General features: G+C 32.8%; 2 protein-coding genes across 2 annotated transcripts; one reads left to right on the top strand and one right to left on the bottom strand.

The window, feature by feature from the left end:
• Positions 1 to 14,573: 14,573 nt before the first annotated feature.
• LOC129224809 (uncharacterized) lies at positions 14,574 to 27,095 on the top strand. The gene is made up of 3 exons (XM_054859358.1): positions 14,574 to 15,049; positions 23,829 to 24,418; positions 26,965 to 27,095. The coding sequence occupies exons 1-3, from the start codon at positions 14,574 to 14,576 to the stop codon at positions 27,093 to 27,095; spliced, it is 1,197 nt and encodes a 398-aa protein (XP_054715333.1).
• Positions 27,096 to 48,021: 20,926 nt separating this feature from the next.
• On the bottom strand, positions 48,022 to 59,060 carry LOC129224808 (uncharacterized). The gene is made up of 6 exons (XM_054859357.1): positions 59,002 to 59,060; positions 56,390 to 56,474; positions 55,715 to 56,068; positions 53,900 to 54,114; positions 53,153 to 53,336; positions 48,022 to 48,201 (listed from the first exon to the last, which is right to left on the bottom strand). The coding sequence occupies exons 1-6, from the start codon at positions 59,058 to 59,060 to the stop codon at positions 48,022 to 48,024; spliced, it is 1,077 nt and encodes a 358-aa protein (XP_054715332.1).
• Between the last annotated feature and the right edge of the window lie 13,029 nt (positions 59,061 to 72,089).

Genomic DNA, 72,089 nt, shown 5'->3' with positions numbered 1-72,089 from the left:
AAAATGTTTCACAGGTTCAAGGTTTTTTCTGACATCGTAAAAAAAGGGGGGGGGGGGGGAGGGAACAGAAATGGAAAAAAGAAACAAGAAATAAGAAAGAAGAAAAAAGTATAATCATAAGTAATTCCTGTGACGGCTGTAAAGACACAGTAAGAAAAACATAATGTAGGGTGACAAAAATATACCATTAGCTCAGTCATTCCATCCGAGGACTTCAGTTTCGGACTTATTAGCATTTATCAGCCCGGATCAGTGGGTGACTGAGTTGGAGGGGGAAAACCTCTTAAGGGAGCAAAGACTTCCAAACAAACTGGCAGCTAATATAAAATTAGCACTGATCAGACGAGTGACCGAAACAATGGTTGGGTTCAAGTCATAGATTGAAGGCAAGGCATGGTGTTTTCAGTAAGTTAGCATACTGAACACCTTACATTATTTTCAGTAACTTACTGAAAATAAATTAAGGTGTTCAGTAAATTACACCTTACATTATTAATTATTTTAGTCACTTACTGAAAATAATGTAAGGTGTTTAATCCTTTCTTAAAACAGAAAGCAATACCTTTCATTTCCAGAGTTCAATGCTTGCACCTTAGATTGCTCGAACCTCATCAAAAAAGCACCCAAGTTCTTCCCATGTCCACAAACGGTGCACGTATTGAACTCTAGTAATGAACGGTATAATTATATGATTAAACACCTCGCATTACGTCTATTTTTGTTACCGTGCCTTCATAGCAGTCACGGGAGTTACTTATAATTAACCAGCTTTCTTTTTACTTCTAAATTCAAAAAATACAATCTCAAATCAAAAGAATTTTTTAAAAAAGTTAAGTTTATGTTTAAAATATCACCCTTTCTTTTTGTTGATTACTTTCATTAATAACAAAAACTTAACACGTTTTCTTAGTATTATCTTAAGAAGACAATATCTTAAAATCATTATTTATTCACGATAACATGCGTCAAAACGCAATTTCTTTGTATTAAATCTTCTATGTTTTTCTTTTTACCAATAAAAATGTCAACAGATAATCATAATCCTACTTTTTACCCGACTGCGCGTGCGCGACGCAAAGGAGGGTAATGTGTTTATCAGTCTATGTATGTATGTCCGTTTCTATGTGGCGTTCTACAGGCTAAACGCCTCGGCTAATTTTGGTAATTCTTACTTCAATCGATTCGTCTTAACATTGGGAGTGACATTAACACATGATAGTAATCAAAAGTACCATTTCCAAAACCAGTTAATATATTGTCAGTTTGGTATCGGCGCACGTTGGGTGTTGCACACTGTGTCGCACGCTACCTGCGTGCGACAAATGCAGGTAGTTTTTCGCTGCCTGAATTTTTTTTTGTTTACTAAGTCTACTAATTGGGGTCTCAATGGCCGAGTGGTGTAAGCGATTGCTTCTTCCACTTGAGGCGGTGGGTCAAGACACCCTCGCTACGGCTGTACTTTCCGCTCTTTCTGATGTAAATTCGTTCATGTGTTCTTTATATGTATTCTGTACTGTAATAAAAATATATATCATGCGAAAGGAAGGCAAGATACTCAGATTGTAGTCCTCATCAAAATAGACCCGTGCAATAAGCACCAAAAGAAAGTATTCTAATTCGATTTTCATCTCTAACATGTTGCATTTGTTTTTGCTTTGATTTAAGAGACTGAGTTTCGTGACGTAAACTTTCTTGAGAGGCTTTTTTAGTTTTGAGAGAAAGATTTGACTGACGGACGTTTCCGTGTGGTTGACTTAAGTTCGCGCATTTTTGCCGAAGGTCAAGCACATGCAGCTTTAAGCTGAGTTAGGTACCTAGAGGGATTAATTATCAGTAGTTTAGACCACCGCAAGTTACTTAATTTACATTACGATTCAAACTCTCTCTCTCAATTAAATGACAAGGTTGCGAAATGTACCGTCTTATAATAATAAAGTCACTGAAAGTTAACTAAAAATTGTAAAATAAAAAATTATTAAATAAAAACAAAAAACCCGACTGCGTTAAAACAAAAAAAACTAAAAAGGAAAATGCATAAGCCCAGTAGTTTAGGATGTATTAAGGATTACTGAATAACTACACCGTTGAAATACACTGAAGTGACAAAATTCATGGGATAGCAATATGCAAATATACAGATGGCAGTAGCATCGCGTAGAACAGGTATAAATGCGCAGTGCTTTCATTTGTGTTCAAGTTGTTCATGTGAAGAGATTTTGACGTGATTATGACCGCACGACGGGAATTAACAGATTTTGAACGCGGAATGTTAGTCGGAGCTAGACGCATGGGTAATGCCATTTCGGATATCGTTAGGAAATTCAACATTCCCAGGTCCACTGTGTCAAGAGTGTGCCGAGAGTATCGAATTTCAGGCATAACATCCCACCATGGACAGCGCTGTGGTCGACCGCGTGCACTTAACGACCGAGACCGGCGACGTCTGCGTAGAGTTGTGAATGCTAACAGACAAGCAACATTGCGTCAAATAACCGCAGAAATCAATGTGGGACGTACGAGGGACGTGTCCGGTAGGACTGTGCGGCGAAATTTGTGTTCCTTGGGCTATGCCAGCAGAAGACCGACTCGAGTGCCTTTACTGACAGCACGACATCGCTTTCAGCGACTCTCGTGGTCACGTGAGCATATCGGTTGGTCCCTAGATGAATGGAAAACCGTGGCCTGGTCCGATGAGTCACGATTTCAGTTGCTAAGAACTGATGGTAGGGTTCGAGTGTGGCGCAGACCCCACGAAGCCATGGACCCAAATTGTCAACAAGGCACTGTTTAAGCTGGTGGTGGCAGTATAATGGTGTGGGCTATTTTTACATGGCATGGACTTGGTCCTCTGGTGCGACTGAACCAAACAGTGACTGGAAATGCTTATGTTCAGCTACTTGGAGATCACTTACAGCCATTCATGGACTTCATGTACCCCAACAACGATGGGATTTTTATGGATGACAATGCACCATGTCACCGGTTCACAACTGTTCGCGATCGGTTTGAAGAACATTCTGGACAATTCCGGCGAATGATCTGGCCACCTAGATCGCCCGACATGAATCCCATCGAGCATTTATGGGGCATCATCGAGAGATCTGTTCGTGCCCAAAATCCTGCACCATCAACACTTTCTCAATTATGGACGTCTATAGAGACAGCATGGCTCAATATTCCTGCAGAAGACTTCCAACAACTTGTTGAGTCCATGCCACGTCGAGTTGCTGCACTTCGCCGGGCGAAAGGAGGACCTACACGATATTAAGACGTATCCCATGACTTTTGTCACTTCAGTGTAGTTTCATAACCGTACACAGATAAGACAAATCATAAATTCAAAAGCAGAATAGAAGGATCAACAGTCGGGGCCCATTCCTTTCTGATTCAAGGAACCCCGTAAAATTTGAATGGGCCCCGACTGTTGATCCTTCTATTCTGCTTTTGAATTTATGATTTGTCTTATCTGTGTACGGTTATGAAACTATTTCAACGGTGTAGTTATTCAGTAGTCCTTAATACATTCTAAACTACTGGGCTTATGCATTTTCCTTTTTAGTTTTTTTTTGTTTTTACGCAGTCGGGTTTTTTGTTTTTATTTAATAATTTTTTTATTTCTGTTGCTTGATTAACAACTATTTCAAAAGTACTTCAACAAACGTAACTAAGAAGTTTCTACTAGGAAGTAATTAATTTGAATAATAAGAAAAAGTTCAAACCTACCATATTTCATATTCGACCATACAATAAGAAACTTCCGAAACGTCCGTCATATTTATATTTTTCCTAGGTAACGTTCAGGAATTTCACGGATCTCCACAAGTTTCCTGTGAGAAACAAGTGTTTTTTTTTTCCAAAATTTCCGGAATTGCTTGAATGTGCAGACTTCTTCCTGCTGTGAAAATTTTTTTTGCTACCTGTGTGAAAGTATGCTTCTTTGTTAGATGTTCCACCCTACTCTTTTTTACGGGCCTTCTAGATTAACCTCATACGAAGGTGAAATACAGACTCTGGATTATAGTGGTTCAAAAAACAATTTTTCAGCTTAATTCCAGGCCAACCTCTATTTTTTTAGACTTACTAATAGTATTACGTTGAAAAATTTCTGACCTCTTGTTAAAATTTTTAGGAGGTGCTCAATGACCCCTTAATTTAACATAACCGTAGTATAGAAAATGCCACAAGTTTTGAGATATTTAATTTCCCCAGCAGTTTTATTTTTTTTTTGTAAATAATTATTTTATTGCAATTTATAAGCGTATGACTATTATATTATAATATGTAGCATTGTTCTTTCAGTTCAATGTATATTTTTAATCCCGCTTCCCATAGGCATAAAGTTTGGGGGAGGGGGTTGAGCACCCTCTTTCAGTTGAAATAGGAAGCTGAAATTCCTCCTATTACTATCCACAAGTCTAAAATTATTGATGGTTGGCCCGTAATCTAGGAGAATTTTTTTACATGTATTTTTGAACCACCTTGATATGAATACTGTGTGTTGCCTGTAAGAACTGCAGGAAATAAACTGGTCGGAAGTCATTATTTGTGAAACTGCTTTAGGCGCCTTCCTGGGAAATCAGGAAGATACCAAGATAACCTTCTAAACATGTATAGGCTTTCGTAGGAAGTTCCAGTTTTATTCCACAAACATGACTGACTTTTATTGGGAAGATTTCTGAATTCTTCAGGAATATTTCAGGGTAACTTCCGGAAGATTACTGACCTTAAGTAGGATACTTTTCTATTTTTGCTGTATTTGATGTTGGTAAAAATTAAGCGTACTTGCTACCCATTATTCCGAGGAACGTTTTTGAATTTTTTACATGTACTCCAAAGTTCAAATGTGTGAAAAGATATTCCTCCGTTATAATTTGAAGTAAAAAAAAAAAAAAAACCTCTTGAAAACTAAACAATAAACGTATGGTACATATTTTCTTTTATAGTTTTTCTGAAGTAATTAGTTTGAATCTTTGCGCTTGTGGCCATTTTTGCTCGGATGAACCCACAACGAGATGAGCAATCAAGTGGAGAATGTGAGGGTCTGCTCTGAATGCAAATTTTTCTTTTGTTGAATACACGTAAACAATTTAAACTTGGGTTTCTGAAGTGAATGTTTTAATATAGATAACTTCAGAAAGTTATCGAAAAAGTCTTTGAAAAGTTAAAGGATGCCAAAAAAAAAAAAAAAAAACGTTAATATTTGAATAGTCTTTGGTATCTTAGTAATTTTAAGACTATGCAAATGAACACTTATAAAAAAATTTATGACTCAATATTTTTCCTATAACTAGTTATACGTTTTATTAGTTGCGTTTAATGAAAATTATGGAAAAAATTCCTTTCCTTCACAGTTCCTTTACTTCAAAACTAATTTATTTTCAACTACCTTACAAGATTTACAGATCTAATGATTTTTTAATCACACCATGTGTAACATATTTCACTTTGGGTTAATACCACGTTAGGTTTACGTGTTATATTGTGTTAATATTAACTTTTATAGAAAGAAGTGAATGCAGCATCATCATCAGTCTCAATATCAACCGTCAGAATCCTAACTGACAATGATCGTTCATCTCTCTTAATGGAGTGACATAAGAATTATTTATCAACTAATTCTTAAGCCGTACACTTAAATCTACTATGTAAAATTGAAAACAAAAATTACGTGAATAAATATTATTCTACCGGTATTTCATCCAATTTATTATTAACCTGTTTCAATCCTATTAGGTTTTCTGATACTGCAGTAACAAGTAAAGGGGAATTCGTCGTTCTACGTTTTAAGTTGTAGAAAAAACACTGAACAGTTAAGATTTTTCAGATTTTCCTCTTTTACTATCCTTCTTTGGATCAGCTATTCGCTACCTTTATATATCTTCTTGTTATGATTTCCTGGACATGCCCTGCTCAGAGCTTTTATAACAAAACAAAACTTTCACTACTTTTTTTTTATCTGCTTGTAACGTCTGAACAGGTTTATGACATATAAAGAAGAGTCGTTGCTTCAGAAGAAGGTAGGCATTTTTTATAAATAAATAACTGTTCAAGTAAGATTTTGCTAATTTGGCAAATCAAACCATTTTTTTAATAAATATTTTCTACAGATAATCTGTAGAAAAAGGGTTGAATAAATATTGCAAAAAACACTGAAAACATTACACTGAGAAAAAAATACATTTCTAATTAATTCCAAATAGCATTTTAGGATTTCAAGGGTTTACACCAGTTTCCTGTGAAAATTTCCCGTAAAATGTACTATCTGGATGTTGTAGCTTTGAAGAAATTGCTTGCAACGCCGTCTTAGCTTTGACCATATTTGCTTTTTGAGATTTCCTGGTAAGTCATTAAGAAGCCAAGCTTTCACTAAATAAATACATACATAAGTTTTTACTGAAGGATCTTAAGTTATTTCAGAAGCATGACTGAGTTTCATTGAAAAGGTTTCTGAATTTTTCAGAAAATTTCAGGTCAATTTCAGGGAGGTTAGAAACTTTTTGCACAAAACTTTCCTGGTTTTCTCTAGTTCTGTTATGATGAGAAATTAGGCATATTAACTGCACATTATTTTCCACAAAACGAACATTTTTTAATTTATTTTTTTTAATTTTTACAGTGAATAACTTATAACGCTTATTTACCTACCCTATATTGGCATTACTACGTCAGTATAAAGCAAACATTCAGAAGTTGAAAATTTAGTTAAACATAATTAAATGTCAGTGAACAAATATAACGCATTTATATGGTTTTAAAGCACTCGAAACAAGAAAAATGGAGTACAGTAATATTCTGAGAGCTGGTCGTTACACAAATAAGCAGAAGATCACTCCGAGACTATTTCTTATGCATAAGACGAGAAGTATCTTTTTTTCCATATTTAGAGATAAAGCCCATTAATCATTTCCTCTCTTTTTCCTTACTGCTCTAAATGGTTGGTAAATTCAACTAACTTTAAAAAATGTAAGTTATTTCCTTATCATAATAAATCAATAATAATAGTGCTGTTTTAATCCAGAATCTAAATAATCGATAATACTTTTAATTTTAAAACTAACATTTCTTAAAATAAGGTACAGAAATTGGAACTTGCAACCTCATAGACGATATTTTTCATATCATTAAAAAAAAAATAGTGTACAGGGGACAGGTGATGTTTTTAATTAAAAATACATATTATAGAAAATTTCGTTTGAATTTCACTGCGAAATTTCATTTGAATTTCACAACGAAATCTTATTTTAACAAGTTGACTGCTAGTAATTATTCGGAAAAAAAAATAATTTTCAATAATTAATATACGCATTGACAGAAAACAAAATAACCAGGGTTTTCGATGTGCTGAGTGATTGGATTTATGTAAATTTATTATTGAATGAATGAATAAAAAAATTGTGTGCTTCATACATATTTGGGTACTTTGAAAATGGAAGAGAAAACATATATCCATGGTTTTTGCTCCACCAATGCTCATATGCAATCGTTTTTCCTTTTCTTTTTTTGAAAGATTTCTCCCCTGAAGAGAGGAAATTGATAGCAAGTAGATGACATCGATGGTTTACTTCAAGCCCCAACACGCATACAAAATTCTCTAATCTTATTTATTTATGTTGGAAATAAGGTAGGATTTATTCAAATGAATATTTTTCGCTGTCTGTTATTGCAAGCAATTCCCTTTGAGTTTTTACTATTTTCGTTTATTTATTCCTAGGAGCTTAACGGTTCAATACGTCTATAAGACATGCACCACACCTATATATTTTTTTGAGCACATTAAAAAATTGAAAAAAGAAAGATTTTCTTAATAAATGTTGAACATTAATTGTTTTTCAACCGCTCATAATGTAATAATAATAATAAAATGGCTTGGGAATTAAGTTTAAAAAACAATGACAGTTCATATGAGTGTAATTTGTTTAGTTATTATATTATGAGTCGTTTAAAAGCATTTAAATAATAATAATAAGATAGCTAGATAATTAAATTAAAACAAATGACAGTTTATACAAGAATGTAATTTTTTAAGTTATTATATTATAAGTGGTTTAAAAGCAATTAAATAATAATAATAAGACACCTAGGTAATTAAATTAAAACAAATGACAGTTTATATAAGAGTGTAATTTGACAAGTTATTATATTATTAGTGGTTTAAAAGCAATTAACAATAATAATAAGATAGCTAGGTAATTAAATTATAAAAATGACAGTTTATACGAGAGTGTAATTTGACAAATTATTTTTATAATAGAAAACCAGGTTAAACAGATACTTAGTTTAACTTCTAGTAAAAATATAAATAAATTATCATACTAATAAGATAGAGAAAATATGAATTGCCTTGGACTTGGCATGCCCAAAGTACTTAAGGCAAATATTAAACAGACTTGTACATTTTGATATAACATGTACGTATCAAAAACAGTTTTATATCGATAGTTCTCAAAAATTCTAAAAGAACTAAATTTAGTGGTTATAAGAATAGCTGACTATTTTCACCGTTCACTTTATAAATGTTTTTACTTCAAAAACTCGATAAATTCCGACGTATTTCGATTTCTGTTTGCATTATATTCTGAAGAACAAACAAATTACTTCATCGGACTTTGAGTCGTTAAGCACGGTGAATTTCTTTAACAGGTTTGCAGTCCATTTTTTAACACTAGTTGATCATTATTCCGATAATTTTGAACTGATAATCATGGTACAAATAACTTTTTATTATTTGTACCATGATTATCAGTTACTTAATGAATCATTTGACAGCGACCAAAAAGAAAACTTTAAATTTTTATTTTACAATTAATATTAACGAGTGTATGTTTTTGCTTGCTTTTAAAGTTGGTATTTAACACTTGTACACTTGTGAAGTGCGATTGATACATTTAAACTTTGCAATTGGTTTTAGCATACTTTTGCTTAATTGGATTATCCCCCTCCCCTTTCTTTTTGCATACTAAAACATAATGCCTAAAAATTATGAATGAGTTTCTATTTTTTCACTTTAAATCTGCAGCAATTTAATTTCTAATAAAACTATTTGATATTTTTTCCTGCTGTTTAATTGCTTTCTATTTTCTAAATTATACTCCCATTAAAATCAATGTTAAGCTGTGTAAGTATCTGAAATAGTGCTTGCATTTGAGATTTGGTGTAAAAAATTTGTTGCTTGTGCAATGAAAGGTAAACAAATTCAAGTTGTAGATGAATTTTATTCATGATTTTTTCCGTTTGAAGTTCATCCGAATTCATTCACTGAGTTTAAAAAGTAGTCATCGCAAGTAGAGGAAGGAATAAGTCGCATGAGCACACCTTAAAAAACAAACCTCCATACAAGCAACGTTTTTTACACAGCTAAGTTGCAAATGCTGAACGACGAATCGAAGAAGGAATCGAAGTGGCATAGAGAAACATTCAGATGGAGATATGTGTCACACACAGTCTGTCTGTCTTCCTTCAATATTTTTAAACCACTAAAGAAACTAATCCTAGCAAACCATTCCTGTTCAGCAAGATCCCGGCTATGATATCTAGATATCATCGATAGCTTTGTGGTTTAAATTTTTTTTTTAATTTTGATTTGAACTTTTCAAAACATTTAAAATTACAGGCTATAGGGATATTGGTTTGTCTAAAAATAATTAGGTGAGAGACGGTTCCTATTGAAAAGATATCTTTATGGAAAAAAAAGTATTTTTTTTATATGGTGATTTTAAGGTTTTTTTTTTAAATTCATGAAACTTGAACATTAGCTCCATTAAAGCCAGACCTTTTAACATTTTACGGACGAATCGTAAAGAAAATCGATGTATGCAGTGAGAAAAAAAATGTGGCGTCTTAATATTTCAAATGTTAGTTCAAATCTTTCACCGACTCTTTGCTGACATAATTTTTTCCCTTTCAAGTATGACGAACCATATTGAACCTGTGAAACAAAATGTATACAACTTGTCCATTAAAATGGGTTAGCATTGAATTTGAATCGTAGAAAACTAAGTCTCCTTAAAACAATAAAAATAAACAAATTTAAAAGTAAGGAACAAAAATTAACTTGTTACGAATAAATCGTACAAAATTGCGAAATAAAGCAGAAAACGAAAACGCAGCGCTTAAATATTCCAAAAGGAAACTCACATCTTTTATCGACTATCTGTTTACTTTTTTTTCAGTCTAAAAAACATTATTGCTCTGGTGAAACAAAGTTCAGACACGTTTCCATTCAAATATTCATAAGACATTTTTCTTTCACAAAGCAGGAAAAAATAGGGATCGAAAGCAAAACAAGAAAGTGAAACTCAGCAGCCAGTGGATGGGTCCGGAAGATTCGGAACAAGAAGAGTGAAAGAAATAGAAGAGGAAAAATCTCCAACATCCTCCCCAACTCGTTCTCCCATTCGCCAGAGAAGTGTAAGTGTACGCGCGCGCGCATTGCAATCGCTTCTCCCTCCTCTGCCCTCTCTGAGGGTAGCCCGAGCTTTAAACGCAGACCATAAGTCCCTCTCCTATCGGCTGCCAGGATGGATGTGCGGTCAATTCCCAAGTCCCGTCCCGAAAGCGTGTTTTTCCCGGAAATCCCGTCCGGGGAATACCTCTAAAAACCAATGCCCTGGAACGGGTGTTGTTTTTTTTTGAGTCTAAATTGAAAAGAAAATCAGATTAATCTGATGGAGAAACGCTGATTTTTTTAAAAAACAGAGAAGCTTCGTGTTTTAAGAACTGATGAATGTTCACCTGAATGTGCTCCAGTTGGACGATCGATGTAAGGTACTGTGCGGCGGTGATTCTTCGCACCACGTGCTTGAAGATGGTTACGCAATGAGAGTGATAGTGACAACAGTGTCTTATGTTAAGTTTTCATGTCAGAAAACTTCGGCCATATTTCTCAACTTTTGCATATAAAATAAGTTTTAATTAATCTCGTGAAAATTTGGCAATCGATTATTTAGAGATAACTGAAAATATAATTGCGTCTCGTTTGTTTATTACAGTTAATAAACTATATCGTGTTTATGTAAAACTCACTCTTCGGAGCGTTATTAAACTTAACGTCATATTTATTCGTCAAATTGAAAATATTAAACCTGTGGAGTGTTTTAGTTGATTTTTTAACATCAAATATATGGAATTTCTGAAAAAAATATTTCAAAAACTTTCGATGATTCACTTTTGCGGTCTGGGTTGTCTCGCCGGTTGATCTGCAAAAAGTTTGTTATTTTCTCGTTACACGTTGGATACTATCCTTGGATATGCAAAGTGATTTCTTTCATTAAAAAAAAAAATTGGTCTGGATTAACCAAAAAAAAAAAAAAACTGAAATCGAGGAATACGTTTAACAGTTGTGCTTTGTTTAATGTGAGTGCTTTGTTATTAAGTGTGGAAGAATCCAATATGTTGTGATACTCACTCTTATGATTGTCATCTAACGTTGCATAAAGTCTCCAACAGTGATAATCAGATCCCGAACGTAACTCAAAATAACGTTCAAGAAGTAAATCATCTCTCACTTTCGTATTTACGAATGTGTTAATGATCAACATTTGAAAATCACCAGAAAGTAATAATAAATAAAGGGTGGAAACGTACTAGTGTTTAACTCACTAATTGAGATGATGATACTTAACTAGACGTATGGAATTAACTGTAATGCTTGATATAATATCAATTTTAATATTCAATAAAATGTAAGTATTATAAGTAATCTTATATCATTTATATACAGAACCAGGTGTAATTACGTTTCCGTTCTGTGAATAGTATTTCTCATATAAGTTTTAAATGTTACTAGGAATAGATTATATTATACTTATTGCTTAGTGCTAGTAATATTTTTATCATACGCGTAATAGTTTTACACCAGAAATATGCTTACTCTAACACTTGAGCTTAGCTTTGATAAATCGGTCCATTTCTTAATGCCAGGTAGCATCTAATAGGGAAAATTTTCTTTGACCATGAACCAGGAAGTTTTTGGTACAAGCTATAATTTTATGCCAACTTTCCACAAGCAATACCTATATTTAAAGAATATATCATCTTCGACAACATTAATAAAATTACCGCTATTATATTTATTGCTACAATGTACTGAAATATTTGTAATGAAGTCTTTATATCAATAGTAATGACGTTAATTCGAAGCAATAAAAATAGTGTCAGCCAATAAAAGAGTTTATTTACCTTAGATAAACCTAACTGTGAAGTTTGTCGCTGTGAAATATTTGCATATGCTTTAGCATACTTCCTGTTTGTCCTACTAAGAATCAAAGTAAACGCACAGAATGTGCATATATTTACACAAAGTTATATGAAAAGTATGATGCTGTTGAAATTTATTCGAAAATCTATATAACCTGTAAGCTATTTAATTCATGTTTTTTTCACTTCTACTTCACTATTTTTAGAAGCATAAGCCTGCCATTTGCAGAAAGTTTTCTTTTACTAAGCAGTAGCTATAGCGTTTTATTTTAAAATGCAGTGACCTTTAGTTGCATTGACCAGCTAGTTCAATAATTGTAGATATAATACAAACCTTAATCTATTAGTTACTCATTATATTTGTAAACATAGATACCTATTAATAGCTTTTAGCTCTGCAGCACTTGTATTTCGAGAAAGAAAAAGGAATATTTATGCTAAAAAATTGATCGGTGTAAAAGATATTAAACAACTCAAGAGCTTGAACTAAGCCAGAGGATCAAAGCTTATAAGCCCAAATCCTTCGTAAATACATCTCCATCCGTAGCAATGACTCTGCTTTACACATATCTGAGATATTTAGACGCGTTTTAGTAAAAGCCTAAATGCACTGCTAAAACCTCATTTGCAGCTAGAAAAAATCTATTTGTCTGACTTTTGCTGTGACGATATATGAACAAAGTTTTTTATTAATCACTACATGGAACCAATTTAAAACGTTTCAGTCGTAATTTATACATTTAAGCTCTTGAATATTTCTATGCTTTGCATTTGAGTGTAGGATGATTCTATTTAAATAATTATCGCAGTACATTTGACATAAATAAAAAAAAATCAAGGTAAGATTTTTTAAACAACATTAAAACAAATTATATTAATAAAACTATTGTAATACAATTTATATTTCATGTATATAAGTTTTTTCTTATTGGTATAAAGTATAACCCAAAAAATTAAGCAAACTTCCTATAACTATCTCTCGTACAAAAAAAACCATCTAACTGCACAAAAGTTTGTACTAAGTACTGGAACGGTAGAAATAGTTTTGAAATTTGACGCTAATGTACTGTTTCACAAAATAATGATTGCTTTCATTAATTGGTAGAAAATGAAAACTTTATATAACAGTTATTAAGTTTTCAGAGTTTGAAGTGTAAATTCCACTAAATTTATATTGATTCTACGGAAAGTGCCAAATATATACATATCGATAAACAATTGTGTCATAAGGATTACAATGTATTTTTGGAAAACTTTGCTTCTATCATTGATAATAATTTAACGACGTGATATGCAACAGTTTTCTGAGTAGTTAAATATTTCTTTGAGAAACTCCAAATAATTGTGAAAAATCTCTACACATCTTTAGTGAATTTTCAAGATCCGTATTTTATATTAATGCAAAAGAAAGAGCTTAAAAATTAATTGCAGTATTGAAAGTACAGTGTTATCTTGAATAAAGAGTCTTTGAGCAATATTATCCGCCCCAAAATAGTAATAAAGACGTAAGAGTAGCACTAGGATAGATTACCTGCACGATAAAAGTAAGTTTTATATGTAAGCTGTTTACATTTCTGTTTCTATCTAGTCAGAAGGTGTATACTTGCAGGTGTAACCCTTTTTTTAATTGCGTGTTTGATTGTCTAGCCCAGAGTTTTCAAACTCAAAAAGACTTTACTTTTCTAGAGCATAAGTAGGCCTACAACTTTTTTCATTGTAAGAAAGTACACTAAAAAACTGATGAGGACAATTTGTTTATGGTAAATCAGGTATTTGATTACAACAGTTTTACTTTCAGTCAATGGTATTAAGAATTGTGCTTCAAGCATAACTGAAACATTTTAAAGATTGGCAAAAAGAAGTTTTGAAATGGATCAAAGTGTTAGTTTTATTCTTAAAATTTTTCCTTGTAAAGTTTTTAAATTCTGTTTTACGTAACATAATTTGCCTATTTAAATCAGTAGTTTAATTAAAATTTATTTATTTGAACTCGTAATAAGTAAACTGTTGTTTTGGAATTGACCTAAGCAATGAAATTTATTTTTAAACATCATTAGTTTTAAGGAATTGCAAACAGTTAGTATCTATACATATACTTTATTTGAAGTAAGCATCAACTCGCATTGGAACAATCTCGAGTACTCTTGACACGAACGGAAAGAGTTTTATGTTGGAAAAAAGTTCTCTTGTGCCACACTTTGAATATAATCACTATTCTTAGAGGCAAGAGTTGATGAAAATTTGTGCACTTTTGCAAAGGTGTGAATGTGTTTGATATCTTAGAATTACAATAAACAAAGTTAACTTCTGTTTTTTAAGTACGTTTTACGAAAATAAGAAGCCAGTCGATTACTTCGGGTAAATTCCTTTCTAAGAACATGGATGAACCACAGCCTGGACCGAGCAATATACAGTTGCCCATCATCCAGCAAGAAACTTCCAAACCCGAAGACGACATACCATTTGCAGACAGCCCGGAATCGCCTCGTGCTCCACAGGTGCCCACCATCGACCTTCGAAAGGCCAGCATTGCAGCTGCACAACAGCATTTGCACGATGGGATCATTCTGTTGATTACCAGCGACAACGACAACCAAAGATCGCCCAATGGTTCATTGTCTCAGCACCAGCTTTCTGAGTTCTACCTTCTTCCTCTCCCACAAGACGCCCTTGGAGCGAATAGGAGGTATTCCCTACAGGATCGCCCGGGTAAAGATCACCATAAGGAACGCAAAGCCTCCTGCCCGGATACAGAACTACGGCTGAGTCCGGATAGAAGCAATTCCGGCAGGAGAAGCTCGTCCTGTTACCATGATCTGGATATCCCCCGAGATAGATTGACTCCTACATCTAGGTAAGTTTAAAACACATATTTGTTTTAATCTCTATAATATTTTATGGGTAGTCCACAAATGAGGCAGTGAGAAGCAAAGGGATGTAAGTGGACATTTTCAAATTTTCAAGCTTTGAGTAAAATGGGTTTGAAATTCTGGTCCTAGGTAGGCTTTCTTTGAAAAATTCTTCTAAATATTGCAGTAAAGTAGCACCTACCAGGACCATTAGTTTTGGATCTTTTGCCTGAAGACCGAGGCGAGGATCATTGACCATTTGGATAGGTTTTATCCAAAGTTTTACTTTTGGCACTTACATTCCTTTGCTTCTATCTGCTTCAAATGATGTCCCGCTTTGAAAGGGGTGGTGATTTGTAAAATTGTGACAGATTGTAACAAGGGAGAGTGAGGGAGTAACAAGAAGTGTGACATTGCTCATTTTTTGAAATAGTATGTTTTTGAAAAATCGCGTCACATGTAACAGAGGAAGTGTATGGGTAAGGTGAAGTGTGGCAAATTATGACTTTCTTTACTAAATTGCAGCAATCCTACGATAAAGTTGTGTCTCTAATTTTCCAGACATTTACCAAACCAGTTTAACTAAATTATTATTCGTGCAAACAAAAAACTTGCACATTCTTGCACGGATGCAACACATGCCCAAATTATGAACACTACTCACTACAAAGCCAAAAGCAACTTCCTTGTATGGTGTGAAGCAGCGCCACTTAATCCAAATTTACATATTTCGCAACAATGACAGAAGGGGAACGGGTCTAAAATGTTAAAACAAAAGTGTGACACCCTTTATGGACAACCCTTATCTGCATCTAAACGATTAAATTTTAAATTATCCTGTAATATTCGGGTTGTGTGACAACTGATACTATTGCACTTTTTCTGCTCTATTGGAGGTGTTTCCTTCTGTCAAAAGTACTGCTGTTAGTCAATGAAATCAATAAAATAAGCAAAAAAAAAAAAAAGAAACAGATTTTATTTTTTATTTTTCCTACAGTTATTATTTTTTATTTACTTTTTTAAAATTTTCAATTTTGGAAAAAAAGGCGTGGTCTTCGTGACGTCACAAATGATGTACTTTGGCACACTACTCCATTGGCAACTAAATGCTTACGTTTTGCTGTCGCCCGCTTTACCAGCACATGATAATAAAGAAAGGAATCAAATATTGTGTTCTGCGCTAACGACGTCAATGAACGGCATTTCATCACTTGTGATGCAATGTGCAGAAGCGTCAAAAATGAATTGAATCTGGGCACCAATTTAGATAATTGTTTAAAAATATTAAAATTTGTCAAATTATTTAAAAATATTGAAATCCTACCTTTTTAAGCATGTTCTTTCAGAAAAAAATATTTTAAAATTTCGGAAAAAACCCATTTCCTAGAACAGGTTTAATACTTTCCATTAAATAGGTTAGTGTCAATTCGAAAACTGCAAATGTTAAATGATGCATTTTTAAATCAACCGCTTAAAAAATAAACAAATAAATTTAATATTTCAAACGAGAAGTTGCGATATTAAAACAATCTTAGTTTTTTCATTCATTTTTTGGTATTATACTATAAGTACTATCTTTGAAAAAGTAAGTGAAATGAAGAGGAGAGTGGGAGGATTCATTTTCTCTATGTGCTGTAGAAAAGAAATGGCCATAAAACGAGCCTTTAGTTCTGTTTAAATTAATTCATTACCGAGAGAAATAATAATAATAAAAAAAAATATTTCATATTTCATCTAGATATATCTGAGTTTCAGCAGCATTTTCTTGCTAGTGAATGAAATGAAAAGGTCGTTTTCTTCCTTGCCGTATTAGTGATGCTTAATGTTCTTGGTAATATTCTACAGAAAATTACAAATATGCATTCTAAAACAATGCTAGCGTTTACCCGTTTTCAGAAGAAAAAAAAAGTGATGGAGCATAAGAAACAACGCTATAGGAAGTAAAAACTATCAAAAATATTTAAAACACTTGTTTTTTGAACAAAGAAAAAGTGTGTAGAAGGAACGCTTGGCAATGAATCAATTGAAAAGTTGATTACACTCGTCGGGATGATAATAGTAAAGGCACGGTTGACTGTCGTGAGAAGGATAAGAAGTGAAAAATATTTATAACACTTGTTTTTTGAACATAGAAAAAGTACGTAGAAGGAACGCTTGGCAATATCCCGATGAGTGTAATCAACTAAAAAGTTGATTACACTTATCAGGATGATAATAGTAGAGGCATGGTTGACTGTAGTGAGAAAGATAACAAGTGATTCCTTCATTTTTCTACCTGGTTACAGTTCCTAATAACCACCCGTTGGAAAATTGATTCAACTAAAGTTGAGGCAAACCTAACCTGGCAGCGTTGTAATGCTGTTATGAGGATCTGCGTAGCTACCAGGTGAGGTTTTCCCAACTATAAGTTACCTCGTGTGAAGGAGGTCTGTATTTCGTTTCAAAATGCGGGATAAATTTTTTTGACCCTTTCCAGCTCTTAATTTTGTCCACCAGTGTTTATTTTGTGCAAAATGATGGGACATATGAGGCAGTGAGAAGCAAAGGTATGTGACACAATTAAAAATTTCGAGATTACGAGTCCAAATGGTAAGTGACACAATTAAAAATTTCGAGATTACGCGTCCAAATGATAGGTGAACCACTCATCTGTCTTGGGGCAAGAGACAGTACTACTAGCCCTGGTAGGTGCTGTATAGCATTATTTAGAAAAAAAAATGCAATGAAAGCCTGAGTAGGACCAGAACTTCAAAAACGTTTTACTCAAAATTTGAAAATGTCCTCTGACATCTCTTTGCTTCTCATTGCCTCATATGAGGCAGTGAGAAGCAAAGGGATGTAAGTTACAAAATTAAAAATTTGGAGATTACCAGTACACATGGTAGGTACCTCTCCTTTGTCTTGGGGCAAGATGTAGTACTAGCAGTCCTGGCAGGTGCTGTTATACAGCAAGAATGAGAAAAATGAAAGTCTGCCAAGGATCTTATCTTTAAACGGGTTTTACTCAAAACGTAAAGATGCCCACTTAGATCTATTTGCTTCTCACTGCTTCATATGCAAAGTGCTTCTATTTTTCAAAATTTAATTCCTTTTTTATTCAACTCAGAAATATTTGGGTAGTTAAGTACATTATTATAACTTTATCTTTAATTAAAAGTAATCTATCTCTCTCTCGAATAAAAGAGCCTTTACAGTAGGAAAGAACATGTGAAGATGTGCTGAGAACGACATTTCCAACATAAAATTAAAAGGATTACTTTAGCAATATGTAATTCTTTTTTACAACATTCTTTCAAAATCATGGGGAAATAGCATTTAAAAATTATGTGTTTTCGTTAACTAATAAAATAAATTTGGAACTGAGGAACACGTTGCATAGTCCCTAAGGATCAATTATCTCTATTTCCAAAATAAATCACATTTCACAGACATTTTGTGACCGCAAATGCTTTGAGGTACCGTTTTCTCGGGACTTTCTCGGAAACAGATTAGAGCCACTCTTCGGAAATGGATGCAATCAGTTCCGGGCGAGACTTAGTGTAACATGTATTCGCTATTAACTTCTGCCATGTAATGATTGGATTCCCTTCCTTGGCAATGTAAGCACGCTCTCAAATCTTAGTCATAACATATCTGGCGAACATTTTCTAAAGAACTTGTTTAATTTTTTCGGTAGACTTTTGTGACAAGTTATTGAGTCGTGATCCATTTTATCTGACAGGTAATGGAGATTTTTAAAAGGTTACAAAGTTAGGTACGGTAGACCTGCCAATGAATAAACACCGAAGCGCAATTTAGTTTATTAAAATTTGGTTGCATCGTGCCAAGATGTAGTATTCGGAAAATTTTAAATGGTACATTTAATCTGACCACCGAAAATATGAAAGCCAAACATCTATTTTGTAGGCAGAAACGGACGCATCTATTAGTTTAAATGGTTAATTCTCCTCCGGGAATTTTTGGAAATTGGAGTCCATGAAAACACATATTCCAATTACTCATTATCTAATTCTAGAAATAAAAAGTGGTAATTACCAAGCATAGGATCATGATGTTTGCTCTAATTTTTAGAATGACGCCACTTCATTTGCGATTTCTGCTCACACTTCTGCTCATGAAAAAAAAAAAAAAAAAGAAAACTAATGTTACAAATATTCGTTTTTCATTCAATATTGAGCTAAGTTCTAGTCTGAGGTTCAAAATTATATTTCGAAATGTGCAGAAGATTTGTAATTTAACAAAAAATAAGAATTGTGCTAAGCAAGGACGGATCCAGAACTTTTTCAAGGGAAGGTGGTTGATTTTTTTAACTTATCTCTTATTACGTATCTTATTAACGTAACTTGGAAAAGGAGGATGAGTTAATAATTTTTCTAAAATTTATAGTTGTTTAATAACTTTTATCAAAATTATAAAACAACTAAAATAGAGAGGTTTATCTAGGGTGATCCAAAGGCTTCTCTACACGAAACTGCTATGTGTTCAGTGTATTTTGAGCCAGGTTCTTGTACCAGAGTACAATGATATTCAACAGGTGGTGTAAGGTAATGTTTTTGCGATTTTTCACTAACAAAGAAAATTACTTGTGTGTTTCAAAATTTGAAAATTCAGGTTTTTCGCTCGACCCTACAAACAAGGCGGCCCTGTTTACAAGTAGACTAGACTTAATTCGAACTCGTGTGAATGAAAATTTGGTACAAAAGGATTTACTGAATATTATAACCGAAAAACTTTCACTGTTTAAAATAAATATTTTTTCTTGTGGGTGCTTGTTAATTGGATTGTACCATTATTGCATAAAACATTGCAATAATGACGCATTGCAAAAGTTCTTAAAAGTAGTGTAATAAATTATCTAAAGACGAAATTAAATATGCAACTGATAAATAAGTTTATATTCGAAGTTTAAGATATTTATATTGTGTGCAATTGACCTATTTTTGTTTTGTAAGATCATGTGAAAATGGTCAATTTTGAGTTTTTTGCGGCATTTAGAAAATTTGAAGAAATCAGTCTATTGAGCTAAACTTTAGGAGATATTAACCTTACCTAGGGTAAGCAATTACACCTCCAAGTATTTACAAAATTAAATATTTCAAATTTCGTAAGAAAAAAGTTTAAGAAAAAGATCGATTTAAAAAAAAATTTTTTTGGACTTTTTCGGGTCGATTAAGGAACCCAAAGTTATTAAACTAGGAGGCTAATATTTTAAGGATAACCTATTGATGCTAAAACGCAACGTTTGAGACCCCAGGCGTTTCGAAATTCAAAAATTTATTTTTTCACTCCAGATTATTGGTTAGTTGATAACCAATAATTGGTAAGATACAATTTTTTAAAGTTTAATGGTCTCAACTTTTCAAATACACAGTACAGCAGTTAGTAAGTTGAATAAAAATTACAATGATACGCAATATATTTTCTTACATCCGAATTTAGTAACCAGTACTTTCACGAACTTTAAGCAAAAACAACACTCAAACAACATTTCAAACCTTAACATTTGCGTAAAAAATGGAACATAAGAAGATAATTTGATTTTAATTGAGCCCGCATCCTTATATCCAAATGTAATTAAATTTAATTTTGAATAAAACTTCTCTTCTCGTCAATTATACAAAGACGTTGGTTCTAAAAACGTGTTTGCGTAGCAAAAAAAAAAAAGGCTTTTGTAAATATAACATATGGAGCATCATCTTTTATTAATTATGAACTAAACTAAAAGTGAAGTTTCGAAATAAATTAATTAAAAACTTTAAAGTAGTTACTGGATTGAAATGTGTTTGAACAAGAAGGTAATTGACTTGTTTGGGAGTACTTTTTTTTAATGACTATAAATAGTACCTCTTCTTGTAAGCACTTAAACTGTCTAATGAATAAATTTACTTGTTCTTTTTTGGTGACATTTTTTACGCTAACATTTTCCTTTAGTATAAGATTTATTTAAAATTTAAATATTTGCCAACTTTTAATCATCATCTGCCGCATATCCTTCAACTTTTTTTTTTACATAACACTGCAGAATGACCTTTTACTTTTAATTACATCGCCATTTTTTGACTGAGAGTATTTTTTCGGATCAAACTATGTGTTAAAATTTATGTCTCTCCATATATCAAAGTTCAAAACCTGGTAAATGTCAACATTCACCGGTGAATGTCAAGATTTAGATGGATAAGACATCGGCAAAAGGTGAATCACCGGCGAATGTTGAAATCTCCAATTTTCAATTACAACCCTAATTCAAAATAATAGAGTATCAGAACTGTTCGAACAATATTTGTCTCTGAGTCGGGAAAAATGAACGCATGCAAATTGAAAAAACTAAAACTCGTTATTCATGAATGGGTAAATCAATTTAAACAACTTTGCAGTTATTATTTTAACAATTTATAGATCATCAACACACTGGAAAAATAGATAGATTTTTTATATGGGTCAAAAAAATAGAATAATCTATTCGTAACAGGTATGCGAAAATATTTACATACCTGTTACCCTTTAGTTTGTCACAAGTATAGAGCTTGGCGCTCGGATAATTTTAAGCTCTTTTAAAAGCCTTTTATTGCTTAAAATGAGTCGTCAAGGTGATAAATAGGGAAAAAACAAAGTTACATATTGCATCATTTCTTAAAGTTAGAAAAAAAGCTATCCAACTCAATTCAAATGAACGTTTTACAATCTATCGCATGTAAGATTTTTAAAGGAACATAGAAGGACTGACCAACTAAAAAGTAACCGAAGTAAACGAGGTAGGAAAATTGTAACACCTGGCAGAGATGAACTCAAATTATAGTAAATTGTACATAATAATCGTTGAAAAATGCTTCTTACGTCCATAAGTGTTGGATATAATGTATAATTATCTTATCCGCGCCAACTACACTTGAACTGTTGCATAAATTGCTGTCGCAAATGCGGATTAATGAAGAAAGAGCTAAGATAAACATGAAGCAGAAACGTGCACGACTCTCCTGGAGCAAAGAAAAGCACAAACTAAGGCAACAATGTTGGAAAAGTATTATATTCAGCGATAAATCTTTTTTTTTTTTTTTGAAATATTTGTGAACAAAAAAAGGTGTTCGGGTTTGACGTTTAAAAAGAAAAGCGTATGACAAATCTTATGTAAGACGTTCTCTCCACTTTGACACGTCCTTCTTGGTTTGTGGGTGCAGGAAGGCTGCTGGAATTGGGAAATTATATATAATTTAAAATAAAGCAACGCGTGACTTCTGCTGTTTATCAATAATACTACATGATACTTCATCTGAGGCACAGCAGTTACACACTTAGTGTCACATTTTATCTTTCAGCAAGATTCTTTTCCGTGTTAAATCTCTAAATCGACTCATAGATTTTAAACAGATGGAGGAATTTTGGTATTAAACTGGTCAAGCAACTCTACCAATCTCAATACGATCAAGAATTTGTGGTACTCTCAAATCTAAAGAAAGCGGTTCAAGACCTGGTGCCACCAACAAAATTGAGCTCGTTGCTGCATTTAAGAGGGTATGGAAACAGTGTCAGAAACGATAAATGTAAACAGGGGTGGTAGAATCCTGTGTGAAATTATTAAAGCATTGAATCTAGCAAAAAATAATGCTTTCTAGTATTGATATTGTTTTTTTTTTTGAAAGTGTTTTTCCACCTTTAATTTGAATATTCTAATTTTTTGAGTCAATGTCATCACTATAAACTTTGGATTATTCTGTCTGAGATTAGTTTTAATTGAGCATATTAGAAATGAAATGCACACTTTAAGGTCTAAGAAAGGTGACACGTTCATTTAAATACCTAATTTGCACTTATATTTGGTTAGAATAAACTTTTTCAAAAAGTGGGAACTATTCTATTATTTTAAATTTGGGTTGCATTTTCAGGGTGTTTCCGTTTAACCTACAAGATCTCTATTTTTGTGACCGTTAGTTCTAGATGCATACTTTGAATTGCAAAGATGTTCAAAATCAGATGCAGGGTGAAGATATTGAAAGTTTGAAATGGAAAAGAGAAAATGAGTCAAAAATTACAAATTGTAACTTTTTATACGGCTCTAGGTCCCCTAACTTATGCTTAGGGAACTAATCTAAATTGAAAAATATTACTAAAACAAAAAACTTGATATTTGTGCGACTAAAATCTCAAGGAGATATTCAAGTTCAAAGTTTTAAGGGTTTGTGCAGAAGGTGAGATTAGAGCATAGCGTCTTTCTAGAAGAATAGGCCAAAAAAAAAAAAAAAAAAAAGGAAGATCAAAAACAAAGTATTCATATTTTTGTATTGCTATTCAAAAATAAATACAAATGGTATGCCATGATACGCAAAAACACTCGACAAAATCTCGTACAATTTCAAAAAACACAGTATGCACACATTGAATTTTAAACCCTTGTTACCGTTCTGTTACATGTTCAATAGGGTTGATTTTTGTATGGAAAAAATAGGGATAGTGAAATGAAGTGGAAGTACTGCATTCAAGAAATAAAAATTACGACAAGCTAATAGAATTTTCGGTATTCTTTCACAAAATTGATATCAATCCACACCGCATTCCTCTACATTTTGTGAGCTCCTTGGACATTAAACATCTGCTGGAACAACTTCTTAAGCCTTATACTTATGGTTAATTATACTTATGGTAATATACGATTACGAATTGAAGTACTTGTAAATGACATTTTATATCTCTATATGAATTTTGTGGACATTTTTATTGGTTGTGGGTGGGAAAACAATTAAAAAATCAATAATGAATGCGAGAAAAGTTGATTTTTCTCTTCCTCTTTAGGAGATCTAGTAATGCTAGTGCCTGTGGCTCCAGAAGATCATCTAACTGCAGTATAGCCGGAGGTGGTCACAGACGGAGGTCCAGCAATTGCACATCCTGCAGTCGACGATCAAGTGGCTCCAGTGTCAGCCACAGTCGACGTTCTAGCACAGCCAGTCATCGTTCTAGCCCACCAAGTCATGGCAGCCGTCGATCGAGCAATTGCAGTCGCAGATCCTCCAATTGTCACTTTGATTCAGATGAAGAGGTTGCAATACTTCAGCAGCCCCACCATCACCATCATCATCACCGAGGCTCAAGATCTAGTTTGGAACCAGGTGCATTGATGGTTCATGGTCACAGAGAATCCTCCGCTTCCATGATAGGAGGCGGAGCAAGGCGGGGCTCGCATAGGCCTCCCAAGGAAAAGGAGGAGGAACCAGAAGAAGAGGGAATTGACGAGAGGGAGGAGTTGGAAATGGGTGGCATTCCACTACGACACAGAAGAATCATTATTATGATTATCGGTTCGGTATCCATCTTCATCTTGGTTATGTCTGTTGTCCTCATCGCGGTATCGTTGACCTTATCTCCTACGATCGACGATCTAGGTAAGTAAATATTTCCATATTTTAGGTTTTATTCCTAAAGTTTCTTAAAGTCCTTTATTTTTCAAACTTTCTAACGAGGTTTTGTTCTTTCTTACAACTAAAAAAGGAAGAATACCTTAACTCGTCATCTAATTTTGAACATTCTTGCAATTGGAAGTATACATCTAGGAATAACGTTTGCGAAAATAAAGGTCTTGCTAGTCAAACGGTAGCCCTGTATATTTTTCCAACTTAAATGTTAGGAATTTTTGTTTCGTAAATTTCTGCCAAAATTTTAAATGGAGTATTTTGTTAAAAATATAAACACACAATGCTTTGTATGACATATATACAAACCTCTCCAGCAGGTTTAAAAACGCGGAGGAACCAGTTTTAACTATTTTCAGTAATTTACCACTCTCTAGACCGGGTCTAAGGCCAGAAACACATGAAATATAACTTCAGCTCAGTCATTCCAGCCTTTCAGTTTTAACTAGTTTATCACTAAAACATTTATGAATAAACTTTCCCTTCCGATCTATTTTTCATGTGCGATTTAGGCGTTTCCATACAACCCATAAATTACGGAATTCTGGAGTAAATGAGAAAAACTATTCTATATTCCACACATATTCTCTTTCCATATTTGGAAGTTTAAATTTTTATCTAAATTACACTTTTGTGTGTACTTTATATAAATTCAGCGCATAATGAAATTTTTTGTCTGACTTCTTTTAAAATAATTTCAGATTACGTTTAGAGGATTCAGTGGGTTGCATGTGACCTACGGTCAACATATTGGGAGTTTTTGGTTTAGAAATTCTCTTAATCTTCTGAATTAGTTGCGTACAGTGCGTTTTATCTACCTGCATCAAACTAATGGGGCGATAAATGGAGTACTTCTTTTTACCTCTTAATCTCTGAGATAAAAGAAAACACGGTATAGTAAAAGGAAGCATGGGACTTTTTTTTTTGTTAAAAAACAGTCATTAAGTCGAATTTATCATACACGATTATTCTCCGAGAGTTTAGTTTCGGACAGAATGCAGAAAATTTTGTGTCTCAATTTATTCAAAAGAAAAGGAAAGATAAAAAGTTGAAGCATTGAAATTTTGTTTCTCTCCCTCCAACTTATCCTATCCGGAATATATCTTAAAATCCGTAAATATATAGAGCGTTTTAAAAACTGATCGATATTTTATGATTGGTTTTTTAAGAGTTTTTATATATTTTCTCTCTGATTGGATAGCTTCACAGTTGAAGAGGTTCAAATGAGGAACTATTGTATAGACAAATTCATTATAGTGTTTTGCTATTTATGTCGTGACTTTAAGCATGGCAGCTCTTTTCTGTTCCAGTAGTCATCCACATTCATTCCGCTCTCTGGTGGCAAACATTGTCCTTTTCGCCACTTCTGGCTACTGAACCAGGAAACTTGATCAAACTCTCTCTCACTAGATGACTGCACCGTATTCACAGGCCACAGCAACATGAGTTTTACCTGTCTAAAATTCTTATTATTTAAATCCAAACTTACGACTGTCTGTTACCGGACCCTTGTCTGTTACTGGTGTCGTTACCCTAGTTGTTGACGAGCAATAACTTTAGGTCTGCACTTCTGAGCAAGAAAGTGCTTCATATTTTTTTTTTCTTGAAACATTTCACTTTCGTGCGAATATCTTTCATCAGACAAACGATTCCATTTAAGTTTTTCATGATAAGATAATAATGGACAGCTTAGTTTATTGAATCAAAAGTGTAATGAAGGTGAAATAAGCATTGAGAAAGTTGCTCATTTTCGAAGATTAACTCTTTAGGATAGCTCTTTCTTGAATGGAAGGGCCGAGTTCATAAGATTTGACAGTAGGGTAAAGCAGTGGTTCGTACTACAGGAGGCTATTATAATAATTTTCAACAAGTTACTTTGCAAATTGTTGGTGGGCTTATCTTGGGTGTGTTTAAAGGCACTGGACTACCTGTCAGATGGAACAAAACATAAATTCAAAATAGTTTCTTCACGTCGAATTTTTGCCAAATGAGAAGAACTTAGCCTGATGTTACAGTCGAGCTCGCTTGATAGAATAGCCATTGGCAACGAAAAAGAATTGTAATAAGCGGAATATTCTTCTATCTGGAATCAAAATGCAAATTACAAATGTGTTTTTATTAAAAAATCGTTGCATAAAGCAGGATATTCATTTAACCGATATCCCAATTAAAAGGGCTATCTGCAAATAAATTCAGGGTAATTATTGAGCATATTAACTATTAATTATCTGGCTACAACTAAATATGTCTTTGTTAAAACAAACCTAAAATATTATGCTTTCCCACTTCATATAAAATCAGTGCATTACTTAATATCAAATTTACTTAATGAAGAATTAACTACTTCCAACAGCTAATCATTTTCGCTTACAAATTGAAGAAACCGAATGCTTCACAAATGATGTTCAGTTCCCAACGGTTTGTTTTCCTGTTTCATCTCTGGTAATATTATTTGCCCAAATCAGTCATGTAATGCTTAACGTTGACGTGTTATTCTCATCACGTCTTCTCAAAGCGATTTCTTCAACGGCGCCGTGAACGAATTTTAAATCGTCAGGTGTTCTGCGATGAAATTTCTCTAAATACTTCTGTGTTTTGCACTGGACTGGAAGAGGTTGTTCTATCTTTTCCGATGAGCAATAAAAAATGACAAGACTGGTTTTTAGAATCACGCAGAAAGAAGTCTTTGAACATTCTCTGCATAGTAATAAGTTCTAGAAAGGAATACAAAATACTATTGAGACCCAGTTTATTATTTGTACCATTTCTTTTTCTCAATAAATGTATACTCACCGTTGTGAGTACTCGATGTTACATTTGAATTTCGCAATAAAGAATAAGAGCATATTATTATAAAAGAATATATAGTAGTAATTCATCGTCAAATGTAGGTTCAAAAAAATTAACGTGGTGAGGAAAGAAATCAGCCTTTTAAATATCACGCAGTGTTCCGGCTTTATTGAAGTGCACAATGCGCTGCACTGTGAAAACTGTGTAAGTTGACTAAAAGCGGAGCAGTCGTTTAGAGCTTAACTTAGACAGGTGGTCAACTTATTGAGGTTAATATATTTCATATAGGACTACAGTACTGTGCAAATTAATTGGGACAAGCTCAAAAATGTTCACAAATGTTATTCAGTTGGTATAGGTTAACTTACATGCAAGATACAGCAATCTAATACAAAATATGTCCTCCTCTAGTTTTTAATGGTATCGTGTCAGCGGTTTGGCATGGATTTTACTGTTTTAGGATACACATTTTGGTCGCGTCCTCACCAAACAAAACTTTTATAATATTCTCAATCTTTGTTTTCTTTGTTCAGCAGTCTATTTTACTCACACGTCTCTTTACAATGCTGCACAAATTTTTGCTAGAGTTTAAAACGGGAGAATTTTTTACCAGGGTTATCCAAAACCACTAATTTCTGTTCTTGAAAAAAACGTTTCGGAAGATCTTGTTGGAAAATACTAACGCCAACAGCGAAAGTTTTTGTCAGACGAACAATTTTATTTTTCCATTATTAGAAATGTATTATTTAGAGTTCATTATCCCCACAGCTAGTAATAAGCTGCCAGGTCCTTCAAAAGTAAATTAACCCCAATCATCTCTTTCGGAGGGTGCTTAAGCGTTTGAATGAAATGTTCTTCCCTGATGAGTTCTTCGTCATTCTGCATGACAAATCTTGGTCGAAACCCGTTCACAATAAAATGCGTTTTGTCTCTGAATACAACCTTCTTCTGATCTTGTGCAGTCCAGGATTGATATTTTCATACCTAGTCAAAACGTTTTCTCTTCATTGTAGGTGTTTGTAAGTGTTTATTGATTGGTGTCCGTGCAAATCTCTCAAATTCATTCAGCTTTTGTCGAATTTTCGATAAACCCATGCTCATACCAGTAGCTAATAACTCACTGTGAAGATCTGTACTTGGTTTTTAACCGACTTCAAAAAGGAGGCGGTTATCAATTCATACCGTATGTATGTTTTTTTTTGTTTGTCCACTCATAGCGTCTCACCTAGTGAACCGATTTTGATAATTCTTTTTTTAATGGATAGGGAATGGCTCAACTTAGATCCCATTACTTTGTTTGACCATATTTGTTCTTTAGAAAAAAAGTTATGGGCAAAAAACAGTAAATTTTATGCAATTTCCCTATTAAATGATTAAAATGATAGTGTAGCGAAGTTCGCACTTATCATCCTTGGATAACGCTGGCTCAGTGGTAGAATTCTCGCCTCCCACACGAGCGACCCGGGTTCAAATCCCGACTAGGACAAAGTGAATTTTACTAAAATTTCGTTTCTACTGTTTCCCGTATTTTCTCGAATGTTCTATTAATTTCTGTATCTTTCAAAGTCTGGAAAGTTCCAGCACTTTCTCAAGTTGCATATAAGGAGATGTAACGTTCATTCGTGGTTCTGAATAAAGATCTCGAGTTGAGACTAACGAGTATTCGCTTCACTTGGCTTTCACATTGTCTTCGCTATCTTCATCTACGCGACAGTATGAAACTCATTGCTATAAAAGTTTGGTGCCATATAACAGTAACATTAATAGTAATTGTAATGATAATTTTTAAAGGCTTTTCTAAAGCAATACAGTGATATAGAGCCGAACTTCTTACTAGGTAACTTCTTATTTTTACTGAAATATCTACATTTACACTAAAAAGAATGAAATAAAAAATTTTTGAAAAGAAAATAGAACCGACTTCAAAATTGCTCTAAAAAGTGAAAAATAATTTTTTTCTTTAAACACCATCGATAATACTTTTAAAAATAATTTTTGAAGTTGGCACAAAAACGATACATAAGATCATTCACAGTCATAACTCAACTACAACTATAAGTTTAACCAGGCCTAACTTCTTCACTACCACATACATTATGCATTGATAACAGCATATTTGAGTAACGATATAAATGTTTCGTTCGTAACTTTGGATGATTTTCTGAAAATAATATGAACAAAGCATCGTTACTCTAGATTTTACTTTTTGTTTTTGTGCCAACTTCAAAAATTATGTTTAAAAGTATTATCGATGGTGTTTAAAGAATAAAATTATTTTTCACTTTTTAGAGCAATTTTGAAGTCGGTTCTATTTTCTTTTCAAAAATTTTTTATTCAAGAATACATTTCACTGTTTTGTACAAGAAATTTGTCTGTTAGAGGTATGGTCTTACGTTTGCGCCCGCATTTACCCTTATGTTTTGGGGACACTGTCCCACAATTCTTTTGCTGATTAATAATCATAGAAATGCTGGAATTTCCAACTTTAACTGCTGCAGCAATACTGCAGCAGTCCCTCACAGTCATAAAAGTATATGCTGACTGAGTTTGGGTCCCTTAGAAGGATATCCATTTTTTAGATAAAAGTCATTGCTTAAGTTTCTTGGACCATAATTTTCTAAAAATTTTCAGGGAAGAGATTTAAACCCTCTTTTCCATAAAATAAAATTGCGTTTTTGAAATTTCAATTAAGAAAACTTGCAGGGAGAGGGGGATATGATTTCAATCTACATTTAAAAAAAACGACCAGGGACAGCCCTTGAGCTCCATCCCTTAGCCTAGCGACAATAAACATGCCGTATAATTGCGTTTCTAAGGCTTTAATTTCTAGAAATTACCGCTGATGTCCCTATACCTTTGCCCCCGAAGCATCTGCAAACAAAGTGTAAAATTCCGTTTTTAAAACGGAACCCCCTTTCTCATTATATCAATTTTTTTCTTCTTTTTTTTTCTTCAATATGCCCCCTAAAACTTTTTTCTGGTTTCGTCACTGCACACAGATGGAGAATTCCAAGAATTTTAGTGGGGACTACAAAAAAGAGAAGGGGACCTTTTGTTTGATTCTGAACAGTGATATTCTCAAAATTTGTATCTGCTGCAGTGATACAAAGGAAAGGAGTGGAGATTGTTCTGGAGATTGGGAGAGAGAAGTATTTTCGTGCACTAGAAAAAAATAGAAAAATATTTCAATGATTCTCTGTTTTGTGCGTTTATGACTGTGCATCTGTGTTATACTCGAACGCCTTGCGGCGCCCCCTCATTTTGTGCCAACCGGGGCGATTGCCCCGCTCGCCCCCCTCTTCGGACGGCCCTGACTACGACCCCCGCTCTCCTGCACCCTACAACCCTTTTCGGATACAAAATTACCTCCCTGCCGAATTTGGCCATGATCCGAGAAGTATACATTTGTAAGAGGAACATACGTTTATACACACATATACAGTAAAACTAATCCTAATGGACACCCCTCAAAGGCGGACGCCCCTCTTATGCGGACAATTTTAATTCCCCGATTCCGAGAAAAAAAACCATTATTAAACCCCTGTCCTACGGACACTCTTCTATTGCGGAAAAAAAAATTGTCCCGTTAGTGTCCGCCGTATTAGAGGGAATTTACTGTATATCCCTTCTTTTATAAACATGGGTTGCAGTAGGAGCTGAAAATCCATTTCTGCTAAGTATGTAGTTGCAAGCGGTAATTGAAACTTGGTAAGTATTTTAGTAAAACTATTTATGAATGTAATGTTTTTTTTTTCCTTTTTAAGTATAAATATTACTGTTTACGAGAAAAAAAAATATTCTCCACGCTTCAAAATTGCGTCGCGACTCAATTGTTGTGATCTGATGATCTAAGTAATTCATACCTATACCTACGTTAGGGTGAAAGCAGTTTAACATGCTAAACAATTAACTGGCGAGAAGATTTTTTTGTACTATCGTAAATATAGAGGTAGGGTGCATGTAACACCAAGATTATATTTCGTGTTCACTTAACATTTAGCAATTTAAAGTAGGCAAAATTTCAAACATATTTTACAACTCAATTGTTGTGATCTGATGATCTAAGTAATTCATACCTATACCTACGTTAGGGTGAAAGCAGTTTAACATGCTAAACAATTAACTGGCGAGAAGAATTTTTTGTACTATCGTAAATATAGAGGTAGGGTGCATGTAACACCAAGATAATATTTCGTGTTCACTTAACATTTAGCAATTTAAAGTAGGCAAAATTTCAAACATATTTTACAAAAATACAATTTAAGTACTATCAAAAGCGACCTACATACAAATAAGCATCAACATGAATGCAAAATTACAACTCTTTTGGATTGTAAGACACCCTTCTTCACCAGTTAAGGTTTAAATCATTATTTTAAAAAAATAAATGTTCTACACAAAAGAAAAAAAATAATCTGGCAAATAACCTTCAAAACTTTGGTAGGAAACAGCGATTAAAACTTTGATACACCATCGTTTCGGTCGGTAGCTTTCAAAAAATCAATACAAATTTAAAACTGGAGTTCTGCGTCTGAGCTGCAAATTAACTAAAGTGTGAGCTCAGAGCAAAGCCGCAGTCGTAATCTCATAAAATATTAAGCATAAGTACCTTACAGTTGCGGCAATCAAAATTTCGGATAAGAACAGTCTGGCACATCTTGCATGAATAACTGAGGCTTAGGTTCGTAATGGGCTTCTTCCTGTTCTATGTTATACTGCCTCTAAATTCTGCTACCATAAAAATTTAGGACTTTCCTGACAAGGTTAATGGCTCTTTTTAAATAGGAATTAAGCCGAGCAGTGACCCTGGGGTAGTTTGAAGGGGATGGAGAGGGAGGAAGGAAAGTTTTAAAACGAATGATAGAGCGAATGAAGTTGGGGAAACAAATACTGCTAACAGATGCAGATGAAAGCTTTAAAAAGATTATAGATAAAAGTTGAAGACCTCAGTATCAGAAGAGAACAGCTCCAATTTGTGTCGGTTTTGTGTCTGACATTTATGTATATGAAGAAAACTTATTCTTTTTCATAATGTGCAAGAGCGAGATATTTCTAACCAACATTTCATAAAATGTTTTGTTTTCTAAAATTACCAGTAAGAAGATGCGTTTCAGCAGAAAGTGAAGAAAAACGTCACTTAATTTGTTTTATTATTTTAAAACTGAAGTGTTTTTACAGACTAGGCTTGTATTATTTTCTGTGAAAAACCGAGAAATATTTGGATTATTATAAAAGCTATAAATACTGTACTATAAGAATTTATTTATTGAAAAATAAAATAAAAAAAGGTTTAGAAAAACAGTGTAATTAATTCAATGCCACTACAAGCAGTAATTGCACATGACATAAGAAACGTCAAGATTAATGTGAACAAATCTAAGTTTAATCACCTGAACTGCTAATGTCTTCACTTCAGTGCATCTCAGTTCACTTTAGTCACTCTTGCACTTTAGGTCATCTACTTGAATAGACTGCGTAAAAACCGCTTTGGGGTGTACGACGGACTGCAGATTCCGTAACATTACTTCGGAAGCACCTTAGCATACATCCGAGGAACATCCGTACCTTCCAATTTTCTTGAATTAACCGGTTTGGGATGGTTCTCTGGAAAATTTATTTACATAGAACAAACTGCCATTTTTTTTTACTATTAACAATTTTGAAGTTACAGGTTACACATAAGCCGAAACAAAGTTCTCTTACATATGAAACATGAAACAGATTGGTACAAGACATATATATTATACATAATAAGAAAAAGACATTGCACAAGCTCCACAATTATTATTAACTAGTGGTACCCGCACGGCTTTGCCCGTAGTTTAAAATTAAAAGGTCATTCGGTTCGTCTGTATATTTACAAATAATGGATGACGAATTTCTTGCCAATTGGCTATGTTCATTCGCTCTCCATTCCACGTCATGATAACTTCGTAATTTAATTGTCCATCTTAGGATAATTTTGCTCCGGAAAGTGTTATTAAAATTTAAATAGAAAAATAACAGAAACGAATTTTCGAAAAATCACTTCGGGGTGCACACCGCCATGCTACAAATTAACTTTGTGCCAAATTTCAGGAAAATCGGCCGAACGGTCTAGGCGCTATGCGCGTCACAGACATCCAGACATCCAGACAGAGAGACTTTGAGATTTATTTTTAGTAAAGATAAGAGGATAAGTACATGAAATTACACATGTTTAATTCTTACTTATTGTGATTTTAAATATATATATATATATATATATATATATAAATATAAATATATATATATATATATATATATATATATATATATATATATATATATATATATATATATATATATATATAAGCTTTTTTATGTACCTTGAAAAAAGGAAGCTCCCATTTGAGAGTTAAAAAAAAAAAATTATTTTTTAACGAGCAAGTGAAATTTTCAGATATGCTTTTAAATTGTTACATGACTAAAAGTCTGGGAAGGATCTGCGCGTAGATGGAACTGTGTTTTTAATACGCATGTGAAAAAAACGTATTTGGGGGTTCCTCAAGTTCTCCACAAGTATAAAGAGGAGAATCTGCGACTGAAAGCGATGTAAATATTGGGGAAAAGGGGCATAACCAGCGATAAAAACATTTTCCGATACATTTTTTATTCTTACGGGGAGGTACAACAGAAAGATCAGCAAGGGACAAACACTAAATGGGACAAACACTAAATGGGACGAACCCAAGAACTCTATTTCAGAACATCTATTGCTTAGCTGGCATAGCACACTATCCATTAATATGATATACTGCGTATTAAAAAGGTGAATAGACCTATACCATTTCCTTCAAAATCAATTCATTCTCTGTTAAATTATAAAAATAAATTGTTCTGATGATACGTTTGACTCGTCAAAATCAAACAAGGTCAAAAGCTTTTATATAAACTCAACCAAATGATAGTAATAGCAGTAGGTGTTTAAGTACCAAGCTTATATCAAAGGAGAGAGAGAGAGAGCCTTCTTTCTCTTTCATTCATATTTAACCCGAATGTCAGTCTTATTTACGCGTCACAAACTTCCTCGTTTTTGATGTCATTCGCGGACGCTATGAGTTGTATCATATGACTTTAAAAACACTAAATACTGCAAAAATACTGCATTACTAAAAGCAGTATTTGTCTGAATAACACATCAAACTTCCACCCAATCAGGGGAATAACAAACAAAATGACATTTTCTTATTACGTACTTAATACTCATATCGTTTTAAGCGCAAATACTTTACAGGACTTTATTAGAAGCTAACTGAAAACTCCCTTGTTAAGGAGCATGCGTAATAGTCTTTTTCAAGTATTTTAGTTTAAGTGCAATGTTGTGTTCGAGAAAGTTAAGTTGAATATACAAACCAACAAATTGTTTCAACAGTCCAACCTTACTATTAAACGTTTTCTTGTTTTGAAATATATCTCAAAATCAAGTCTAAATGTGCGTAACATGAGATGAAAATATTTTAAAACCACTTGTCACACCAAACTTAAGAGTCGAATTTAGAATACTTCCATGTTTATGCAGCGATGTTCTGTGATATGTCAGTTTATTTGACATACGCAATGATGCAAGAACTACGCGCTAAATTGGGAATTGAAAGTTTAACATTTCTGTTTTAAAGCATTTGCTAAAAAAAATAACTCACTTGTATTAAGTTTTAAGAAAATTTTCTGTCTTTCAAGATTTTACCCTTATTGTTTCTAAGAATTTTTTTTTTTTAATTGTTTTCCAGTAAAGGAAGAAAATCCCTGCAGAACAAACGTTCACAATTACGATTAGCATGACACTAATTAATAGGTACCAAATAAAATAACACCAAAAGGAATAAAAGGATATTTTTTTGATAAATGCGGTGGTATATTACCGGTTTTAATGAGAATGGCCTAAACACAGTGATAAAGTGGTCCTCGTATAAAACATTTTTGGAGGCTGCTGAAACTGAATAGAAAAGGAAAGGTGTTTTATAACTTAACAATATGTTACATATAGCATTGAAAACTTGACTATGTTTATTGAATCATTGGGCAAGACTTCCACAATTCTGAATAAAAAATGTTCTTGCTTTTAAATAAAATACCGTGTTTTTTATGATTTAACCCTGATTCTTTCTAAGATTTCTTGCCCTGTTAAGAGCTGTTTTGCAAAAAGCTGATGAATATCTAATAAAACATGCTAACATAAAAAATCTAAAATTCGTCAAGTAGTTTAATTTGAATAAGAGGAAAGGAACTCAATATTACTGCTAACGTACTCAAGTGCATCTTAAATATCTTCTGGTATTGAGTAGTGGAAACAAGTTATGACTTCATTCCGTAAACTCAGCTTCATCGCCTTGAAGTATCTTACGAGAAATGTGAACAACTTGACCGAAATGCTTCTCGGAATTTGAAGGGACACAATTTCTCCTCCAACATTCCAATGACCAATAGCATGATGTTTATACGCCTTCGAGCTATCTAGGTAATTAGTTGCATAAAATTTACAACCTTTATACCACTGTTTATTAATAGTTTTCTTAGTTCTTTTTACGGTTATGTTTATCTGCATGAGAAACGTTTCGCACCAGGTCTTGGCGCACAACAAAATGTTTCTTAAATTTTATGAACTTACTTCTGGGGGGTTTCATTCAAACTTCCTCTTGTGTAATGCCAGCTGTCATCTGCTTATCTCGAATTATAACGTCTCTCTCGAACGAGTTTGTAATGCAATTGAATGGATAATAAATGAATCACTGATTAGATATGACTTTCAAAAGCACGATCAGGAGAGCATTTACATATCCATCGATACGTATTTTTACATATTTTACTACTAAATGCATTATTTTCATGCTTTTTTTATGACACATAAAAAATAATATTTTCCATTCGGCAGCTAAAAGTTTTTCCTAACATTTCTCTATTACTAAAGAGCAAATCCTTCTCAACAGACTAACAAAAGAAAAAACGGCCCTGCTACTTTAAAAAAGCTTTAAATATTCATTTAAACTGTGGTTATACATTGCATATTGTGCCAGAAATGAGGTAAAGGTAGTTATTTTTGAAAAAAAGATTCTTGTAATAAACTAACACAAATTACCATTATTTATAATTACCTTTATATTTAGTCCCAATTCATACCAAATAACTAATAAATCTTTAATAAAACAATATATTTAATGCAAAACGAGTGTCGAAGTAATTCTCTCACAAAATTTGCTCAGTGCGATATAGTGAATATAACGTAAAATCAATTTGCAATCATAACAGATTAACATTTGAACCGTAATGGACAAACAACAAATTTACTGATTGCAAATATACCAGACAGCCCGGTAATCAGTTTCACAGATTGCAGTTTAGTTCTTTTTAGAACTCATTAGTCTGGACTAGTGAGTAACCGAGCTGTAGGCATGTGTAATCTATGAGCTGAGAGTGGAAACAAATTGTAGATAAAATAAATTTATCTCGCCAGCGAGTGTCCGCAGCATGGTGTGGTTCAACGTGTAAATTGAAGGCAATGCTTGGGTATTTAGCAGTAAGTTACCGCCCTAGTTTGCATTAACCCAATCTTGTGGCATTGAACCCAAGCCAGGAATGGCCAGAATTCAGGATATTTTCATCAGCGTAATCCTTTGTGACAGATATTTTGCAAGAGGAATTTCTGTCTCTTGACCTCCATGTAAGAAGGTCATCATGTCAGTAAATTTTTAGACTGGATTTAGGGATTTTTTTTTAATTAAGAAGAAAAAACAGTAGCATTGGATTTTCAGACAAAAATCCATACTAAGCGAGTGTCGAAAGTGCTGGCTTTGTTAATTTTTGAGAACAAGCAGGCTTACGATTCCTAAAACCTTAACGCCTGTCTTTCTATGAGAAACTTGGGACCAACACCCCTTGCTTGGGCGGTAAGTTACTGCTAAAAACAAATTAACTGCCCAGATGAAATATCTATGCATTTTTAGACTTCATGTCACTAATCTGAAATAAAACGAAAATTTCTTATCTTCTTTACTAATAATGAAGCTGAAAGTCAGTATATCTGGATCTCCGGATGTTTGTTAGGCGCATAGCGCCTAGACTGTTCGGCCGATTTTCAAGAAATTTGGCACAAAAATAGTTCGTAGAAAAAATTAGTTCGTTTGCACGATTTTTCGAAAATTCGTTTTTGTTCTTTTTCTATTACAATTTTAAGAACATTTTATCGAGTAAATTATCATAACATGGACGAGTAAATTACAACATGGACGAGCAAATTACCATAGGATGGGCGAGCAAATTAACGTAGCAAATTGGTAAAAAATTCATCATCCATTACTTGTAAATATATAGGCGAATCAAATGACCTTTTTGATTTTCCACTACGGGCAAAGCCGTGCGGGTACTACAAAGCGTGTAATACTAAGCGTCAAGGTTAGACTTGAGATACAAGTTGCACACTGCTCGCCAAGTTTTTCAATCCAGTCGAAAAAAGGTAACATTAACTTGAAAGGGGGTTAAAGTGAACTTCCATATCATTTTGAACGGTTCGTTCCCACTTCCAGGTACTACGTCTTCTTCTTCCCAATTTCAGTTGTGAGACTCTGAAATGCCCCGTTTTTCGAAGTAACAAAATGGCATGCTGGGAACGTTTTACCGAAAGTTTTTAAGCATTTTCATAGCAAAAATTTGAGTTCTGCAATCTTTCGCATATTTATTACCATAATTTGTACTTGTCCGACCCTAATAATTTGGAAAAGGTATCTTTAATAAATAACTTGTGGATTACCAAGACAGCACGTTGATCATTGGTGTTCAAATCAGTCTTGTTTTCAATAGTAAATAGAACAAAATTATGTGAAGCATTTTATTCTTGTTAAAAGTCATTATTGATTGCGCACCAGCAAATTTAATTATTAAAAGTGCAATACTGCGTAGATTTTTATTGTTCAAAGGTTTTTTTGATATCTAATTAAAAAAAAAACTCTTTTAAACAATCATGCAATTACCTAAGACTATCAGATATCATATTTTAGGGATACAATACATACGCATACCATGCTACTTTCAGGGGCGGATGCAGACTACTATTTTAGGGAGGACATGATAAAGAATGACACTCCCTCCCCCCCCCCCCCCCGAACGAACCTACAGTTTTGGGCACGAAACATTTCTGAAAACGCTTGGATGTCAATGAAAAGCACGAAATAAGTTAGGAATAGGTTTCTCAATTGGTATAAGCATTGAAAACCTTGCCGGGAAATACAAGGAAAAAAAAATCAAAAAATTACTTAAAAAAATTGATGAATTGAAAAGAGAGCTGAAATTGTTTACATTTTATTCATACGATACTTGAACAAGAGGTGGACGAATACTATTGTTGATGGTTTAGGAGGGGGGCGTGGGTCATGACGCCCATGACATAACCCTCCTCTTCTATCCACCATTGGCTATTTTTACTATTTCAAAAACGTCAAGAATATTTTTTACTTAAAAAAATCCTTTTATTACAGTTTAACCTTCTACTACACTGAAATGGTTTCCCATTAATTACATCATTTTTTTTCGTTATTAAGCTCATATGAACCTCCGTTCAAACGCAAAAGCAATTCAGAGAGCGATAAATAATATCATTTTGATAATAGCCAATCCGATCGCTGTTCATAAATTTCTGAATTTATTGCTGATAAGAGATGAAAATGTTTCCTGGCAAACCGTATTTGAAGAGTTTGAACGAAAGTAGAATATGCCATCTTGAAAAACAAAAAAGTGAATCAAGATTTAGTGATATATGCTCAGTGACGCGATTTAATATCAATAATTTATGAAACACGTTATTATTATAGCCATTTTCTTTTTGAGGAGAATAAGGTGATAAATGGGCTGTTGCATCGGTGGAAAGCTAATGGAACAGATTTGGAACAATAATGAAATTGGTGAACGTGAGATCCATTTTTCTCAGTTTGTGGAGGAGATATGGGATTTAACTAGCCTCAGAATTTATAGAAGGATTTCAGTGCTGTATAAAGGAGAGAAAAGTTTTACAAACTTACGGTTATTATAAGAAATAGGAAATATTTCAAGCAAAAATGTTACAACTTTTTCTTTTTCAGTCTTAGACTACTAATTCGGTAATTATGATTCGTTTCACTGCTAAAGCGTTTCTTACTAATATAATAGATTTCTTCTAGCAATACGCAACTACACACAAAATTGTGGGCTCAAAAAGTTTTAATTTTGTTGCCTTAACTCGGTTTAACTTTTCTGAGTTTCAATATAAAAAAAAGTTCTAAACTCATCAATTAAGTGTTAAAAAAATAACGTAATTAAAAAATGTGCATCTTTAATAGTTTATCATTAAGTGACAGACAAAAGACAAATATAAACGTCCAATTAGGACAAATCTATCTGAATGAGGAAGGGAAAGTAAAAATTTGATGCGCGTGTTCCGCTCATTTGAATAATTCTGCTTCATTTAGAGGCTAACATACTTCTGTAAAAACTGACATCCCTGAAAATTATTAGATGCGTCCATTTCCGCCTGTAAACCGGATGTTTGCTATCCGATACAATCCGTCATCAGACAGTAATTACGTATACTGCGGTTAATATGTTCAATAAATTGTTTTCTCTTGCACCGGCAGTGACGTCATACTTTGTTTTTGGTATTTTTCTCGTAAACTATGCATCGTATAGGAACGCTTTTTCGAGCAGCCTCTCAACGAGGAAAATAGCTGTGCAGAGTTTATGCGGTCGTTTTGGGAAACCCTGTATTTAATTTCTATAACGTATATAATTCGTTACAGATATGTATGAGATGCATCAACGATTTCAATATTTTCGTTTTTTTCATCTATTTCTGTATTTGTGGGATTTGTTGAGGTCACAATTTTTTTAAAAAATATTTCTTATCTGATGCTTTTTAAGTTGAATAATGCATTTGTTATGCAAAAAGACACTTTTTTTGATACTTTTTTTTTCATTACTAAATTCTATGAAAAAGTCCGGCGAATACTTTCTGACATATTTTACAGATATATACTTTGCGTTACTACAAATTACTTTCAGTGTTCATTTGAAGAAAAAAAAAGGGTTCTTCCACGGAAAATAAAAAATGTTATCCTTTACATGATAGCGCTATATTTCATTTCAGAAGTAATAGTTTTGAAAAATATAGTGAAAGAAAAAATTTTGCATAAGAAATCACACATAAGACTGAAATGTTTTTTTTGTTTATTTCATGTCTTGAACATTGTACTTTTACGCTGTTACGCGGAGGGCAACATGTATTCCTTTCCGAGGAATGGTCGTTATCTCAAAATATTAAAATTCTAATCCAGCTATATAAAAAATACATGAGCACAAATATGATTTAACAGAAAAACATGGCTTCCTGTATTCATTTACATATCAGATTAACAATTGTTTTAACAGTAAGAAATATTTTTTCATTCCTCCGGAAGTAAATTTTATATACAATATTTCTGTCATCAAAATCCTATCAATCCTAACATGAGTACATAAGGTTGCTAAAAATAATATATACGCTGTTATTGATATTATTATACCTAATGTGGTTTTAAAATAAAAATAAAATGTATCTCTATTTATCTGTTCCGTTACTTGAATACTTTGTTCGCATGAAGAAGTAGCGACTGAAAACAAAACACCGCCGACGGAAAAGGAATAAAAATACAAATAATGAGTGCAAAAACAAACAGAATCTATTTATAGTTTGACTCCGTACCGAAATCATGAAATGTATCATCGAGTTAAGAACAAGGGAAGATATATAATCAATACCAATGTAATTTTCCTTTACCGGATCGTCCTCAGAAACGGAAAAGCTTAAAGCAGATGTATAAGTTCTTTCTGTCACTAGCTCAAGTCTCCCCGAGAAACATAATGGCATCTTGCACTTGATCATATTGTTAAGGCTTCTTTTCGATAAAGCGGCGATAAAAAAAAAAAAAAAAAAAAAAAAAAAAAAAAAACTGAGAAATATACGTAGAAACTGAAAGAAAAAAAATTTTTGGAAAAAAAAATAGAACCGACTTCAAAATTGCTTTAAAAAGGGAAAAATAATTTTATTCTTTAAACACCATCGATAATACTTTTAAACATAATTTTTGAAGTTGGCGCAAAAACAAAAAGTAAAATCCAGTGTAGCCATGCTTCGTTCATATTTTTTTCAGAAAATCATCCAAAGTTAGAAACGAAACATTTATATCGTTACTCAAAGATGCTGTTATCAATGCATAATGTATGTGGTAGTAAAGGAACTAGGCCTGGTAAAATTTATAGTTGTAGTTGCATTATGGCGGTGAATGATCTGTTCTATCGTTTTTGCGCCAACTTCAAAAATTATGTTTAAAAGTATTATCGATGGTGTTTAAAGAATAAAATTATTTTTCTCTTTTTAGAGCAATTTTGAAGTCGGTTCTATTTTTTTCCAAAAATTTTTTTTCATCCTTTTTATTGTAAATGTATATATTTCTGTAAAAGTAAGAAGTTACCACCATGAAACTTTACCCTTTTTTTCCCTAAAAATGCTACATACTAAAAAAAAAAAAAACACTAAGCACATCTTAAACTTTAAGCGATTGACACTAAAAATGTACCTTTACCACTTGAGAAAATGCCGGAATTTTCCAGAATCGGAAAGATACAGAAATCAATAGAACATTCGAGAAAATACGAGAAACAGTAGAAACGAAATCTTAGTAAAATTCACTTTGTCTTAGTCGGGATTTGAACCCGGGTTGCTCGCGTGGAAGGCGTTACAATATTTAATCATTTAATAGGGAAATTGCATGAATATTATGGTTTTTTGCCCATAACTTTTTTTTCTAAAGGACAAATATGGTCAAAGAAAGTAATGGGACCTAAGTTGAGCCATCCCCTATCCATTAAAGAAAGAATCATCAAAATCGGTTAACTAGGTGAGACGCTGTGAGTAGACAAAAAAAAAAAAAAAAACATACGTACGGTATGAACTGATAACCGCCTCCTTTTTGAAGTCGGTTAAAAATTACGAAGCCATTCACATTTTCTGATCTTCTATGGTGTTTTATTTCAGTGTACACTATATATTTCAGTGTATACAGTATACAAATACTTTAAAAAAGCTTCTGGCACCATTCTTTCAGATTCTCGTGCACAAAGACCCCCTGAATCCAAATATGATCATAATGCTCCACCATCATCTCACACTTTTAGCGAACAACTTCCCCCTCTCTTCACATTTTTCAGTTTTTGTCAGTTCCAAAGACAATGTTTTGATTTGGGGGAATAGAGGAAAGCATTATAGTAACCTTTAACATTCTCCTGGGGGAGGGGGTAGAAATGTGAAAAATTCAAAAACATGAACATTTGGAGCAGGAATAGACACTAGAAAATATTTGAAAACTCATCTAAAACTATCTTTTTTTTCTGAAGATTTTTTTCACGATATATTCACTTATTTGTTATCATAAAATTGGAGTATTGGCTTTACTTCAATGATCCCCATGATTGTAAAAATGTTTACATTGTATTTTGTTTTAAATCTTAGAAGCATCGCATACCGCATAAGAGTCGAATCGCAGACTTTCAGTAAAGAAATTTCCCGAAGTTATTTCAATTTTTTCAAGTTACACTTACATAATTAATTAAGATTAATGAAGAAAATTAAATATGCTTATAATGTAGCATTAATCTGCATTTATATTTCTGAGGATGCACCGCCCCCATTGTTTTTCACCATGTTAGGAAGTGATAAGCATTGGGACGGTGCATCCCTATTTGATCGATTATTGATGAAAAGTATGCACATTGCACATACCCGTATTATTGAGAATTTGCAGAATTTGACTCTTGTTTTACCGATTTTTTTTAAAAAAACATAATGCTGTTTTTTCTTGCTGTTGATAAAGTTTCAGTCTTGCCGGTTTTGTGGGAATTAGTATTAAATTAAATTACTAGAACTCACGCGCGCGCACTCACACACGTGCAAACAAAGTATTTTTTGTCTTTGTATGTAGTCAACAATGAAGTGTTTCCCGAAACTTTGATAAGTTTAAATGAGAAACAGCATTGGGGGTACCGTATTATCATCGCTTTTTGATAAATAAGTTACCCTGAAAATTGAACTAAGTACAAACATAAATAAGGTAAAATAAAACGATAAGGATAGTAAACTAAGTAATCCATTTGTTAATCAATAACCGAAAGGTCTTAGAATTGTACTCTCCTCTTTCTTTTATGAAGAGGACATGGAGAAGTCGCTCTATTTTAGTACTGTGATACTCTTTTTATACCGCCCTATGTGTTTTCCTATTTTTTATATTTTGTTGTGTATGTTTGTATGTGTTTTAGCGTTGAGCTTGAACAAATTTTATATCAGCGTAAAGCAAATACCTCCCATTCAGAATCCGAAAATGATCTTGTCAACAAATATTAGGATCTCAAACAGCTTCATAAGCAAACGAGAAACAACTTTTTAAAAATTATTTACCAAAAACTCTTAATGACTAACTACTCAGTCTCTCTTTGCCCAAATGACATAAGTAAAGAATTAAACAATATTCTGAAATAGAAACTTGGTTGAAAAATAAAAATATTGCAAATTGTAAAAATCTTTTTAAAAAATCGCATTTTATTCAATTTTCTTCTGCAATTTTTTATTATTGTAACTAGTTTATTATATGTTTAAACCCTTGACTTACATACAATTGTATTAAAATAAATCTTTGTAAATGGTATTATTGAATTTTAGTTTGAAACTTTTTGTCTTAATGCCGGCTATACACTTAAAAAAAATCAAGTGTTTGCGTTTAGACTTGCAGAATTAATAATTTTCCAAATTAAATTGCTTATCATTACTCCATGTACATCTATAATACAGCGACTGCACCGAAATGGAATTACACACGGCTGTCACACAGGCTTGAAACTTAGTGTCTTAATGCCGGTTACACATAAAAAAATCAAGTGTTTGCGCTTAGACTTGCAGAATTAATAATTTTCCAAATTAAATTGCTTATCATTACTCCATGAACTCCTATAATACAACGACTGCATCGAAATGGAATTACACAGTGTTGTCACACAGAGTTGAAACTTATTGTCTTAATGCCGGCAATACACATAAAAAAATCATGTGTTTGCGTTTAGACTTGCAGAATTAATTATTTTCCAAGCTAAATTAAATATGTTGATATGCAAATTATTTATTATTCAATTGCTTATCATAACTTCATGTACATCTGTGATACAGCGACTGCATCGAAATGGAATTACACAGGGCTGTCACACAGGGTTGAAACTTATTGTCTTAATGCCGGTTACACATAAAAAAATCACGTGTTTGCGTTTAGACTTGCAGAATTAATAATTTTCCAAACTTAATTGCTTATCATAACTCCATGTACATCTATAATACAGCGACTGCATCGAAATGGAATTACACAGGGCTGTCACACAGGGTTAGAGATGTAAAATTTCCGGAAATTTTGAAATGGTGGAAAAAAAACGGTTTTTTTCGAGAAAAATTGGAAAAATTGGAAAATGTGACTTTTTTATGAATAAAATTAAGGTTTCTTAATAGCTCTGTGTTTCTTGGAACATATAAACGTTTAAGCATTAAGAAATATATGCTATCCACACATCTGCTTAACAGAAATACACATAAAAGTAAGATTAATTAGAACAAAAAAAAACTTTTTGTTTTATAACTGACAGCTTTCATGATCAAACACCAGAAATAAGTCAAGTCGTCATTCAACAAATAATATTGGGTAATGTGTGTCTAATCGTAGCAATTACATTTTCTATTTTAGATTGCCATTGAAACTTGAAGGCAATGAAGATTGCCATTGAAACTTGAATTCTATTAATTGAAATATTCGACTTTCAAACATGATTGATTTTTTTTGAAAGAAAAATAATACAATGTACCTTTACTGTCTGAAAATGAAAGCTATTGAGTTTTGATTTTTTCCAATGCAGTCTCAGACCAAATCAAAACTAAATTGGTGTTTCTTAAGCTGAACCAAAACTTAAACTACAGTTTCAGTTTATTCATACGGCCGTGCTAAGCACAGTAGTAAAAGTAGTCATACCAGCACTTTTGAACAAATTTCAGTTATTATAACCAAGTTGTTCTCTGTTTCCTAGTTTACTTAATAAATAAAATGTTTTAGGGTCATTTGATCAAGAACTATTGTTTTGAAAAATTCTTTAAAAAAAAAAGAATCAAATAAATGGAAGAGCCACACTTTAAAATACAATATCTCAGCTTGAGTCCAACTGCAAATTCCCCTTTTTTTGCTTAGCACGGCAGTATACAGGGTGCGGCAAAAAATATATCGGACAAAAATTGTATCATCGAATGGAAGAAAGTTAATTTCATTTTAATAAGTGCTTAGTTTATTTTTGTCTCTCACTTTATTAGAAAATAATTTACAATATATTACGTAGTTTATGTATTGTTTTCGGTTTTCTTACAATTTTAAGCAAAATACCTGCTATTTTAAGTTATTTAACCAAGTAGAACGACAGTTCGTTTGCTTGTTGTCCATCGACAAACAGTATTTGAAACGACATGCCGTGGCTTGGAAATGATAGTCGGGAATGTGTACAAAAACGAACAGTGAATATTTCAGTTAATGGTCAGGTCATCTAAAAGTGAGTTTAATGAAATCTTTGGGTTTCCAATCGCTTGTGGGAATTTGTGACCGATAAGTGCGACTAAATTAAGGGAAAAAAACAGATCACACAGAAGTTTAACGAGTTCCAAAAAGTTCAGGCATTCGTATGACTCCAAAGATGGCAGAAACGTTTGAGACGGTCCGCAAGTCCACGCTGGAAAAGATACCTTTCACTGTCATACAACAACTTGCATTAATGTTAGACAGTATTTTAACATAAAACGGGTAGGGGGGAAAAAATTGCAGCGCAGAATTTAAGCGTGAGAAATTTCTAATCACTTTTTGCTGAAAATTTTAATTAAAACCCTGAAAAGTTGAAAAATTTAATTTTTTTTCAATTTTTCTGCAATGGAAATTTATTCCTTCGGAAAAAACGGTTTTTTCCGTTTTTTCGGAAATTTTTCGGTTTTTTTTCCGACTGTTTTCATTTCTACACAGGGTTGAAACTTATTGTCTTAATGCCGGATATACACATAAAAAGATCATGTGTTTGCGTTTAGACTCGCAGAATTAATAATTTTTAAAATTAAATTGCTTATCACTACTCCATGCACATCTATAATACAGCGACTGCATCGAAATGGAATTACACAGGGTTTGTCACACAGGGTTGAAGCTTATTGTCTTAATGCCGGCTATACACATAAAAAAATCATGTGTTTGCGTTTAGACTTGCAGAATTAATTATTTTCCAAGTAAAATTAAATATGTTGATATGCAAATTACTTATCATTTAATTGCTTATCAGAACTCTATGTACACTAATACAGTGAAACCTGTGTAAGTTGACCACTCACGGTGCAGTACTTTGGCGGTCAACTTAGACAGGTGGTCAACTTATAAAGGGCGGTAATGATTTTTTTTTTTTTTTTGTCATTTCTTGCACCATGTATTCATTTTTTTTTTGAGTAATTCACCCTTACTCTTTCTGTTCAACTCACTTTTATTGTTTAACATCATTGAAAGTGAAACAATAATTAAAAATACTAGTCAAATAATTTTGTTATTTTTTCCTTGTTTTTAACTATATTAGACACTGTAGTTTTAGAAATTCCATATGTGCCAGCTAATTTTCTCTGGCTTTCTTCATTTTCAATTAATTTTAATATTTCATACTTTTTATTAATTTAAAGTTTCTTTTTGATGCCTTTTTATGTAAAACTTATAGCACAAAGAGCAACAAGCTCGACTCTGCGTATCCGCAGTGCGAGGGGTCCGCGTCCTTAAAGGTTGCTAACGGCCCTAGAAATTGAAGAAAACAATAATAGAAAAAAACTAGTACTAAAACTTATTTACTTTACAAATAGAAACTGCTAGCCACTAGGAAGGAGCCCTACATATTTTGTAGCAGAGGGGCCCAAAATGTATAGATCCGGGCCTGCTCTTTGTAGCCCAATTCCTGTGTTGCCACAACATATTGCAACTGAAAGAAAATACTTTGAACTTTTCTACTGACACCTATTTTCACTGAACAGAGTACAAAAAGCTATCTCAAATAGAACAGCAAATGAAAAACAAGTTTGGAGAATAAAGAGCAGCATAAGCTTTATGCTGCTGTTTAAAATGCTAGTCTGTCATCAAAGCATTAAAAACATTCTTGGAAAGCTATCAAAAAGAAAATAATAATAATAAATAAATAAATAAATAGATAATAAAATAAAATAATTTGCTGAAGAAAGTTTAAGAAAATAAACCAAATTTTCAACTTACAAAGGGTTTTTTACAATACTCCAAACCAAATTTGGCGTACATTAGTGGTCAAGATAGACAGGTGGTCAAGATAGAGAGGTGGTCAAGTTACAGAGGTTTTCCTTCATTATATGAGATAGGACTAATTCCGTTCCTGACAAAAGCGGTCAAAATAGACAGGTGGTCAACTTACAAGGGTAGTCAACTTTACAGGTTTTACTGTATTACAAAGGACTGCATAGAAATCGGAAGTACACAGAAAATAAGGCAGACTAAATATGTTTGCAAGACTAAACTAAATAAAAATTTCCACTTCTAATAAATACATCCTTGCATAAAGTTAGTTAAGATCATCCCTTACGAAATAGTTATATAGTTTGCGAAATGGTATCAGTTGTTTTGCATAAAAACATTAGTCAAATAAAACCCACTTTCCTACTTGAATTTCTCAAAATGTATCAGATCGATATTGATTCCAACTTCAATCGCCATACATATGAACTGATTAAATCCGTTTCGCTCCAGCTTTAAATTAGTTTCTGCGGAAACGTTTGATTGGCTCATTGTGTAATCTTTATCAGAAGTGAAAGATGAAGTTTTCACTCGTTGGATTTTCTGAAATTAAACAAAAAAGCTTTATATTTTTCAAAGATGATTTTTTAAACTTAAAAATTTCATAGACTTAAAAAAAAAAGTTGTTTTATCCATATTTTTTTTTTGAATAGAACCAATCATTATTTGATTGTTTGTATGTTTAATATTTATTATTTTGTAATTTCCTGAAATATACCACAAATTTGAAATTTTTACTTCTGCAATTTAGTTTCTATTAACTGTTACCCTTTTCAGTAGTATCTCCTACTCTTTAGAATTATTATAGAGTTACAAATTTTGTAAAACGATGTTATTTTTATATTTTTAGTGGGAATTTGTTGTGATCTTGCTAAGCTTGGCATTTATTGCATTTATTTTCACATAAAGTCAACACTGAAACCTGAAGTTGTATGTTGATCTGCTATGCATCTTTTAACATTATGGTATTGGCGAGAAGTTTTATAGACATCGTCTTATATTTGGTGACTTAAGTTGCCAACTTTTGTGAGAAATCTCGAATTATCGCCAAGGTTGGCGACAGCTGCTGACATTTCAATTCTAATGTATCACTATAGTATTTCAGATCTAACAGAGAAATAGTTCCGATTAGCTAAATCCAGAACCCTCAAGAGTATACAGAAAACTTGTAGATAAATCTTTAATACATAAATAGCAGTTATATCAATAGAATCTAGTTGACATTCAACTACGAGCTGGAGAGCTTGCTTTAGCTCTGCTGTTGTAAAGCCTATGCGCTTTTTTTTTTTTTTTTTTTTTGTATGTATTTGGACGTAAATTCGTGTTTAATGATATGTTTATGGTGGTTCATGATGTATTTTTAATGCTATGGTCATTTTAGCAATTTTTAACATCTTTCTTGTATACATTTTTTAAATAAATATGCTGTGTTTTCACAAGCACTGATTCATCAGTAAAATATTTCTTGAAGTTCTGTCGGACTCGTAAGGGTATTGAAGTTGAGAAAAAAAGATTACAGCACGGAAACAATTTTAATCAAAGTGATTGTTTCGGAACTTAAATTTAAACTTTAAAACTGCCATCAGTATAAAGAAAAAATCGACTTATTTCTTCCTTTTTTTTTTGAAATGATAAAATTAAGAGCTTGTTTTCCTATTTGCATTTATTTAACCTAATTTAAAGATTAAACCTATTTTAAAGAAATCCTGTACATAAATAAAAATCTGAAAGAATAGACGACCCGCGAAGGAAGTAGTGAACTTGCGCTACAACGCGATTCATCTTACGCGAAATAAATATAATGCAAGTTTTTCACAAGTAACTTACATCATAACTAACGTGAACTCCTAGCTCGCAAAGTGAGATTTTTCGGAAGTAAATCACGTAGCGCAGTATCGGCTTCGTTATTGTCAACTAATTGCCCTGTATTACACGTTTTTTGGGAACACGTGTACATGAATAGAAACACGTGTATTTATTTATTTATTTAATTGTAATAAAAAATGCCTAATGATATGGATGTTTAACGCGTCAAATTTCTTAGTGCGTCACGCTCTTGTTGTCATGAAGTTACTAATATGGAATACAAAGATTAACGCATCTTTTTGAATTTGAAATCATTTGGAAAAGTGAAAAAATCTGTAAACTATGAAATTGGTTTAAAACCGTCACGACAGGTAAAACACTACAGAGAATACTTTTGAATATTTTCATACTGAGATATAACTCTTTGATTTTATATCTCCTGATATTTTTGTCACTTACGACTGCATAAAGTTGCAAGAAACACATTCGTTAAAAGTCATTTTTTATTGAAAATTAAAGCTGAAATAAGTAAATTATCAAATTAAATAAATAAATATATAAAATGAAAAAATATTTTCCCTTTTAGTATATTATTTTACGTTTTTTTAAAAGGCCTTGTTGAGTTCGTTGTGGCTGATAAGCATAAAAGTCAGCGACTACGCGAATTAAATTTTTCGTGGCGTTATTTAAAAAAGGACCTCTTAGTTTGAGAGGTGTGTGAAGAATTTGAGGGGTAGAGCCATCACTTTTGGGGGGATGGTGTGAAGGTGTGATGGTGATTAAGTGTTTACTTTTCTTCCGGATGTATTTTTAGCGATAACATTATTTTTAACCTTGGTAACTATGTTATTGATTTGTTGTAAGATTTTTTTTTTTTTTTTTTTGTTGTTTCTCAACAAGGATGTAAAAGAACACTAGTAAAAGTCAAAAACCGCAATTCTAAATTCCACAACTCACACCGCAAAAGGAGTTGTTTCACGTATACTATTGATTCTCGTCGAAACATGATGACCGAATTTATCTGGAAAGCCGAACATGTTTTACGCTATCTGGAATGTTTAAAACATTTTCGGTCAAATAATTAGCATCTGATAGTTGTATCTTTTTAATATTCTCCTTTTTGATATGTGTTATTTTTAGATTTTGAATTATAATATTGCATTTTCGCTAAGTCGTAAATGTTTTTTTAAAATTAAAAAAAAAAATCATAAAAAAGATAAAAGAAAAAGGTAACCTAGACAATACTTGGATCGCTTATTTTCAATAACCCTATAAGAAAGGGACTGATAAGTGGCAGATAAGTGGCAGATTAAAAGACTACAATTTAAAAAAAAATCGCACGTAAAACAGTACGCAGACGTTCATCATTGGTTTAAAAGCTTTTCAAATGTGCATTAAGAGTCAGAATATTTAATATCAATATAGAGAACTACTGATTTATCCCGCGTTCGCCTTTTCCGTGTTCGCCCTCTGAGAGCCTGAACTACTCATGCGTGAAATGCGATTAAGCACTGAGGTGAAAAAGCCAAGCTCCGCCATTAGTGGTCCAATTTCTTATGCCTCCATTCGTACCCACCTTCTTATTCAGCCATTTGTGGTCACACATTCGCCTTTATACAAGGGTGAATCAGAAATCCATTTTAGTTAGCTTGAATGATTTTATACCTTAATAAAATTGTAACTTTTTTTTCTTTCTTTCTTTTTTTTTTTTTTTTTTTTTTGACTCCTTTGCAAACATTTCTTCCTTTATATTTTAGCATTGAATAACTTTTTGTTGTTCTACATTTAAGAAAAACAGATCAAAAACGACAAATTTGTACTCATCCGTAGGATAAAAAATTAAGTATATTTCATGAACAAAATTTTCTACAGAAAAAATAAAACCGTTTGGGAGCACAGAATATTGATAGAGATTGCCGCCTACCATACTTGATTAAAATCAAAAATAGTACGACACGAAAATTTTTTGATTTTATATGGAATGACTCAGTAGCAAATTTCACATTTACTCTGCTCAAAATAGCTCTACAGTTTGGATCAAAGGGAAATAGTTTATTTTTTTACTTATTCATTTATTAAATATTACGTATTTCTTCATTTATAAATTCATTAACATTCTTTTACTTATTAATCAATTTATTTAATCATATATTCACTTATTTTCTTACTCATTCCCATGGATGCAAGACCTTCCGTCTCAGGACGGATTTCCGTCTTGGACCGAATTTCCGAGACAGAGGTCGGGACGGAAAGAAATTCGATGGCTTTCCTCCAGTTTTTACTAAAAAAAGAAAAGTTGCCAGCCGCCCCCCCCCCCTTGCCACCTTTTTCTATAATATTTTCGAAGATCGCCCAATATTGTGATTTTGGGACTATCAGTTTGAAAAAATTGATGTAATAGTCCGAACTCCTCCTTTCCCTGAACTTTACAAAAATGGCCTATCAATTTCCTTGGAACACTGGAACCTTTTTCTGGGGGGGGGGGGGAGGGATGGGGGGATTTTTAACTTGATGCAAAAAAAAAAAAAAAAAAAAAACAGAGCTTTCTGTACCAATTTAATTATAACTTTAGCAAACATTTTCCCAGCCCTCATATTAAAGGATTTATGACGACATTTTGATTAAAATTGGAAAAAGCAAATAATTAATTATTAATTAGTTCATTTGATTATAGATAAATATTTCATTGTCATCGAATCTGAAGTCGCATTCTAAATTTTTGACTGAGATTACCAAGATTTGGATAAAACTTGAGTTTCAAGATTTGAGCAAGACAAATAAATATTTGAATAAACCTTTAGACGTTGTTGGGTACTAGTAGGAATTGAAAAATATGAAAACAGTTTTGACATATTTTTCTCAATTTTACGTAATGAACTCAAATTGAAAGAAAAAAAAATTCTTATTATTGTAAGCAGAAATTTGAATTGCATTTTAAATTTTATTTTTATTTCATTAATTAATTAATTAATTATTTTTTTTTACAATTGAAGACAGAAATGCGCGAGAAAGACTTCATTAAAAACACGTCAAGACTTAAACTTAAAATATGATAGAATGCACAGCTAGGCAGCAAGTAAAAAGTACCTTATTAAGAAAGGGTGGGAGGAAAATATTGCTTGATATAAAATGCATTTTACAAAAGACGATGTGCTAAATCGGGAATTCTCAATCGATGCTCCTTCGGAAAAAATATGATCTGTCTTCCATGATTTTTACCTGTCAGCGTTAGTTAAAAGTATTTATGCAATGACAGTAATAATAATAATAGTCATTATAGCTATTTACAAGATCCATTTAATATGCAGCTAATGATATGCAGTAAAATAATTTTAAAAATTCTCCATTTTTTTTTTTTTATCTGAAGCGAAGTCTATTTTACAGTATATAAAAGGTAATGAAAGTTGTTAGGCAACACTTAATACGTGTTTTACTCACATAAAATCTGAGGTGAATTTTCAAATTTCTCTCATTCTTGCACTTGATGTGTATTAGAGAAATAAAGGATTTACATAAAATGCAAAAATCATAGAAAGAGGGAAAAAATGCTTTATTAAAATTTTATAAATGCATATGATACATTCTTCAAATATTTTTCTAGGGTTATTTTTTTTCTAAGTAGTTGCTTTTTTAATTTTCTTAATCTTCTATTTAGTAGTCTGTACTTTTTCTTCTGACGCGTTGCTACCTCTTGTCCCCCGTCCAGTTGGAAAACTACGGCTTGATTTGCTGCTTCTTCCTCTTGTAACAATTTTATCATTGAAAACAAATCTAAGTGTCTTATTGATGCTTTGTTGTTTAAGCTGCTGTGCCAGCCTTCGACTACGTTGTTAGTTCGAGCACCATTGGTATCGAAATGATTCCATATAGAGCTGCATGAAAAAAAAAGAAAAAAGAACGAAATGAATTGAGAATCTAAGTAAAAATTTACTTTTCAACTGACTTCAAAAAAAAAAAAAAAGAGTCCGTTATCAGTTATGCTATATGTATGTTACTAGTTTTTATTTTATTTACGAATTTCTTATACATTATCATCTTAACACTAGGTGTACAAATTTTGATGATGATTTTTTAATTGGTGAGGGTTGGTTTAAATTATGTCCGCTTATTGGTCAGTCCATTTTTCGCTTTTAAAAAAATAATAAAGGAACAGTATTTTTTTTTAACACATGATTAGATATGAAACTAATTATTACAAAAATAGGCTGGCATTACTATGTACTTATAAAATATGTTTCAACTAAAAGAAATGACATCAAAGAAAAGGAGAAAAAATCTAAGAAACGACTTCAAATTTGCATCAAAGAAACGAATCAAATTCCAATTTTAAGATGGAGCACCACTATTTTCAAATTAATAGACTACAGCTATTATAAAAGTAAAATATTTAGATTTAAAAAAAAATACTCACGCACACAGCATTTTTTGTACTTACATCGGAAATTTGGCATCTTGCTCATCGAGCCAAGTTTCTGCCATGTAGGATATAAAAGTGTCTTCTTCTCCTGTACTTGGCTGATTTTCTTGTATAATGAGGAAGGCCTCAGGTACCAGAGTTGGTGGAACTAGAGCCAGAGCAGCCATTTTTCTGAAGAAATTCCTTACTTCTTTATTTCCAGCATACTCAGTGACTAGACCAAGTCTCTGAACCTGCGAAAAAAAAAAATCGAAATTATTATGATTCGAAAAACTTGCATAATTCTTTCCCTCCAGTTACTTAAATCTAGTTATGAAAGTACACACTAAAAACCTTCAATTTCATTAAGATCTTAATCTTCGACGTACATTTTAAAAATTCAGCGACAGTATTTAATTTTATTTTGTCATAATAAATGTTCATTTACCATGTACAATCTATACATATAATAAAATAAGATGTTTGTGTGTGTGTGTGTGGCGCGCTTCCCGGGAAAACGGTAAGGCCTAGAAAGATGAAATTTGGTATACAGGTGCTGTTTTTGCCGAAGATGTGCACCTCGGGCTTTGATTTTTGATATTTTAATTAGAAAAAAAGTTATTAAATGTTTTATGTGTTTCTTTTGCACTTTTTAGTACGTTTTACCTCACAGATCCCGAACCAATCTCACCACACAAATATTTTTTGTACTATAGTGTAGGAAATTTATTTTTAAATATGATGAATGAAAGAATTTTGAAGATAGAGCAGTTTTTGTATTTTTTATAAATTTTTGAAAAAACCTTTAATTTGCATTTTTTCAGGGTTTTATTTTTTTCTAATATCATCCTGCGAGAAGTATCAAAGCCTCATTTCTAAAATTTAAGTTGGTAATAGTAAAAACATTTCGCCCTCTTCAAATGAAAAAAATTCTTAAAAATACGCAATAGTTTTTTTTTTTACAATTCTTTTAATGCTGAACACATCATGTCTTTTCGAGCATCGGTCGAAGAAAGCGTTCTTCAATCTTTTATGCCTGTGACGTCACTACTTGGATTTCGATTCGATATTTACCATAGAATCTTAATCGCAAGCAATGTTAATCTTTTTTTTTACTATATAGCTTACTTCTACATTTTATGACGTGATGACCACGTGTTTTTCTGGTAGCGCTTGCTTTTTTTCTTTCCTTTTTTTGTTTTGTTTAGTGATTGCATTTATTTCTCCCCCCCCCCCCTCCCCAAGCTGGACCTTTTGCTGTATCTATATTACGTTACATTTCATAGTTGTGCGCATTTAATTCAATAAAAACAGCGAGATTTTTTTATCTTTGTCAAACGCTACTTTTTGCACACTTCGGGGAATTTGAGCTTTTTTTTTTTTTTTTGCTCTACTTAAATAAAAAAAAAAGTGGTTTTTTGAGTGATCTTTGTTTTTATTAGGAAATGGACGGGGAGGTTAAAATAAATAGAGATGCATAAGAAAATTTAGAGACTTTTAAGAGATCGTAAAGGTAGATAGCCGCTGCAAAAATGTGAATTGCTCAAAAAAAAAAGAGAGAGATGGATTGATTAATACTGCTGCCGAAATTATTTAAACAGCCGCCGAAGGCGGCAAACGTGAAGTAAAAAGGTAAATGACAAGTTAGCCTAACAGCCGCCGTAGGTGGTTGCTTGCACAGAAAGGCGAATGGCGTAAGAAGGCTAACCAGCTGGTCGCCGAAGGCGGCTAGTTTAAAATAATTTTAAATCCAAATTTTTTTTAATTGAATTCTAAGTACATAAATTTGTGTTTAAAATTTTATTGATTTTACTGATTTAAAAACTAAAAGGGGGGAGGAATACTTTTACTCACCTGCTTCCATATACATTGGCTGAAATGAAAGAAACAGCCTTTCACGACAACACCTTTAAATACTTCTTCCAGTGCAGCTATGCAGGCCGTCTCGAAGTCCATCATGACGAACTTCGGATGAAATATCAGACCATGGGAACGTGCATGTTCTTTTATCGCCGAGAATAACTCAATATATGTTTCTTTGGATTTGCTCCCGATCAAGCAAAACGCTAAGGGAAAAATCTTTCTTAAGTATGATCCGTGGATGGTATATAATTGCGAGAACAATTTTGGTACGATTTTAAATGTACCATCCATGTGAATGCTATCACTTTGGCAAAGTTTTTCCAAATCCTCTTCAGAACAAAACACCTGAAATAGAAATAAAGTAGTGTAAAAATATTGCTTTAAAGATTACTAGTACGTGCATTTTCACTCAAAAATACAAGTTTGTACTTTGATTCGTGAAAGCGTAAACTCGCATGCAGAAAGATACAGAAAAATTAATATCACAGTCCATAAAGTATGCATGCAATAAATGAACTCAATCCTTACCATCATTCGATTTTCTGGACCAATTATTTTGTCTATGATGAGGAACTCCCGATTACCATCTCGAGTACTTGTCCACTATCCGCTCAACGAAATATCCTGGATGGTTTTAGGCAAACTAGGTCTTGTCGAGTTTCTGACTTTATATAATTCAGTTTTAATTTGTTGGAATGGTGGAATAGCACTTGCTGTTTCAATATCAACGGCAATTTCAGACAAACATTTCCTAAAAATAGAATAATATGAATTCATTAGACAACCTCCACCTGATAATTTCATTTTTATTTGTGCGTAAAACATACAATATTTTTGAGAAATTGTAATTAATAGTTAGCTTAAAAAATATTACGTACTAAAAAAAGAAGTGTATTTTTTAGCTAGGTTCTGATGGGAGAGGGCAATTAGATAAAATTTCATGAAGTCCAGAACTAATTTAATGCCAAGAGTTATTTGAAGTTTTTTTTTCTTTAAAAGATGGGAAAAGAGGTTTTGTTTGATTTACAAAGTTTGTTTTTACTATGTCAAATATATTTATGTAAGACGTATAAAAACATTATGATTGTTGTGTAGCTATGAAATTATTGGTTATATATATAACCAATAATGTTGTAATAATATAATAGAAAATATCGGATAATATCACAATATCAGGAATTTTTTATCTTTTTGAACCCTGTTTATGAGGAAAGCCTATGCGACCTTCTTTTCATTATGAATTAAAATTCAATTTTAAATATTTCAAACTTTCTGTGAACAAGAATTGCCCCTGATTCTGAGTATTTCTTGATCACTTCTGAGGGCCCATAATGGTCACCTTTTCTTTCATTCTTCGTTTTTTTTTCTTCAGATAATGTATTTTTAAAATGATAATACAGCAATAATTTATAAATACAGAGTTGGTCAAAATTATAAGGACAAAGGCTACATTTTTGGCTCTATTTGTTCGGAACATAGTAAACATTTTATGTATTTAAGATAATATGAATGAACGTCTTTATCAAATTAGTTTTATTGGAAATGTACTGGAATTTCGTATTAATAGAGTGAAGCTTGAATTCAGACATGTATGTAATATGATCCAGTTTTCATAATTTTATTTTTTAATTGATTATGGGCAATCTTTTATAATTTAAATTTCTCAAATGTTCTACATTCCATAATGATTTTTGGTATAAAAAAAATCATTAATTGCTTACGTTTCACTGCATTGTTTGAGAAACAATTTTTTCCTGTTTATTTTTCTGTTTTCCTAACAATGCTGAGCACCACCATAATATTAGATGAAATAAATGAATCTGCAAGTATTAATTAAGCATCAGACAAGATGTTTTTTTTTTTTCAAGAGAGGGAAAACTTAATGCTTCAAAGTCTTTAAAATCTTTGAATCATGTTCATTAACTTAATGTTTATTTTTCCCATTATTTAAAATATTTTTAGTATCTTTATATTGTTTGCAGTTAATTAAATATGAACAGTCATCTAATATAGTACTAAAATTGTATAAGCATCATCTTTTTCAGATCATATTTACTACCAGAAACGTACATTATCAACAATTTTCCCGTTAGTAAAAAATTGTTCCTTCTATGAGGGGCAACATTTAATATACCTTAAAATGTATACATCAATAACATATTTTAATATTTACAATGCGTGTAGAAACACTTATCACACATCCAAAGCTAACACTGTGTTTAGTTCATTTTTTCTTTAAAGTAGATAATAATTCAATTCTAAAAATGGGATAATGATATTTGTAAAAAAATACTTAGCGAATGCTTAACACATATAAAATACTTCTCAATAAATTCAAAAGCGATTTTTCGTAATTTCGATAGTGCAAAAATTTTCAAATATTATTGTCAGAGATGTGAATACGAAAATGTTATTTCTTCACCACATTTATACAAATTTCTAATCTGTTGCTTGTAGTGATAATCAATCTATTTCAAAAATATCAGATTAATGAATTTGCGCATAATGGGGCCCCAATTTCGGAATACTCATTCATATCCAGGATATTCGAAATCTAGGATTTCTTCTGTAAGTTCAAAAAAAAAAAAAAAAAAAATCTCCTTCATTTAAACGTTTAAAACCATTAACTTTCAGTTATTATTTTTTGAAAACACAATTTCTGAAAGCCTATTTTTACGCTTCTGCGGTCACACGTGTCATGCACAATTTGAACCTTATGCTATAGTTGTTTAGCTATCTTTTAGCATCTACTTTTAGTTTTACGATACTTCTATCTGTTTTCCTATTAGTATACACTACAAAGCATATTGAGTCAAAATCTAATGTTATTTTAGTGAAAACTATTTATTAATGCATGAAAATTAAAAGTAACGTTCGCGAATAATATAACGTTACATGTTATAAGCACAATTTTTATTTTTTAAAGATTGATCAATAGAAAAGGAGAAGAAAAAAATAAAAGAAATCGGGCACAAATATTAATAAAATTGTGAGAACATATGAACTGTCGCACAACGCAATAATGTTCGCATTTTTTAAATTCTAAAATTTGGAAGGGTAGCGGTACAGAGAATTCCGAATACGGGATCACATATACAATATGCTAGTCCGAAAAAGTAAAACTTAAATAAAGCGCTTCAGTTCTCACATAAAATATACGAGCAGGCAAATTGTTACAAAAATTATAAGCATGACCAAAAAATGCAAAATGATTTTATTCCCAAAAAACTATACTGCAAAATTATTGTATCGATAATAAAATAGTAATTAAAACTTACTTGAATATCCTTGGCACCGGTTCAGTTGCATTTGCTCGTATTTCATCCTTTATCTTCATTAAAAAGCTCTCTTTTTCAGCTTTCTTCACATCTGGCTCATGATTGTGAAAACCGTTTGAGCTATAAAATTCATTCTCCTGTAAGCATAATCTCGCTTTGCAATGTGGTTTTCGAACGCATGTCCAGTAACTTTTATTTTGTTTGCAATAGCTTAAATGATAATAATATTTTTTGTGGTTAAGAAGTTTTCCTCCTCTTTTTGTTGACGAAAACGAAATGTCGGACATTTTTCAAGCGTAGAAATCCTGGTGTTTAGTACTGCAGAGCAGAAACTGAAGTGCTATATTGAAAGTTAAAAGTTTGTGAAACTGGTTTGACCTTTCAGTCCCCGGTTTCTTGCCCTTGGAAGCCCTGTAGGGGGTGTATCTGACACCTGCGTCTCCATTGTAAACGGGCAGGTGTGCTCCATTGTATATTTTAGAGGGCGAAGAAGGAAAAGGAGAAAATGGAAGCCACCGAACTACTACTATTATTGATGCGGGAAAATTTGAGACTAATAATCATTTTTGTGTGTGTACTATATATTTTTATAATTTATCTTTCCATGAAATTCCTCAGGGACACACTTACTCATTTTTTTTTCAGAACATTCAAAACCGAGAGACTAATAAATTCAAAGGTGCGGATGCCTTGGGGGGGGGGGGGGGGTCTCATCTGTCATCTGATACTTTCCATTTTCACCTTTTGCTGAGTATTCCGGGATTTCCACTGGCACAGCAGCGGTAACAAAATTTGCTCATTTCCACGTGCGTGACGTATTTTTAAAACCTTAGATTAAAACAGCATTTCGTCATTTAAATGTCAGTAATACATTTTCTGGAGTATTTAATTTCCCGCTCAGTCATTTTGTAAGTCGATTAATTAAATAAAGAAAGTATTGCACCGAAAATGTGTTATTTGTCGCTCAAAATATTAAAAGTAATAATAATTAATGAACTTAAAAATAAATACAAAAACCTGTGATTTAAATTGTTAATTTTTACCTTGTTTTGAGATTTATTATTCCGGTTGCAGAATTTCTTTTATCTGTCTGCGACACAGATTAAGAAATTTAAAATAGTCTGTAAAATGAACAGACACTACTACATTAATCGTAAAATCTAAATCAGCACCGATAAACTATCAGTACGACAAGAACATAGCAACAGTGGATAGAATATAAGAACAAAAATCATTACTCACTGAAAAGTAAGATTTTTCTCAAAAGGAAAAGTCTTTGATTTTCGCCACAACTAAGAAATAGTCTGCGGACTATCTCAAGAATTCGCGACTACGTCGCGGTGTTCTATTTCCTGGGCTGAGCGTTATTTATAAAATTTCGTGTTATGGTTGTAAATGTACGATCAGATCCACATCATATACAAATCATTATTTTTGGAGTACAGAATTTTTTTCAAAATTGATGGTAAATATTAAGTAAAAACGAGTTGATGCATGCATCACGTGACTTTTTTTACGCCAATTTAATGATAATAGTGCCTCGGAGTAAGCAAGGGAACACTTTAACTATTTTCACCCCAAATTTGTTGCGAACCAAAGCAAAAAACGTTTTATACAGATTAATTTTCCTAATATTAAAACCAGATTAAAATAATAAAAAACAGCCAAATTGGCAACAAAACTTAGGCGACCAAAATCTCGGCGATACATAGCCAAGTGTTTGCCAAATTATGACACTTCTTAAGATTGCATCTAAATTAACAATGATTTCCTCCCAAAAAGGTGTAAAAGATTCTCTTTGGAACATCTGAATGCATCCAAAAGTAGAGGTGCACAACTAGAACCCACTAGGAGTCTACGTACCAAATTTCAGCTTTCTAGGACATACCGTTTTTTTTAATTTTCCGAGATACATACGCATATAAACACACATACTGACGTCACAAGAAAACTCGTTGTAATTAACTTGGGGATCGTCAAAATGGATATTTCGGGTGTCTATACGTTCTTAGGCATGTATCCACGTGTGGTCTTGTTGAAAAAAAGCCTCAATATTTATTCGGGGACGAGCAAAATGGAAATTAAGGCTGATTTTTGAGTGAATTTTTTTTCGCGAGTACAATACTTCCTTTACTATGTAAAAGGAAGTAAAATGGTTCCTTTTACTCATTTGTATAGGAATCAAAAGCCATGGTTCAGAATTTTGGGAATATAACTTAAATACATACCTAAAAATTTTACACCAGTGCAAATGAGTTGAGTAAAGTATTTAATTTCGATTCAACTTTTCTGTAGCATTTGATTAATATCTTTTGCAAGGAAAAGTTACAAATTAGTTTTTCGTAATAAATCGCAATGAGAAGAATTCCTCACAAGAAGACACATAACGAAAATTGACACAACGATAAATAAAGAAGTGCAATTGTTTCGTCCAGTCACTGAGTATTTGTACTCGTCTGTGTCACCCGACAAATCAATAACCTCTTGCATCCCTTCCCATGCGTTTAGAAATTAGCTTAAGTGTAAGTACAGACGTAGTTGGAGTCTCATCAATTATTAAGTTAAACACTCGGAGTTGTAGTACTGAAACTAAGAAAAGAACTGTCTGAAACATTAGGATTTGGTACGTGATGTTGAGGAAAGTGGATGTGATACGGGTTTTTTCTTTTAGGGTTAGATTTTAAACTCGTCTGACACTTAAAGAGAGTTTCTTTTTTAGGTTCAAGTTTCTGATATTTCTAGCGTTGTTTTAATCGTCATTTCTGCCGTAAGGTAAAATTATCTATTGGAAGAACAAATCTGTCAGGAAAATTTGAAAAATGAGTTATATCTATATTTATTACTCTAAAGAGTTTTTTAAGGTATAAAAATATAGTTTTCATGTTAAAAACTGTTGAAAAACAACATAATAAAAATTACGTAAGATCTGAAGTTTTTCTTTTTTTAGTTCGTACAATAATGCGACTCATTTAATGGTAATAAATTGGGGTGTAGACTACTGCAGCTTTAGATGTTGCTGCGAAAAATCTCAAGAATAATATGAAAATTGCATTAATAAATACAATACTCCCTTATAGTCTCAAATTAGTGAATACATTTTGGTCAAAAATTTTGTCTCAATTTTTTTTTGTTAAATCTGAATGCTTTGGCATTAAATATTGAAATGAATATTTTTTAAACGCTTTTCAGAGATTTTATGAAACTATGTAAATCTGAAAATAATCACTAGTCCCTGAATGCCGAAAGTTGAAAATTAAATAAAATACTCAACCAGTTACTTTTTAAAAACCCGACCCCAGATAATTATTTCAATATTGTTTTCTTTTCATTTTCTCACAACTGATTTCGATTTTGAAGTAATAAGTTCGTGATTTCAGAACAATTCCAAGTTCTCAGTATTCCATATTGCGACGAATAAAAGAAGCCACCGTTGATTTCACTCTCCTACCCCTACCCTTTACGAACTATCAAGCGTAAACTTGCAGGCATATTCAAAAGGTTTAAACACACCTTGATTGGGTTTGACTTGAAAGAGGGAGAAGAAAAAATGCAAATGACTGAACTATGCTGATATGTTCTTCAAGACCCGCTATATATATATATATATATATATATATATATATATATATATATATATATATATATATATATATATATATATATATATATATAGCCATTTTGGTTCGGATGTTTTATTGTTCCTCAGCTAGGGTCACCACAGCAAAGTTCCGGGTTTCACCAAATTTGCCAAATATAATATTTTATTTCTTAAACAATTCACGTGCTGCTAATAATCGATCGAAGTGAACAATCACTAAACGCGATGACTTGCCAGAAAAGGCAACCACTCAAACACGCACTCCCATTCAAAATGGCTGATCGTAAGCTAATGCGTCGATATATAGAGGCTTTATCTTCTTCCACAGTTCACAGTTTCTCATAGAGTTTTTTGCTTACGAAAAATAGATAAACGTTTTCGGATAAAGTGGTCACTAATAACTCAAAATATCTATTGGTCACTGGTGACTAACTAAAAATTCGAATATTGAGGTCTAGTGATATGTTTTGTCCACAACAATTAACTTCCAAATACTCCCTCTTTTCTGCTTTAGATCTGTACTAAATCAGTTTAAAACGAGCTGATGTGTGCATCACATGACTTCCTTTTACTCCATTTTCCTATTATTAGCAATTTTAATGTGATTCAATTGTTTACTTTCTTAATATCATCAACAATGGTTAAATTGAAACTAAATTTAAAAAAAAAAAAAATTAAAAAAATCGCCAAATTTGTCGCCAAGTTGGCGACCAAAAGACTGGCGATATATCGCCAGGTGTCCGACAAATTATAACACAACTTGAGTTTACATCGAAATTAACAATGATTTCCCCCCAAAAAGGGTCAAAAGACCCCCTCAGGAACATCCGAATGCAACCAAAAGGAAAGGTGCACCGTTTTTGAGTTATGCGAGTTACATACGCATATACACACATACACACATGCGCACATACATACGTACATACGGACGTCACGAGAACATTTGTTGTGTTTAACTCGGGGGTTGTCAAAATGGATATTTCGGGTGTCTGTACGTTCCTAGTCTGTCCACGTGTGGTCGGATCGAAAAAAAAAACTCAACATTCATTCGGGGGTGAGAGAAATGTAAATTAAGGCCGATTTTTCAGTGAAAATTCTTTCGTGAATACAATACTTCCTTTTTTGTAAAAGGAAATAATAAAAAAACCTAACTCTTATAACCCGCCCTATTTTGTTTGGAAATCTTCTACCAATGTCGCGTCTACCAATTATATAAAATTATCTCCAAAGTAATAAATCATGAGTTAATATGAAAGCAAAATGATCTTTCTAGTATTCTGGTAGAAAATTCTGTTTAAAATGGGATGGGACTCAAAAGTTGGTGAACTCTGGATTCTTTAATCTAATTTGGTACTGAATTGAGGATGAAACGCTTGGTAAGTAAATGGTGTTAATTGATAGTTCAACATCCTGAAATCTTTAAAACTATACAGTCGAGCTCGCTTATTAGAATATCGGTTAAAAGAATATTCCGCTTATTATAATACATTTTCAATGTACCAAACTAATGTAATGTGTTATTTTGATGGTTAATGAAATATCCCGCTTATTAGAATATTTTTTCGCGGCAAAATGGCTATTCCATTAAGCGGGTTCGACTGTATTTTCAAACGAATTCATTAAACGAACAGTACAGGGGTGCCCACCTAGAAGGGGGGGGGGGGGTCATAGCGCATACTGCGCCATTGACATTTTTAGGGGGTTGTTTTGAGGGGTATTTTTCTCATTTTTGGGGAAGCTCTTGTTTTGGGTGGTTTCCTTGATATTGAGGGGAGTGAACATCGCCTTTAGGGGGGCACCCCTGCAACAGTATCAATAATCAGTGCAAAAGATTTGCTACTTAGCTACTAATTTGGGACAGAGGTAATATTTTTTACCCAAACAACGTGTTGAAATTACGACTGGGTTGCCATTGTAATGTTTCTGATTAAGTAAGATTGCTTAGGAGATTATTGCAATGACACGTTTTATTACAACTATGACATTATCTTCATAGAGGAGAATTGAGTTATTAAATTATAATTAATATAGGCGATGAAGCTTTGACATATGAAGATGAACTAAAAACTTACGTATCATCATCTTTCTTTATTCTTTATTCTTTACTAATAATAAAGCTGAATGTCCGGATGTCTGGATGTCTGTGAGGAGCATAGCGCCTAGACAGTTAGGCTGGTTTTCATGAAATTTGGCACAAAATTAGTTTGTAGCATAGGGGTGTGCACCTCGAAGCGATTTTTTGAAAATTCGATTTTTTTTTATTTTCTATTCCAAATTTAAGAACTTTTTTCCATAACTTGGACGAGCAAATTACCATGACATGGACGAGCAAATTATCATAACATGGACGAGTAAATTACCATAATGTGGACGAGCAAATTACCATAACAAGGGCGAGGAAATTGACGAGAAAATCATAATCCATTATTTGTAAATATAAAGGCAAACCAAATGACCTTTTAATTTTCTACTTCGGGTAGAGCTACAGGTACCACTAGTGTGCAATATTTCAATCACGGAAATCTCAAAAATGCCCATCGTTGGATTCAGCACTGTCGATATTTGTAGTAACCATGTTTCATTTTTTCTTCTGGAAAAGCAAGTCCATAACCTTCCCGTTTAAAGTTAAACTAAGAAAACTTATCACCATAAAGTATTTAAGATTTCCATAAAAACCATCAATGTGCGGTCGTTAAATGCTTTTGTCTTCCTTGTTGAATTCATAAAAAGTATTACTGAGCAAAGATAAAATCTTCCAACGAGATACTATCTTAAACTTGTTTATCTGTCTCGGGAGAGTAAGTGTTGCTTTAAAAAAAAGTGAAGAATATTTTATGTATTTGATTAAACTTATGCAGTGAATACTTGACTCACGTAAGGGATGAGTTCCGAGATCCCAAAATTGTGAGTTGGGAAAAAGAATATGCATACGATATTTTGATAAACGTACACTATTATTTTGGACACTTTTAAACATTACACAAACTATCTTAAACTATTACTTTACTATGTATTACCGTTTTCTACATAAAAAACAACATATACAACAACAACTACTGTTTTACTACTATTGTTAACAACAAACAACTACTGTTAACAACATATACTGTTTTCATTTGAAGATGCTTTATTCAACTTTAAATACGTTTTTGATATTTATTCTTCCGAAAAATTTGTCTTCCTTTAATTCTAAGAAACTTCCTCTACTCGTATTCATTTGCTTTAGATGATTTTTGCCTTTTTAAAATGTTTATACTTGTTTTATTTTATTATTTCTATTATTATTATTGAGCAATCACAATTGTTTGTTGTTCTCATTTGATCGTCTTTAAGGTCCGGTTCCTTTTTCAGCTTGGACCAGGGGCATTTGCAGCACCACAGCGCTCCGACCCTTGGTCCTGAGCACTGTCCCCCGGAATCCGCTTCTCTTGGGCGGTGGCGTCCATATCCTACACACACGCACGCGTCTTTACACACATACACACAACTACGTGCATAAAACAAGCCTACACGCACACACACACACACACAACTATACACATTTAACCGCCTAGGAGGAGGGGCAGGCTTTGGGGGATAGGAGCTGTTTTTAGAAACAATAACCCCGACGAGTGAGGTCTTGTCGCAACTCATATTAACGTGATTGCAAAACACATAATTTGAATTCAAAATTTCAAAATTCAAGTTAATTTTGTTTAACTGTTGTTTTGAGAAGTTCTATTGTTGTCTGAAGACGATGCACACATGCACAAAAAACAGTAATGGCGACAAAATCATGTAATGGCATATCATGTAGCATACTTAAAGCAAATGCAATGCAAAATGTAATATTTAAAGTAGTTTCACTTCTAAAAATCAGTATTTAGGTCAATTGCAGCTTGATCTTTAAAGCGTTTTCGACGAAAGTAATTTTGCAGCAGTTACAGGAAATTACACGAAATAATGTCCGTACTTTCTATAAATACAACAACAAATTGAACCAGGAATCGGGTCTTCTTTACTTTTTGAGTCGAAATAAGTTATCCGAGGGAAGCCGAAAGCAATAATTGGCGACCGACGCTATTAAGCAAAATTCCCATTACCAGAATCGATTAGGAGTCTGTTAAATGACTTCGGCCTTTCTCGATAAATTTCGGGTCGGCTTATCGTTGAGAGGCGATGTTGTACATGTCAAGCAGAACCCGCTCTGTTGCATGAAAATTTATACTCGGTTGCGTCTGCGGTGCTTCATAATCATGTCAAAGACGGTTTCTTTTCCGTCAGTTTCTGAGCCCTTTGATGATATAAGTTGACACACTCAAAAGCGGAAGATTCTATGAATATTAAGTTAGTATCTTTTTCTGTTATGAAAAATAAAAATAAACTGTAACTAAAAAACCTGTTTGTACAAGATGCGTCAAGGTTGTTTTCCTTCATACTCAATAAAACCCATTTTGTAAGTCAGAATTTTGCAATTATTTTCAACAATGTATATTCATATTTAAAGTTTTGTTTTATGCAGATTTGAATCACACATAAGGTTGTTGAAGCCCCTCATTGTCAATATACACTGAATACGTCGATTGCTGACATTTCGAGATAGATGTGGGTGAGTTGGCAATTTCTGACTATTTTACGTTCAATAGCCTCACAGTCGGACTGTTTTTATAACGCGATACCAAAACACCCCACAAAAAATCGAAAGGGTCCGAATCGAGAAAGAGGGCAATGCACCTCAAATCGCTTCTAATTGATATAAAGTGTTTCATGTTCCCTCAAAGCAGCCGATGACGCCTTTGAGGTGTGAAACGCTCTCCATTTTGCTAGAACCAAATGCCACCTCAGTCAATTTATAAAATTGCGGGAAAAAAGGGAACTTCTTCGGTGTATGGACAATGGAGGACGTCCCCATTCAAATGCGTTCTTCAAAACAATGTAAAACAAAATTTTAGATATGTACCTACATTACTTAAAATACACCGCCAGCTCAGTTATTCCATCCGAAGACTGCAGTTTCGTGCTTTTCAGCACTCATCAGCCCGGAATCGGAATCACACGAGCTGGAGGCGAAAAACCTCTTAAGAGAGCCAAGAGAGCCAAACAAACTGGTAGCTAATGTAGAATTAGCACACAGGATGAGTGACCGCAGCAATGGTGCGGTTCAACTCAAAGACTGATGGCAAATCATGGTATTTTGTAGAAAGTGTGCTTAGGGCGGTAACTTGCTACAAAATACCATGCTTTGCCATCAATCTTTGAGTTGAACCGCACCATTGCTGCGGTCACTCATCTGGTGTGCTAATTCAACATTAGCTACCAGTTTGTTTGGCTCTCTTGTCTCCCTTAAGAGGTTTTTCGCCTCCAGCTCATGTGATTCCTATTCCGGGCTGATGAGTGCTAAAAAACACGAAACTGCAGTCCTCGGATGGAATAACTGAGCTGGCGGTGTATTTTAAGTATTTCTGCCTTAGTCCTGGCTTATGGCGGTAACTTGCTACAAAATGTACCTACATTATTTGAAAACCAAAACGTTCTGATTCACAAAAAGGTTTTTTTGTGAGTTTTGAAAAAAGGAAGGAATTTTTCCACCACCTGTATTTGTAAATCAAAAGAACTAACTATAGAAGGCGCTGTAAGCTCAAGTAAATGGCAGCAGAAAGAAGAAACACAAACAAATCTAATCTTCAGTTTTTAAACTTAGTGAATAAAAATACATTTTTTTTCTAACTTCATGGGGTTTCTCATTTGTATTATTATTATTATCATTATCTTTTTGACATGGAAATTTTAAGTATTGTAGATGTATTAGATTTATCTTACGGATTATCTTGGGGTAATTTAACTTTTGGAATATTTTACCTGTTTAGCACGTTGGTGAAATAGTTTCTTACATCCTGCTGCAATTTGTGAATAAATTTTTAAACAAACTTTTCGTGAATGTTTTTTCCATTTCATCAACATTAGATTTCTTGACTAAACTTAACTGTTTCCAAAAGGAATCTTAAGTTTGGGGTTACACGTTTGTAGAGACACAATCTGTGGTTTTATATAAAGGACAAACTAAGATTAGCGTTTCTGAGTTTTTACGTAATTCTTCGAGGCATGCAATGGATTCTTAAAAATCTTTTGAGCTCTGTAGATTACCAGATTACCACATTTTAAAATATTTATGGGAAATTAATGTAGAGTTTTTTGAATAAATTATGTTCATTTTTAGGGTCTTAAAATGAATTTCAAAGAAAAACATACAATAATTCTGAATCTGAAAAACAGCTTTACGTAAATTATCATAGCTCTTTAAAGGTAAACTGCGAACTGAGCAGAAGATGGTGTATTTAGTTGAATTCTAACTTTCAACAAGTGCATTTAATTTATTCTGTCACAGTTAATTTGTCTGGATTACTCCAATATTTAGTTCACTTTAGTGATTTCATTTACAATCAGCTGGAGTGTTTTGCTACAATAATTTCATTTACCAATGCATTGCGTTGATGTTTGATTGCACATACGCTGTTTACTATAACTAGTCAGAAATAGATTTGGATTTTCAACAATTGAAATGACAAAAACTCGGAGAGAATGCTATACGTTTCAAGGTCGCTTGACCTTGAATATTTAGGGATCTTTGCTAACATTATAATATTCTTGATATTTTACAAGCTTTAAGGGATTGAACACTATCATTGATATTTTAGAGCATTTTATCACTATACTACATAAACGGATTCTAGGCAAGACTTATTTTACATATTGTTAGTGTTACGTGCCAGTGTGTAAAGACTCCAATAATTTTGTCTGGCATTATTACAAGTGTCAGTTGCGTCACTATGGGGAGGGGGGGGGGTCTAAATACAATGACCCCGAAATGAATGACCCGAAAATGGATTTAAGAGTTTATGGAAAATATCAGTACTTCACTTCTGCAATTTGCCCTTAATGTATCTTAAATTATGTTTAATTCATGAAACTTTATACATTTCATTTTTCAATAATAAATTCATAAAACATCTACTCCAAAAGACACATTTGCTGTTTTTTCCCTTGTATTTTTATATTTTTTACGAGTGAAATCTTAAAATTTACAAAAAACGAATGCACTTTAAAAAGGGGGGGGGGAGGGTTCAATATAAATGAAGCACAATAATTGCTAAATTGGACCTGTTGCTTATGCGTTCAGGGCAAATTTCAGATAAAATGCATTCATAATTGGTACTTGTATTTATATTAGCGAACTAAAACTTTTGTTACTCTACATAATTAAAAATGAGTGGCTGCTGGAAATTATCTGAACTTCATGCGTGGTAGGTATCATTCCAAGATTGAAGATAGCTAGTACAAACGGTAGAAGAAACTCACATGTGTTTTGGCACGAGACATGCTACTAGCAGCCATAACAGGTGCTGCTCTGGAGCAGGAAGTAGTAACTGGAGAGAACAAGTCCAATAATTTATAAAGGGAGGCACTTTGAAGAGGTGGGGACTTTGGGAGACAAAGATCCCAAGTCACGTGTTTCAACTACGACGAATCCGAGAAGTACGTACTGGATTAAAGTGAAACAAACCAGATTTCGTCCAATACTTTACATTAAATTTCATCCCGTGACTTGAAATCAAGATTTGAAAGCTTCACTCTCTCCACCTTTTATCCCTTCTCAATGGTGCTGCTATACATAATTATTCTAAAAAGTAATGATGAAAGCCTTCCAAGAAGTTGAACTTGACTCACATTTTGCTCAAAGCTTTAAACAGTCAACTAACATTGCTTTGCTGATTGATTCAACATATGGTTCCTACTTACGAATACATTTTACTATTTTCTCAATTTCATAGAAATTTGAATGCACAGCTTTGAAAAAAAAAAAGAACTTTTTTTTTATTATTCCAATGATCAATATTTTTTGACTGACTATCTGAAATTCGTTATTCTTTTTGAAATGCTGATAACTATGTTTATTTAAAAAAAGAACGAAAACAAATCTCGTTACGATATTGATTATTTTAATTAAACTTTCCACGTTCATTATCCCTCCGCCACAGCTTTTAAACATGATTTAAATTTGAGCCGTAATTTCGCTCATTTTTTTCTCTTTCAAATACTGAGAGGAGCCTCGAAACTGGTAATTTAGCAGAGATACGATCAGTTGACGTTCGACATTATCACTAAGTGCTTCAATTTGTTCGCAATGAGTTGCCGTGAGCCGCAGCTGAAGTGTTTTATAACATTATGACTTTAAGAGTTAAAGCCGTTTTCTATCTATAAAAAGAGCATTGGTGTTCACTGCATTATGTGTATCAAAACTACTCCTTTTTAAAATTTTTGTTATAGTTGTTCATTAATTATTAATTATTTATACGCTAGAAATTATTTTTTGAATTTCCACCATTTATTATAGACGAGAAATATATCTTTCCCCTTTTGGAAAGAGATTGTATGGATTTGGATTTTTATTTGCAACATCTGCCATTTGTCTCTTAAAGCAAACTATTGGTCAAACTATTATTTGACTTATACGTCAAATAATATGCCAATGTGCTGCCTTTTTTACATTACTACTTACCTATCTATGTATCTGGTATTAATGTATTCTTTTTTACAGCTGACTTCAATTTTATTTAATGGCGTATATTTTCGTCTGTTAGTCTTACATTTATTTTTTCATCATTGGCGTATTGAAATTGGACAAGAAGGGTCTTAATTAGTCTTGGAAATTTCTCGGAACCACAAAACCGTGCGTTTCAATGCTATTTAAGTAAATCGAAGTTTTTTCTTAAATTTCACTTATAAGCATCATTTTTACGTTAAATTTCTATTACGGACGAGAAAGAAATTTGAAAGCTTAATCCTATGACTTTATCGAAAAATATTTTTTTTTTAACATGAAGATAATTGTTTTAAAGTTTGGAAGACAATTATAATGGAAATTAATGCCAGAAAATCAGCTTCCCAAAACAGAGAAAACTGATTTTATATCATTGTCACATAGTTTCATTGTCACATAGTTCAAACATTGTCCGGTTTTAATGAGTTTTTTTTTTTCAAATAAGTTTTTCGCCGTTGCAGCTGCAATATATATACTATATATATTTTTTAAAGTCCTTTATATTTAGCTATTTCGGATTGGGAACGGTTTCAAAAATTTTATCTGTGGAATGTCTTCATACTTATTTTTTGTCTAAACTCAACACAAAATGTATTTGTGTTCCTAGATGTGTTATTTTTATGTGAGAAAACGAACGGGTAGGATTCAAGAGCAAAAAGATGGAGCAAAATACAAGTTGCTATAACTTCGACCACAAGTGGTGCTCGTGTGAGTAGTTGATTTGGAAAATCATGCAGAGTGGAGAGTAGAGATTTGTGTCCACACCTCAACACATCACCGCGCTTAAGCGCCAGAAGAAGAAGTTGATTTGTGAATTTGTTTGGTGAATAAGGTCTGTGAATTGGGGCCGTGGTAGCCCGCTCGGTAGAGTGTCGGATTCGGGGCCGGAGGGTCCTGAGTTCGAACGTCGAT

The sequence above is a fragment of the Uloborus diversus genome, chromosome 6, assembly GCF_026930045.1.
Source record: "Uloborus diversus isolate 005 chromosome 6, Udiv.v.3.1, whole genome shotgun sequence".
NCBI lineage: Eukaryota > Metazoa > Arthropoda > Arachnida > Araneae > Uloboridae > Uloborus > Uloborus diversus.
The sequence above is the reverse complement of the archived record's forward strand: the minus strand, read 5'-3'. Positions and strand labels throughout refer to the sequence as shown.

Coding starts and splice junctions, on each gene's coding strand:
- LOC129224809 (XM_054859358.1), top strand. CDS start 14,574: ATGGATGAACCACAGCCTGGACCGAGCAATATACAGTTGCCCATCATC. Junction 15,050..23,828: donor AGATTGACTCCTACATCTAG/GTAAGTTTAAAA, acceptor CTTCCTCTTTAG/GAGATCTAGTAATGCTAGTG. Junction 24,419..26,964: donor TCCTACGATCGACGATCTAG/GTAAGTAAATAT, acceptor TCTCAAAGCGAT/TTCTTCAACGGCGCCGTGAA.
- LOC129224808 (XM_054859357.1), bottom strand. CDS start 59,060: ATGAAGATAAAGGATGAAATACGAGCAAATGCAACTGAACCGGTGCCA. Junction 56,475..59,001: donor CCGGTGCCAAGGATATTCAA/GTAAGTTTTAAT, acceptor TTCTATTTTTAG/GAAATGTTTGTCTGAAATTG. Junction 48,202..53,152: donor AACTGGACGGGGGACAAGAG/GTAGCAACGCGT, acceptor GTTTAATTTCAG/AAAATCCAACGAGTGAAAAC.